The sequence below is a fragment of the Vigna angularis genome, chromosome 8 (genome assembly GCF_016808095.1).
Source record: "Vigna angularis cultivar LongXiaoDou No.4 chromosome 8, ASM1680809v1, whole genome shotgun sequence".
In the NCBI taxonomy this organism is placed as follows: domain Eukaryota; kingdom Viridiplantae; phylum Streptophyta; class Magnoliopsida; order Fabales; family Fabaceae; genus Vigna; species Vigna angularis.
In genome coordinates this window covers 18,360,598-18,432,686 of record NC_068977.1, presented here as the reverse complement: position 1 = coordinate 18,432,686, position 72,089 = coordinate 18,360,598, and the positions used below count along the sequence as shown (strand labels likewise).

The 72,089-nt window shown below is 34.6% G+C and overlaps 1 protein-coding gene and 1 pseudogene across 1 annotated transcript; one reads left to right on the top strand and one right to left on the bottom strand.

The window, feature by feature from the left end:
* Positions 1-37,043: 37,043 nt before the first annotated feature.
* On the top strand, positions 37,044-59,118 carry LOC108344341 (sucrose synthase 2-like; annotated as a pseudogene).
* A 9,201-nt stretch (positions 59,119-68,319) lies between these two features.
* Positions 68,320-70,144, bottom strand: LOC108344343 (GRAS family protein RAM1). Its single transcript, XM_017582798.2, has one exon. It carries the CDS (start codon positions 69,813-69,815, stop codon positions 68,424-68,426), a length of 1,392 nt encoding a protein of 463 aa, XP_017438287.1. The 5' UTR covers positions 69,816-70,144; the 3' UTR covers positions 68,320-68,423.
* Between the last annotated feature and the right edge of the window lie 1,945 nt (positions 70,145-72,089).

The window sequence follows — 72,089 nt, the reverse complement described above, 5'->3', positions numbered from 1 at the left end:
CGGATTCTGCAACAAGGACTTTACTCAAACCAGTGCAGAACCCATTTCCTCCCTTCCCACCCTTGTAGATCTGCCCAAGAGACATCATGGCCCCCTTGATCCACAAAGAACCACTTAAACAATGCAAAAGAGATCTGCCCACGCTCCTCTCGGACCCAAGGGACCAACATTATGGGTCTGGAGCATATTCCCCAACTTTCCACGTAAGTCCCACGTGTTTTAGATCCAAAACGCGAAAACTGACAACTCTCGCGCCGGGCGCCACACAGAAAACGGCGCCGGGCGCCATCCACCTAGACAGCACATCTGTCACAACTTTGACAGTATTCTATTTTACATTATAACTTGAACTTTTTACAACTTGGTAAAATTTTGAGTTTACAAGGGTCTTACATAGCATGCAGAAACGCTCGTCGCAGGACGCTCGCACAAGCAGGACGTTCGTCCAAGATTCAGGACGCTCGTCGCGAGGAAAAGGACGATCGTCACCAGCGAACGAACGCTCGCTAAAAGAGAAGTGGACGTTCGTCGAGTGTGAACGAACGAGAGGACGCTCGTCCAGAAAAGACAAGATAGGACGCTCGTCCAAAAGAGAAGAGAGAACGCTCGCCAGAGAAGTGGACGTTCGTCCAGCAAAGAAACAAGCGGACGCTCGTCCTGAGATAAGTTGACGCTCGTCTAGAGTGGAAGCACGAGCGGACGCTCTTCCCAGGCAGAAGAGGACGCTCGTCCAGAAAAGACAAGATAGGACGCTCGTCCAAAAGAGAAGAGAGAACGCTCGCCAGAGAAGTGGACGTTCGTCCAGTAAAGAAACAAGCGGACGCTCGTCCACTTTCAATTTTTCCAGATGATCCGCGCCGGGCACGACAGGGCACCGGGCGCGACTTTTTGCGAGAGTCTCGCGCCCGGGCGCGAAAACAGAGGGGCGCCGGGCGCGACTTTTCGCGAATTATGATTTTTTCCGAGAGCCTCGCGCCCGGGCGCGACTGACAGAGGGCGCCGGGCGCGACTTTTACTGATGTGGCAGATGCGTCTATTTAACCCTAAAACGCGAAGGGGTTTGGGTCTTTGGTTCTTTGGAGGCGCAATTCACTCAGAGGAGAGCTTGGAGGGTTGCTAGGGTTCGTGGGAACACTCCCTTCTTCCTCTTAGGTTCTTCATCTTCTTCCATGGCCATTTTGTAAGCTTTAGGGTTCTCCATGGAAATGGAGAACCAAACCCATCTTGTTGGGATTAGTTGTAGCCTTTGAATTCTTGTGTAATTGTTGAATGATTTGAATATATATGCCTTTTCTATCAATTGCTAATATTCTTGTTTCCGATCTTAAAGCTTGCATGTAATGGGAACGTTCATGACTTGATTTTGGGGTTTTATGGATTATGGGAACGTAAGATGAAACCCGGAACTGAAATAGGAGTCCTTGTGGGTCATTGATTCTAGGAATGGAAGATGATTCACATGTTGTCTTAGATCCCAGCTCTTTAATGCGGGTTTTGCTTGTTAGATTGCCAAGGAATTGGGGTTTGATAAGGAAAACCTAGGCTCTTTCACCTAAGGAATTAGGGCTAGAGTGTTTTAGTGGATTGACTTTAGTAAATTGATAGAGAGGAGACGAAATTGGTCATACACAAGAGTGCATTGGTGAAAACTAACCTTAGCAATGTCATTTCATACCATTTCTAGTCTTTTCCATTTCCAAGTGCCTTCAATACCAAAGTCCAACCTTGTAATTATGTGTGAATTTATGTTTCTGCACTTGTTCTGTAAATCGATGTTATGTTATTGAGTCTATATGAGTTGTTAATCGCACAATTCTCTAGTATTACGAGTCTCTTGGGAAAACGATATCCGGTCTTGCCGGTTTATTACTTGAACGATTCGGTACGCTTGCCGAAATCGAGCCCAACAAGTTTTTGAGCTATCAAGTTTTTGGCGCCGTTGCTGGGGACTCGTGTCAATACTAGACTTTTGTGAGGTTTCTAACTTATGTAGACTTGATTTTGTATATAGAACTAACTCTTTTGTTTTAAATAGATTTTCAATTTTATTTGGGCTAATTTGTGGCTTTAGCCTAGTTGTGTCTAAGTGTATGCAGGGAGATGTTCACATAAGGAGGACTGCAGCCTCAAAAGCATCATGAAGACCCTGAGATTGAAGAAATTATAGGACACAAGGAGACAACTAGCTTGAGCACTACAAGCTGCCAAAATTCTCCCTTCATTGAAGATGCTCCAAATGCTAAGTGAAAGATGAAGAAAGGGAGAAGGAAAAGAGAAAGACTAGTCACCACCACCCTTTGATGAGAGACAAGGAACTCAAGCCTAGCAAGCCAAAGTTGATCAAGAGGATTGAGTATTTAAAGATGTCAAGGTAGTGGAAGGTCTAAGATGAAGAGAATTAAGCTTTGAGAGTTGATTTGGTGACTAGAAATTGGTTCAAGAAGAGTTGGTGGAAGGAGCACACCAACATCAAAATCTGCACTTCATTGAGTAATTCGTCAAGCTAATGACGTTAAACAAGCACTTTTGGGAGGCAACCCAGTTTTCTTACCATTTTTACTTGTGTTTGTGTGATTGTTGTGTCATTTGCATTAGTAACTTATGTTTTGACTATGTGACTTGTTGCATTTTAGTTGATTTTTGAGTTGTAATGTGTTTTTGTGGTTTGTTTGCTGTGTTTTCAAGTGCTTAAATCTGTTATGGCATGTTAGAGTGTGCTCTAGGATGTTTTGGTGTGATCTTAAGTGCTTAAATATGATTTGGATGCATAAGTGCAGTTTTGAGTTGTAGAGTAAAAAGCTTTGGAAATGTGCATTCAATTCACCCATTCATGCATTCAATTTCATTCCTTATAGTTTAGACAAGTTTCAATGATGAAAACATGATATTCTGGATTGATTTGAGTGTGAATAAGGGTCATATACCAAAAATCACAAGTTGGGAAGCTTAATTTCGAAAACTGCAGAATTCTGCAGTTTTCTGCATAATTCACGCCCGGCGCCACCTGATCAATAGGTGCCCGGCTCAAGCAGCACCTGGCTCAGTTGGCGCCCGGCTCAAGCAGACCTCTACTCAGCAGGCGCCCGGCTCAAGTAGCACCTGGCTCGGTTCACGCCCGGCGCCTCCTGCTCGGTAGGCGCCTGGCCCCAGGAGCACTGGTTTAAGCACAAAAAATTTTTTTGCTTGTTTTTTTGTTTTTGATTGTTTTGCTGCTTTCTTTTGCAGATTTCTTTTAGTGTGTTTTATGGATTCTTCTCTTCAGTTGTTGACTAAGGGATGCTAATTTTACTTTGAGCTTTCTTGTCCAGGATAACATTTTCCTTAGGAGTTTACAGGTTTGAAAACCACCACCGGCCAACCTTTGAGCCAAGTGTGAGCTGAGCACCATATGAAATGAAGATTTTGCTGCTCGTGTAGCATGGCCTGGGGGCCAGGCCCCTACTAATGGGGGAGGTGGAGCAGTTGCGGAGTATAAGCTACTGTTGGAGGAAGATGTTGCAGATGAAAGTGAAGCTAGTGTTCTACACTACTAGAGCTGCAAAGAGTCCATTCTAAATCGGTTTTTTAGTTTTATTTCTAGTTCTTTTTTTTTACTTTCAGTATTTGTGTTTTTGATTTCTTTTTTGACTTGCCTTGTGGATAGTTCTTGTGCAATTGGTCTGGTGATTTGAGTGAATCATTTGTTATGAATGGAAATCTCTTGTGCTTGCTCTTTATGCATGAAAATTGTTTTGAAAATCTGATTGAGATTATGTGGTTGAGCTTGTTGAACAGAGATTGTGGTTGCTTGTATCTGTTTAGATAGATGCTTGGTTTTAATTGTGATCAATATTCTTGGCATGATGTTTATCAAATTTTGGAACCTTGAGTAAACCTGTGAGATGTTGTGCCCCAGAGTTTATTGTTAAATGCTATTACTTTGGAATCACAGTTGATTTTGCCTAAGTTTCTCTATTTGAACTGTTACTTGCATGTTACAAATGATCAAGGCCATCTTGTTTTTCAACCTCTTCTACATTTTGAACCTAAAAGCCAATGTATAACCTTTGAACCTTAAAGAAAACTTTCTCACCCCTGGAACCTTAAGCTTATTGAAAAATCCTTAACCTCCTTACCTTGAGTTGAGATGAACATATATGTTAGGATGAGGAGAATGGTTTAAGTTTGGGGGAGTTCTTCTTGTAAAAAGGGGAGCATTGAGAAAAACAATAAGTTGAGTAAAAAGAAAGAAAAATAAGAAAGAAGAAGAAAGACAAAAACATGAATTCAATGAAAAAGAGTTGGGAAATAAGTTGAGAGTGGTTTATTCAATTTTGGAGAAAAAGAGATATTATGCTATATCATGAACTAAATTGTTTGGTCTCTTATCTCAAGGTACTTTGTTGTCCAGAAAAACCAAATTTTCTTCTTAGCCCAGCCACAATACAAGCTTCAAAAAAAGTCCTTGTGATGTAACTTGCTTGTTAATGTGTTTGATATTGTTGAAACAAAAGGCAAAGTTGATTTGTGTAACATTGTAATAGTTGAGAGTATGACACACATCCTTATACACCATTGTGCTTGAGTGAAACACTTTCCTTGGTGAGGATTGGTTCCATGCACTCATTGAAAACAACTTGCCATGTTTGTTGATCTATCAATTGCATCTATCATGTGATTTTGAACTATTAGCACCAAGATTGAAGTTTAGCTTGCTAAGACTATATTGTCTCTTGAATGTGATTTATAAGTTGAGCAAGCATGATTGATTTTGTTTATTTGATTGAAACTATGCTTGCGTTGCTAGACCATTATGATTGAATTGTTTGCTAGGAGAAGTACTTTTGCTTGAGGACAAGCAAAGTTGTAAGTTTGGGGGTATTTGATAATGCTAAATTTTACCATATTTTAAGCATCATTTTAGTGGCAAAATCAACTCCTTTCTAACTTATAACTTGTTAAATCCTCTTCTTTTGTCTTGTTTTCTAAATAATTGTGTTTTTGGCTACTTTGATGTACTTTCATCAATAATCCCTTATTTTGTAGCTAAAAATAAGCTTGGAAGAGTCTCCAACAAATTATAGAGCTGAACCAAGAAGTAAGCACGCAGAAACGCTCGTCGCACATGCAGGACGCTCGCACAAGTAGGACGTTCGTCCAAGATTCAGGACGCTCGTCGCGAGGAAAAGGATGATCGTCACCAGCGAACGAACGCTCGCTAAGAGAGAAGTGGACGTTCGTCGAGTGTGAACGAACGGGAGGACGCTCGTCCAGAAAAGACAAGATAGGACGCTCGTCCAAAAGAGAAGAGAGAACGCTCGCCAGAGAAGTGGACGTTCGTCCAGCAAAGAAACAAGCGGACGCTCGTCCTGAGATAAGTTGACACTCGTCTAGAGTGGAAGCACGAGCGGACGCTCGTCCCAGGCAGAAGAGGACGCTCGTCCCAGGCAGAAGAGGACGCTCGTCCCAGGCAGAAGAGGACGCTCGACCCAAGTAGAAGAGGACGCTCGTCCAGAAAAGACAAGATAGGACGCTCGTCCAAAAGAGAAGAGAGAACGCTCGCCAGAGAAGTGGACGTTCGTCCAGCAAAGAAACAAGCGGACGCTCGTCCACTTTCAATTTTTCCAGATGATCCGCGCCGGGCGTGACAGGGCGTCGGGCGCGACTTTTTGCGAGAGTCTCGCGCCCGGACGCGAAAATAAAGGGGCGCCGGGCGCGACTTTTTGCGAATTATGATTTTTTCCGAGAGCCTCGCGCCCGGACGCGACTGACAGAGGGCGCCGGGCGCGACTTTTACTGATGTGGCAGATGCGTCTATTTAACCCTAAAACGCGAAGGGGTTTGGGTCTTTGGTTCTTTGGAGGCGCAATTCACTCAGAGGAGAGCTTGGAGGGCTGCTAGGGTTCATGGGAACACTCCCTTCTTCCTCTTAGGTTCTTCATCTTCTTCCATGGCCATTTTGTAAGCTTTAGGGTTCTCCATGGAAATGGAGAACCAAACCCATCTTGTTGGGATTAGTTGTAGCCTTTGAATTCTTGTGTAATTGTTGAATGATTTGAATATATATGCCTTTTCTATCAATTGCTAGTATTCTTGTTTCCGATCTTAAAGCTTGCATGTAATGGGAACGTTCATGACTTGATTTTGGGGTTTTATGGATTATGGGAACGTAAGATGAAACCCGGAACTGAAATAGGAGTCCTTGTGGGTCATTGATTCTAGGAATGGAAGATGATTCACATGTTGTCTTAGATCCCAGCTCTTTAATGCGGGTTTTGCTTGTTAGATTGCCAAGGAATTGGGGTTTGATAAGGAAAACCTAGGCTCTTTCACCTAAGGAATTAGGGCTAGAGTGTTTTAGTGGATTGACTTTAGTAAATTGATAGAGAGGAGACGAAATTGGTCATACACAAGAGTGCATTGGTGAAAACTAACCTTAGCAATGTCATTTCATACCATTTCTAGTCTTTTCCATTTCCAAGTGCCTTCAATACCAAAGTCCAACCTTGTAATTATGTATGAATTTATGTTTCTGCACTTGTTCTGTAAATCGATGTTATGTTATTGAGTCTATATGAGTTGTTAATCGCACAATTCTCTAGTATTACGAGTCTCTTGGGAAAACGATACCCGGTCTTACCGGTTTATTACTTGAACGATTCGGTACGCTTGCCGAAATCGAGCCCAACAAGTTTTTGGACTATCAAGTTTTTTGGCGCCGTTGTCGGGGATTTGGGGATTGAACCCGAGTCCTAGCAACGACTAACAAGTTTTGGGCCATCAGGCACAAAACTCTAATACTCTCAAATGAAAAGTTACTTTCTAAGAGTTGTGAAGACCTCTATTTATAAGCCCTGGTTCGTGTAGGGTCAGAAACTGAAAAAGACATATTACAACTGCCAGTGATAATCAATTATTGTAAGTGATAATCGATTATCTACGAGACTTGGAACAATTAAGATATTTAACTCTTCAACCGATCGACTCTAGTTCTTCATCGCCTTTCAACATTCGGCTTGATCCCTCACTACCTTCTGTCGTTCGACTTGAGCCCTCACCGTCTTCTGTCGTTCGACTCAATTCTTCTTCTCTCGTATACCTTCCAACTCTTAACATTTTATTCTACAGTGTTAGTTGGACTCAATATTGTTCGACTTGTGTTCAACACCATTCGGTCTTTAACTGTGTTCGGCTTGTGTTTGAAGCTATCATCTGTTAGTGACCGTTCGGTCTTGGACATGTGTTGTGTTTATCTGTTTTTTCCGGCTTTCAACTGCTATATGTCGTTCGGCCTTTTAGCTGTTGTGTTTGGTCTTCTTTTTCTCTACTTTGCATCTGGGCTCTTGTTCCCTTTCCTCGCGGACCAACATACAATAATGCTTTTAAACTTAATACAACAAGGGTCTTCATATTCTTCACTTTGTAACATCATCAAAATCATTATCTTCAAGACATCAATGCTCCTTTTTGGTAACAATCTCCCCCTTTTTGATGATGATAAAAAATCCCTTGTTTAAAAGTATCTTTGTGTATCTGCATAAAATACATAACTTACAAACATAGAAACAAGTTAGCAGTAATTGCACTAGAAGTTTGTCTCTTCTCCCCCTTTTTAATCATAAGCAAAAAGATCAAACATACTCCCCCTCAAAATGTTCTCCCCTCAATAAATTAAATTTATGCAGTGAAGGAAGATCGATTATGTGTTCATAAGTGACCCAAATTTACGTGCAAGCAAGGACAATAAATTATTCCACACAATAATCGATTATTTGCAAACCTAAAACTTTTTCTAAAAGCTCAAAATAATTGATTATATCCATATGATAATCGATTAAATACGCTGAAAGTACGAAAAACTTGAAAAAATCATGAATCTTAATACTTTGACATATCTAGCATTCATAAATTATTTTCAAAGCCCTTAAAAATTAACAGATACCATTGATGAGTCAATATTTTATTGATTTCACTTAGTTTATTGTACCAAATTTAATCAAGGAATTGTGCTTGAATGTACAGTATTATCCTATTTTTCTTAATTGTGCTAAATTTGCTCGGAAATTCTTATTTTAACTAATTTGAATTATCTGAGATAATTATTTTACAAGGAAAATTTGGAGATACAATTTGGGACATTTGAAGGTTAAATGAGAATTGGAAATTGAGCCCAATGTATTTCAGCCATTTCAGTTTTCGCTGGTTGCTGCGTGAATTTTGTGTCAACTTGTTTGTCCTTGTTTGAGTTCAATTCTTATCCTTTTTCCATGCAATTTTTTTTCATAGTTTCGTCTAGATGTCTATTTTCACGTATAGCTTTTCGTTTGTTAAAATTCGTTTTGTGTTGTTCCCAGTATTTTGTTTACTCTCCTATGTCAGTCTAGTAATTACTGTTTTGAGTGTTCTAAAATGTTTGCATTGTTTGCTTGATGTTTAGTACTTGTGGTGGCTGGAATTGATCATTGTACAGTGCTAAGACTCTCCACAGAGTGTTCACAAGAAGGAGAGCTCAATGGATTTTGCATTGATTTATTCTAAGCAAAGCTTGCAACCCACATACACATCACACGGCCATTGCTTGGAATTTTCTTTGAGAAGTAAATCAATTGGCCACCAAGCAAAGGAAGCTCACGTCCAAGACCTCTAAAATCAAATGCTAAATTCTATTTGGATTGGTATTATGAAGGGAAGTCCACGGCCCCATGCATGCCACCTAAGGAGGAAGGCATCTTTCACATATTAGCTCACGGTTTTTATCATGGATTGATTTTGCTGTTTTGAATGGCTTAAGCATTATTGGCATAAAAGAGAAAGGGGCCACCATTTGAAAATCTGAATTCCTTTTAGCAATTCCAAAAAGAGGAGACAACATATTATGGAGAGGGACCATTTCCAAAGTGCAGCCCACGGTTTTGGATACACGGCCCCATGGAAAATTCATTTTCTAAAGTAGCAAAGCTCATGGTTTGGAATAAAAGAGGGGCCACACTTCAAAGCTCACGTCCTGGGAAGGAACACATACTCACATCTAACAACTTCTTTTCATTTCAGCATGGTTCACTTACGGTGCATTCCATTTTAAAGCACACTACACATTCACTTCAATTGGAGGAAATGACATGTTGAAGGAGAAGAAGCCTACAGATCCAATGCTCACGGTTTTTACATCTCTTTGGAGAATAATATGTGTTGTTTTAGAAAAAGGTGTTTATAAAAAAGTAAATTCCAGCAGCACACCTTCACGCATCCAACACACCTTAAGTTCCGGCAGCTGCAGCAGAGGAAGAGTTCACGGTGGTTGATGGAAATGAAGAAGGAAACATTGGAATAGAGAAGTATAGGGTGTCTCGGCCAGCAAGCATTTAGCAGCTTCACAGTCCAGCATCTCTTCTTGACCTTGTTCCAGCAGCTTCTGAATGAGAAGTGAAGAGCCATTGCTGCCTACCTCATGCACGGTCCACAGCAGCAGCCAACTTTGAAGAACCACACACGTTGGAGAAGAAACTGTCCAGAGAAAGCAAATCCAGCAGCTCACGCCCAGCATAGAAGGAGAAGCAGTGGTTGAGACGAGTGAAGGAACACACGGACAGAGAAGGGAAGAAAACGCTGCATGCACACGTGAAAGAGAGAGCTCCAAGATACTGCTGTAACTGATTCAGTAGTTGGCTGGAAGTGTAAGGTGTATGCACTGGAAGAGATGGCACGGTATTTTCTTTCTTTCTTTAGCTACAAGGTGCATACAATTTGGCTTTGAAGGAAATGTCTACACGTTGAGGGGATGTGGCGTCCAGATTTCTGTTGGAGAGAAGAACCCAGCAACTTGCAACGTGTGAAGGGAGAAGGAAAGAAGAAGAGAGCCCACTGCTGATGTGTTCTCGGGAACAAGATGAAGAAGAGACAAGAAATGGAGGGCCCCCCAAACCTTATTTATTTGGCAGCATCCAGAAACACATTTGACAAAAGAAATTCCTCGAAACAAGAGCTGCCAATTAGAGACAATAATCGTGGCTGCAGAGAAGGAGAAGCAGTATGCATAATTTTTGCTATAAAAGAAGAAGAGGATCAGAGAAGAGGGATCATCAGATTTTAGAGTAGGAATTAGGAGTACTCACAGCCCCTGGAAGAGGCTCTTCCTCTTCCAAAGCTCTCTTGTAATTTCCATTTCAAACATTGCCAAAATGCAGTTTTAATTTCTGAAGCAGTAGTATGTCACCTTTGCTCGTGTTATTTTTGGTTGTACTGTTGATTTTAATTTAAGTGTTGAAAGCTTTGATGAATTGCATTTCCAGTTAAATATTTTTTATTGTCTCTTTTATTTTACCGTTTAATGTTTTTCTGCACCGTTAAAATCTTTCATTGCGTTTTACCGTTCAGTTTATTTTCAACGTCGTTTTTACTATTCATTTTCACTGTTGCTTTGGGTAAAATTTATTTACACTGTTGTTATGTTTTCTGCATGTTTATTCTTCTAGCATTTTAATTTCAAACACTATTGAATTTTCCATTTTTCACTTTTACCGTCTTTTACCGTTTGGTTTTACCATCTTTTAAATTTATTTCAGTATTTTCAATTTTGTTGTCTTATTTAATTTCCAGTTTTAATTTTATTTTTCGCATCCAAAAATTATTCACAAACACCCCCCCTTCGTGTAAAAAAATATGAGACTGAACCCAATTTGGTCCTTGAGAGACGACCTAGGAATCACTTCCTAGCACTATACTGCATTTTAATTGCACATCAAATTTGTATGACCGCGACAGTCGTATCAACCATCGAGCTTTCTTTTCCTTTTGAAAATTTAACTTGCAAAACAAAACAATAGAGTTTTGGTCCCCATAATCTCGTTTTGCTCCTTTGAGGTTAGAGAAAAATTACTTTATAACAAGAATCCAAGTATATTTTCCACTAGGAACATCAAAATGTTTGATTCTACATTTGTTAGAAGTGTGCCCCTTTTACATGCAATAAAAACAAGTCACAACATTTGGGTTCCTATAATAGGCAGTTCCTTTTTCAACCCATACCCTATGACTTATTTTAATTTGGTTCTTACTTTTAAAAACACTTTTGTTTTTATAAACCTTTTTAACATGTATAGGCATTTCAACATTATTATTTCTAGTTGCAACTTCAAGAAGATTTTCAAGAATATCAATATCAAGCATATGGCTCTTACATGAAAGACACTCAACAAGATGTTCAACATTTGAAGAATCTTTCATTTCTAAATTGCAGATTTTATTCCTTAAAATAACTTCTTCATCCAATGCCTTTTCATATTTAATTTTCAAATCCTTAAACTCATTTTTCAAATTTTAATGAGCAGCATCCAATTTTTCATATTCATTTAGCAATTCAAGAAAAGCGTTTTGCAAATCAAACTCAGAAGTTTCAGAATTAGAACAACTTACTTGGCTTACAGTGTCATCAATATTAGCTGTCAAACACAAGTTTGCTTCTTCATCGGAATCACTTGAACTAGAGGTGCTTGATGCATTATCCTCCCAAGCAATGTGGACCTTCTTCTTTTTGTGAATTTTCTTGATGATTGGACAAACGACTTTCACATGGCCTCTTTCACCACATATAACACTTGAAGCTTAATGAGGAGCCTTGATTGTCCTTCTTTTTCTTCAAGAATTGGCTTCCAAATGATTCACTGTTGGCCATTAATCATATATTTTCTTGCTCATTAGAATTGCTTGAGCTTGAGGAGTTTGATGTATAGCTTGAATTCGAACAAGTCAAATTAGCCACATTCGAGACTTCATCATAAGTGACTTTAAAAATTCCAACATCTCTTGAGCACTTTTATAAACAAAGACCTTAAAGAATTCATCAAGGGTTAATGCAGATAAAGTTATATTTCTGGCCTTAACATCATATTGTGCCATTTTGTTTTCATCCACAGTCCACACAAAAAATGGTTTTTCTACCTGCAAATCATTTACACTTATAAAGGGAACAATTGGTCCATTTAAAACAGCTTCTCAAATACCCCTGCCAATAGACTCCAAAAATATTTGCATTCTTATTTTCGAAAAAGCATAATTTTTCCTTAACAAAGGAGGTCTATCAATAGAAGCACCTTCTGCAAAAACTGGTTATGACCGTCCATTTTCGAAAAATTTGAAAAACTATCAAACCAATCTCTGATACCAATTGTTGGAACAATCGGTACCGATTTTACGCAACGGAGTTATAGCAGATTCAATTGTTAAGAGCGAAAAAATGTGTTCGGTCAATGAAATGGTTCCTTTAATTTTCTTGTAAACTTTTAATGAATAATTGATGTGCTAAAAGTTTAAAGAGTGTAGGGAAGAGAAAAATCACACAAATGATTTTTATCCTAGTTCGAATCAAAAGATTCTACGTCCTGTCGTTAATCACTATGAATAGTATTTAACCTTTTCACTAAATTATTGTTTCAAAAATTACAATAATATAGAATAAAGAGTAAGAACAGAAAACACATTCCTTCGAAAAACAAATGGAAGAAACTTCCTTCGACAAACAAACCAGAAGAAAACTGCTCAACCAACTTGAAGAGAACCGCTCTGACCTTAGACACACTAAGTGCGAGCTTATCCTATTCACAAGACTTGACAAGAGCAACACTATCACTTGAGAACTTCCTCAGACAAACTGTATTCTCAAATGGCATAGATTTCTTTTCACTCACATAGAGTTTCCCTTAGGCATAAAGCTCTAATAGTCTTAAATGAAAAGTTACTTTCTAAGAGCCCTAAAAACCTCTATTTATAAGCGCAGGTTTGTGTAAGGTCAGAAATTGAAAAGACATATTACAACTACCAGTGATAATCGATTATTTGCGAGACTTGGAACAATTAGGATATTTAACTCTTCAATCGGTCGACTCTAGTTCTTCACCTCCTTCCACCGTTCTGCTTGAGCCCTCACCGCCTTTTATCGTTCGACTCAATTCTTCTTATCTCGTATACCTTCCAACTCTTCACATTTTATTCTACAGTGTTAGTTGGACTCAATATTGTTCGGCTTGTGTTTGACGTTGTTCGGTCTTTAAGTGTGTTCAGCCTGTGTTCGACCTTCATCTGTTAGTGACCATTCGATCTTGTACATGTGTTGTGTTTATATGTTATGTTCGGCTTTCAACTGCTATACGTCGTTTAGCCTTATAATTGTTGTGTTCGGTTTTCTTTTTCTTTGCTTTGCATATGAACTCTTGTTCCCTTTCCTTGCGAACCAACATACAAGAATGCTTTTAAACTTAATACAACAAGGGTCTTCATATTCTTCACTTTGTAACATCATCAAAATCATTATCTTCAAGACATCAATGCTCCTTATTGATAACATCCCTGACTTAGAAACAAGTTAAAAATGACTCAATAATTTGACAGCATTTTATTACAAATCTCAAACTAGGTTTAAAGATAGAGACACCTCAAAAAAATTATTGAATCAATTGCTAGCTTGTTTAAAAATCGCATCATAAGTACTATTCTCATAAATACCATGGGGCTATGTTTGTCATCCTATTAATGTTTGGAATATATTTTTACAAATTTATCCTTTATGTTTATCTTTGAATCTTTAGATTCTCTTATTTTTTTTCTCCTTCATAGGATTTTCATTGATATATGACATCATAACATAACAATGACACTTGATTAATATCATTTACCAAATTGGATACTTATTATGAAACATGTCGTTCTTCCAACAAGTTAAAGGAAGATACTACATTGAATCGGTTAGGAGCACAAAATAGAAAAGAGAAAGAAGGGTAATATTATTTATTGTATAGATGGAAAAAAACACAAAAATTTGAGAACACTCTCTCCTCCAAAGGTTTTCCCTTCACAAAGAGCTAAAGCTCAATCTACAAAATTATCCAAAAGTCCCCTGCATATTAGGATCTCCTAACTATATAAAGGAAACCTCATTCACCCTAACAACCTAACTAACAACTACTTCTTAATCTATTTTCTCCTATCATACACATTATATCCTATCATTACACGCCACTGTAGAAAAATCTTGTCCTCAAGGTTGGAATAGTGAAGCTTGATCTCATGGTAGTGTGATATTATCTTATCATCGGAAGGAACCCACTAGCTATTGTCTGCAATTTCAGATCTAGAGGCTTAGGTGGTGGTCGATATGAGAGTGGTTTTTGTATACCATACTCTGAACCTAGTAAGTTGGAATTCCAAAATTCTAATGTCATTGATGTTCCAATCATTATCACATCTAAGTTCAACCATGAGAGGTGTCTAGACAACTTGCATAACTCAAACCAACATATGGAGAGCTCGGTAGAGGATGTAAAGCTTAGTAAAGTATGTTGATAGCTCATTGAGGAGTCCAAGTAGCTTAGTGGAGCAAGTGAACGACTTACATATTCGATGGTGAAAGGGCCAAGCTGGAGATGGAGATCCGTGGCGGAAGGGTCGAGCTAAAGATGGACATCCATGGTGGAATGGCCAAGTTGAAGTTGGAGATCCACGATGGAAAGGTCGAGCTAAGCTGGAGATCTATGGTGGAAGGGTCGAGCTTGAGCTGGATATCCATGGTGGAACAACCAAGTTAGAGCTGGAGATCCTTGGTGGAAGGGCCAAGCTGGAATTGTAGATCTGTGGTGGAATGGCCAGTTGAAGTTGCAAATCCGTCGTGAAAGGGTCGAGCTATAGTTAGTAGTCGTGCATGTTATGAAGCTGAGTTCGTATAGTGGTGTTGACATCTTGGTGGATCATCTGCTCTCACATTTCATTACAATCTCCTTTTTACAACATTCTCGTATTACCCTTATTATTACCCTTTTACCTAACCATGTGGTTAAGACCCACACATGCCACCTTGCGTGTCATTCGAATGTAAATCCACCTACACTTGTCAAAGTAACATTTCTGTTAGTTAAAATAGATATGAATTTTGTACCTAATTTATTTTATTGGATTTGGATTGAAATTATATTATGTTCTGAAAATTTCAATTCTTGATCATCCCAATCTTTAATTGGTTATAATGATTCTAACTTTAAGTGTTGCAAGGTAGATAGAAAATGTACTAGTGGTAACCAAAGGGTTTAAGTTAAGGGAAGTTAGGTAACCAAAGACTTTGAGTAGTTTAATAAACTTGCCTCAGATACCTACATGAACTCGAACACTTTTCTCTGTTTAAAATGGGAGGAATGAAGAAAGATGACAAATTACTTGATTTTATCATAGGTTGGATTCTTCTTCCTAAAAATGGTAATCATGCTCAAATGACAAATGAAGAAACTTTTATTTTTCATTCGTTAGAAGGAAGAATATTTGAAAATTGGCCTTAAATCATAGTAAACCGGATTTTCAAAGCTTCTAAGCTTCCTATGTGCTCCTTACCATATGCAATTTTTCTTTCTAAAGTCTTTTAGTACTACCATGTTGACACTAGAGGAGAAATTATCAAAGATCTTTTTGCTTCAAATAAGATTGAAGTAAATGCACTTCATCACATAGGACTTAATTATAAACAAACATGATAAGTGGGTCTACAAGAATGAACCTTTTGAGGATATTATTGATGTTGTGGAACCTGTAATTATAGACAAGTCAAATGCCATTACTGGTGTAAAACCAAAAACTGACTTTGCAAACATTGTTCTAAATAGATTAATAGTGTTAGGTTATTTCTAGGAAAAAACTTCATTTAGCATCTTTACTAATAAATTAAATAACAACATAATCGATTATTGTAGTAAAGGCTAAAAAGTTGAAGACTCACTCTTTTAATCGATTAGGTCACAAATATAATCGATTAAAACAACAAGCTTTGGTTTTTTGCAATTCATGTTTTTATCATTTTAATTGATTAAACCGCTTATGTAATCAATTAAAACTATCAAAAAATCGTTATCTTTAAAATCTATCATTCATTCTCTTTTCATAATACATTTTTCTGAAATTAAAGATATTAGAAGTCGACTTTTAAAATGTTTTGAGAGAGTTCTTGCTAAATTTTTGGTGTTTTTCAAATTATTAATCAAGATTAATTGTTTGTATAAAGTTCTTGGCATAGGTTTGAATCGTAAAAACTTCATTTTAGGTGATATCTTTCCTATCTTTACTTTGAATTTTCACCTCTTTATGTTGTAATTCACCTGCTAGGTGTAGTGTGTGGTGATTGTGTGTAGCATCACCTAATGTTTTATTTATTGAAAGGTTCCTTTAAGGTTTTGCTTATTGAAAGGTTCCTTTAAGGTTTTGCTTAGATCTTGATTTTATAATTATGTAGGTATATGAAAATTTTAATCTTTAACGAAATTTCTAACTCAGGTTGCTAGAAAAACTTTGTGTCTGGCTCTTCTTCTTGATCTAAAACTCTTTTTTTTTTCTTTCTTTCTTTGTGATTGAAATGGACCTTAATAATGCATCTCACACTAATATTGTTAAGTGATTTAATAAATTTCATTTAAAAGCTTTTTTGAAACTTTGGAAAGAGCATTTTTGTATAAAAACCAATTTACTTGTATATTGGTTGTAATATATTTTTAACACCTTGTAAAGCTTATTGTATTACATGTGCGAAAGGGAGTTTAGTCTTGCCAGGGGTTGTAACAACACTTTTGACACAGTAGCTGAGCGGAAGCAATACAAATAGTGATGTAGTAAGGGCATGGAAACCAATAGGCGACCATGACAACAAAAATTCCAATAATGGAAAAGAAATGAAGTTGAAACTGCTAAGAGAAAACTGATGATGAACACTTGGGATATAATATTTTTAATAAATATAATATTATAATTTATAACACTAAAAATAAAAGCATTATTGTATTTAATTATTAACATTAAAATAAATACAAATTATAATAAATATATAAATCAATAAATTACATTAATGTTTGTTAATAAGAAAACTATGAAAGAAAATGACAAATGAATATAATATAAAATCTATTAAAAATAATACATAAAAAATATAAATTGATATAAATAACTAAATTATATGTTTTATAAAAAAATTCTAAAAGAACTATATCACTTTATAAATAATAAATATCAACTTTGCTAAATTTTGATTTTTTTTTAAATCACTAGTTCAAACCGGTTTTAACTTGTTTTAAAAAAACTAATTTTGTATAGTAGATCTTGGCATGATGGGTCTGATTCATCTGAACTACAAAAATCTAATTTTGTATAGTAGATATTGGCCACTGATATGTCAATCCATGACCCATTCTTTGATGAGACAGACTAAAATTTTCAATTCATTTCTATACGACGGATTCCATCTCATTTTTATAAATCAAAAACGAGATGGACCAAAATAGGATAGGATAAGATATGACGAATTGATCGATTTTAACACTCCCAACTCTAATTTGAAAACTATGAATTACAATTACCAAAATATTTTTAACTTTTCTTTATACAAAGATAAGTATTTTACAAAATTATTTCGACTTGTACAATGTTCAAACTATTCAACTTCAATTCAATACTTGTAATATATTTACTAAAGTGATTTGCCATACTAACTTATTTTATAAATAGAAGTGTCAAAAAATACACAATTTCTGTTTAGCATTACCCACAGTTTCATTTTTCAAGTTAATTATATATGGAGACTCTAATATCTTAATGGAAGACTTGAAAACTCCAAAAAGAATATCGTATAAAATAATTTATTACAAATATATTAGCCAATACTGACTTTCAAATGTAAAGTAATTAGAAAAATAATAATCAATCAATTCATACTTCATGAAAAAAAAAAAACAAACCATTGGTTTTGAAAAGTCTTATTAGCTTATCGTAACTCTGGGAGAAAGACTTAGAAAATTGGGATCACAATCCATCACATAAGTAATATCGAATTGACATATAGTACACCCTGCTTCAAGGGGAATTAATTAAAATAAAAATAAATAAATAAATAAATAAAATTTATCTATGTAATAAACTATTTTTGTGGTATTCTTTCATAATTTACAAAAAGTATCATTTTTAAATGTTTGATGCAACTGATAAAGGCAGTTTCTTTCTTATCATTTTAGGTTAAAATCAGAATGATATCTTAATATAATTTTTAAATATTTTTCCTTGTGGCCAGAATAACACCAATGTGAAAAGAATTATTGGCATAATAATATTATTATTGCAAATAATACACAAACCAAAATTCTGAAAAAAGAAGACCGCGACGAAGACTTCAAAATTGACAGAAATGATAAAGGACTGCAAAGACTTTAAAAAGTCTCTACTTAAAAAAAAAAAGAAAAACAATTTGGAATCCACAACACATAATTATTTCAAAAATATTGGCATTTAAATGGACAAAAATCCCAAACTTCTATTCACTGATGATAATATAGCCCGTAAGACACTTTATCCTAAAATTTAAAAAGTATTTTAAAGACGGAAACAGTATTAATTTTCTTGTGACAAATGTGAGGTGGACATGTTTGATTTTTAGAGAAATGATCAAAGATATTTAGGCCCACCCATTGATATTAAAACAAAGGTTATAAATTTGATTTTCAGTAAGTAATTTACTTTAAGGTAGAAATGTCAGAATATGTTGTAATTAGATTTATAATTGATTTCAACGTGAGTCAAATACTTAATCTAATTTACTTAATCTTCAACTAAACGAGTTTAAATTAGGTTGAAAATAGGTTAACTCAATCTATTAACAACAATTTTTTTATTTTTTATCTTCTTTTTTTTTTATTTAGGCTGACAACTTGACACTTTTATAAAGATTGTAATCTTATTTTTTTTTTGTCCAATTTTATAGTTGAAAATTTTATAATAATACTACACACATAAACACTTTAATTATGCTGCTATAAATAAATGATCGAATCTACTTTGATTACATTATAACAAATATATAAAATAAATTAAAAGAACAATAAATCAAATCACATAATTCACTAACTTATAGTAAATTCTAATTAAATTACAAAATTTGTAAATAGTGAGTTGAATTGAGTCTCTTTAATTACTTTGATCGATTTTATTCTTTTTAAACGATTTATTTAGAAAAACATTATATATATATATATATATATATATATATATATATATATATATATATATATATATATATATATATATATATATTCCTATTGTCTCTAAGAGTTTGATTAGTTATAATGCTTTCATAATTTTATTTTTTTCGTGTTTAATTTTATATTGTTAGTATCATAGAACTTAATTTAGTCTCATATAGTTTATTGTTGTGAGAAATTATTATCTATTTAGTTATATAACCAATTCTTTGGAAAACTTAAAAAATATATTAAACATAAATATACTTCATAGTATAGTCGTGGATATAGAAATGATGTTTGATCATAATTGATAAAGATCGGATGATTTTCTGAAGCGACTAAATTCTTCTATAAATGTTATTCTAAAAAATAATTCTTAATATATCACACTCAATTGAATTACGTCTAATTCTTTAGTGAGAGACTTGAAAATTCCAAAACATAATATAAATAATTTATTGCAAATGTATTAGCCAATAGTGACTTTCAAATGTAAAGTAATTTGAAAAATAAAAATCAATCAATTCATACTTCATGAAAGAAAAAAAAAAAACCATTGATTTTTAAAAGTCTTATTAGCTTAACGTAACCCTGGGAGAAAGACTTAGAAAATTGGGATACCAACCCATCACATAATTAATATCCAATTGACATATAGTATACTCTGATGCTTCAAGGGGAATTAATTAAAATAAAAATAAATAAATGAGTATAACTGTTCATAATTTACAAAGTGTCATTTTTAACGCAACTGATAAGAAAGGTAATCTTTTTTTTTCATAAGCATTTTAGGTTAAAATTTCAATGACTCTGAAAATATTTTTTAAATATTTTTCCCAATGGTCAAAATTAGATCAATATGAAAAAGAACTATTTATATAATTGGTTTAATTGTTTACTTTGTCTCTATTTTCATAGGTGTGTCAATTGAGTCCTCACTTTTAAAAAGGTGTCTACTTCGTTCTCACGTGGTATAATGTGTATCAATCAAGTCCATTCTGTTAAGTTTGCAAAAATAGAATTAACTCTATGGTGATGTGATAAGCATTTTTTGTCCTCTCTTTTATGTTCTGTGTCCTCATTTTTTTTCTTTCCTACGTAGTATAATGTGTATCAATCAAGTCAATTTCATTAATTTTGTAAAAAATGGAATTAACTATAGTTATGTGATAAGCATTTTTTTATCTCCTCTATGTTCTGAGTGCACGACGCAAACTCAATTATTTCTCTTTCTTCTACTCAGAGAAAAAAATATTTTTGTTTTTAATATTTAATTTTTTGACACAATTTTTAATATGCAATTTTGAAAGGTATCATCTCACTCTTCCTTTCACTCTCCCTCAAACCTAAACTCATCTACCGCACCAATGTCTTTCCGTTTTCTCATTCAACCCCCACCTCCTCAAAACACATCACAAGACGCATAATGTAAAAACAGGGTTGGCAAAAAAAAAACGCAGACCCTATAATACACCCAATTAGAAGTACTTAAAAGAAGGATGTGAAGTTAAACATATGATAACTAAATATTAAAAGCTAAAATATTTTTTTCTATGAGTGGAAGAGAGAGAAAAAGTTGGGTCTCTCTCGCGCACAGAAGACACAGAGAAAAAAAAATGTTTGTCACGTCATTACATAATTAATTCCATTTTTGTAAAATTAAAGAAATAAACTTGATTAATGCACATCATACCACGTGAAAACAAAATGGACACTTTCTTTTTTTAAAATGAGAACAAAATTCACATAGACAAAATAAATAATTAAACCTACATAATATTATTGCACATAATACACAAACCAAAATTCTGATGAAAACCCCATAAAGACTTCAAAATTATAAAGGACCGCAAAGAATTTAAAAAATCTCTACTTCAAAACATCAACTCGAAATTCACAACAAAGAACTATTTCAAAAATACTGCAATTTAAATGGAAAAAAATCCCAAAACTTCTATTGACTGATAATATATCCCATAAAACACTTTATCCTCAAAAATAAAAATATTTTAAAGTGGAAACAAGCTGTATTAATTTTCTTGTGACAAAAGTGAAGTGGACGAGTTTTATTTTTAGTGGAATTTAATCAAAGATATTTAGGCCCTTCCTTTGATATTAAAACTACGGTTACAAATTTGATTTTTTAGTAAGAGGTAATGTACTTAAAGGAGATGTCAAACTAGGTTGTAATTGGACTTATTAATTTGATTATGATTGGATTGCAAGAAAAACAATTTTTTTTTAATATGGGTTGAATTCACTTTCACTTACTTAATCCATAATTAAATGGTTTGGAATTGAGTTGAAAGTAGGCTAATTCGTAATTCAACAACAACCATCTTTTATTATTATTTTTAATTTTTTTTCATTATTTAGATTAACATTTTAATATTTTGAGAAATTAAAATGTTGCTAAATAACGTTTTAATAATTTGGTGTTTACATTATTTGTTTATTCAATTGTATAGTTGATACTTTTATAACAATGTTAGGTAAAATCTTTAATTGTCTTGCTATAACAAGTTATATGGGGAAAAGTTTTTGGGTAGATTAGGGCGACAAGTTTAGGAGGAACGTGGGTGTATGAATATTTTTCTGCATGGTAGTCATACTCTTTTCACTAAAAGTCGTGCTGCATTGGTTTTCTCTAGTATGGCAAATGTGCTTATGCATAAACTCCATTGAATTGTTTTGTGCTGCATTAAAACTCGCCTTGTCGTGTTCCTTTCATTGAGGTCAAGCTCTTTTTGCATTGGAACTTGCATTGGAATCACGTGTAGGAATAAATTTAAATTTAGGAGTTATCAAATAATTATTAAGAATGATAGTGTTTATTGTATTTGGAGAGGAATAGTCAGGAAGTTACTTTGTTATGTTTTATAATTATTATTGCGTATTATTTGTTATAATTGGGAGCATTATGGTCGGTAAATGAAAGACCTAATGTTAGTCCTATAAATTGTAAGGCTTATGAGAAATGAAAACACACCAAAAGCATATTCAGAAATATCTAAGTGAATGTCATTTTCTAACAAATTGGCATCAGAGCTAAGAGAGCCTGAGTGTCCAAGTGAGAAAGAGATAACGTGAGAGAGATGACCAGCCTAGCAAATAGTATGTCCTTGCATTAGTTGACAAAGAAAGTCAACTTTAACATTTGGAGTGTGGAGATGAGAGCCTTTCTTGGATCCCAAGACGTTTGGGATGTTGTAGCAAATGGCTACGAAGAGCCTGCGGAAGATGTAGACCAAACAGTGGCCCAAGTTGTCGCATTAAGAAAATCATGGGTGAAGGATCAGTCCGCCCTGTACATACTATATGGAGCGGTTGATGAGTCTGGCTTTGAGAAGATAGTGAATTCTAAATCTTCAAGAGAAACGTCGCAGATTCTTTAGAAAGTTTACAAAGGCGATAACTGTGTAAAGCAAGTTAGACTTCAAACTATCAGAGACGAGTTTGAGAGTTTAAGAATGGAGAGAAGAGAACGAGTGGCCTAATATATATCTCGAGTGGAGGTGGTAGTGAATCAACTCAGAAGAAATGGAGAGGAATTTCTTGTCAGCCGTATTGTGGAGAAGATCCTAAGGTTATTAACTAAGGACTTCGAGAATATTGTGTATGCAATTGAGGAGTCCAAGGACTTGACCATTCTCTCGATTGAAGGGCTTGTTAGGTCTTTGGAGGCACACGAGCAACGAAGGAGAACATTGTTTGAGCCACTTGATCAGGTACTTCAGGAAAAACTTGACCAGAAGGGAGGTGCTCGGAACACTCGAGGTCGAGGTGGTCCTGGAGTAAGAGGTCGTGGATGAGGAGGTCATGGCAAAGGTGATCGTGAAGACGAAGATGAACAAACTGGGCAACAAAACTGGAGAGGTAGTGGAAAAGTGAGAGGTAGAGGAGGTCAGTCTAATAATTCTGGAGTAGAATGCTACAAATGTGGCAAGCATGGTCATTATGCCAATGACTGCAGGTCGACCAAGTGTTATAATTGTGGCAAGGTCGGCTACATAGCGAAATACTGTCAAGTTGAAAAGAAAAAGGAAACAAATTTCCTTACTAAGGAGGCTAATGAAGAGATTGGGATCTTGATGATGTCAAGAACCCCAAAGACTGAACTGCCGAGCTGTAAGGTTGGGCTTCCAAGTTGGAGTACGAAACTCATTCTGAGTTGCTTGATATTTAGGAGTACAGAAGTCGAGGTGGATATAAATAAAACAACAGATGTCGAGTTAAAGTCAAGTTGTTCAAACAACTCAGTTTGGTATCTAGATACGGGGACTAGTAATCACATGTGTGGTGATGAAAACATGTTTAGAGAGCTCATCAAAGTGGATGCCAAACATGTTTCTTTTGGAGATAATTCAAAGGTAGCCGTAAAGGAGAGAAGTACAATCCGATATCTTCAAAAGGATGGTAAATTTGGTGAAATGCGCGACATGTACTATGTACCTGATCTCAAGAGTAATATTCTTAGCATAGGACAATTGATGGAAAAGGGAAACTCAATTTTGATGAAGGAACGAGTACTGTTATTGAAGGATAAATTCGGTTGCCTGATAACCCGAGTTGAAATGAAGAAAAACAGAATATACAAGATGGAGCTAAACATAGTACAGGGGAAATGTGTGAAGATGGATGTGAGAGATGAAGCTGTGATGTGGCATTTCCGCTTTGGCCACTTAAATTTTGGAGGATTGACTGAACTATCAAAGAAGTAGTTGGTGAATGGACTACTAGATATAGAGTTTAAAAAGAAGTTTGGTGAAGATAATATACTTGGAAAGCATCCAGGGACAAAATTTCCGAAGACTATTGAGTACCAAGTAGAGACACAACTCGATTTAATTCACACTGACCTGTGCGGACCATTCACCCCTAAGTCTTTCAGTGGTAAGAAATACTTTATCTTGTTCGTGGACGAATTTTCACGGAAGACGTGGGTATATTTCTTACAAGAGAAATCCAAGGTGCTCGAGGTGTTTAAGAAGTTCAAGACGATGGTTGAGAAGGAGACTGAGAAGCTAATAAAAGTTGTTCGATCTGACAGGGGAGTTGAGTTCATATAAGGAGAATTCATGAAATATTGTGAGGAACACGAAATAAAGTGTTTCTTAACAGCTCCATACTCACCGCAACAAAATGGTGTAGCAGAAAGGAAGAATCAAACCATTCTCAAAATGATTCGAACCATGCTCAAAAGTAAGAACATGCTAGAGAAATTTTGGACAAAAGTAGTACAATGTGTTGTTTATGTCCAAAATAGATGCCCACATGCAAAGCTAGAAGAGAAGACACCCAGGAAGCTTGGAGTAGAAGGAAACCAAGTGTGAAACATCTCAAAGTATTTGGAAGCATGGCTTATGGTCACATTCCAACACAACAGAGAACTAAATTGGAAGACAGGAATAAGAAATACCTGTTTATTGGTTATGACGAAAAGACCAAAGCATATAAGTTATAAACCCAATAACTAAGAAAGTTCTGGTAAGCCGAGATATGCAGTTTAATGAACAGAATGAATAAAGTTGGCATGACATGAAGGAAAAGCTAGGATCAAGCACAAAACTCAGAAAACAAAGCCTGCCAATTGAAGATAGGAGCTCGATCAATGTAAACAGGAGCTCGACCAACGTGAATGGGAGCTCCACAGGTGGAAATGGAGGCATGGAAGAAGTCTAGGATGATGAAAATACTAACGAAGATGAACCTTTGTGGCTTAGATCTCGAACTCTCCAAGATATATACAATACTACTGACGAGGTACGTGTTATATGTCTTTTAGCAGGTGTAGATGATATAAACTTTGAGGAGGTCATGCTTAATGACAAATGGAAGAAAGCTATGGATGAGGAGATTGGCTCAATTGAGAAGAATGACACATGGAAACTGACAGATCTACCTATAAGAGTCTAGCCAATTGGGGTGAAGTGGGTGTATAAGAAGAAAACCAATGCAGAAGGAGAGGTGGAGCGATACAAAGCCCAACTTGTGGTAAAAAGCTATAAACAAAAGAAAGGTATTGATTATGATGAAGTTTTTTCTCTAGTGACAAGAATGTAGACAATTTGACTATTGTTCTCCTTAGCAGCCCAACAGGGATGGAAGATTTAGCATATGGATGTAAAGTTTGAATTTTCTAAATAGATTGCTAGAAGAGGAAGTTTATGTGGAGCAACCTCTCGGTTACATGAGAAGAGTTAAAGAGAAGAAGGTCCTGAAGCTAAAGAGGGCATTGTATGGCCTAAAGCAGGCTCCTCGAGCCTGGAATGAGAGGATCAACACCTACTTCAAGGAGAATGGTTATGAGCAGTGTTCGTATGAACACGCTTTATACTTAAACAAGCACAAAGGATATTTATTGATTGTTGCTCTGTACGTAGATGACTTAATCTTCATGGGGAGTAGAACTCAACTAGTTAGAGAGTTTATAGAGGTAATGAAGAGAGAGTTTGAAATGATCGATCTTTGTATTATGAAGTATTTCTTATGTTTAGAGGTAGATCAAAGCTCGGGAGGTGTTTTTGTGACTCAAAAGATGTATGCCAGGGAGATACTACATAAGTTGAAGATGTTGAAATGCAATCCAATTTCTAATCCTATAAAACCTGGCACAAAGTTATCTAAACACGAAGATGGGGACTGAATTGACACCAGCGATACCGCAACCTAATTGGAAGTTTGAGGTACTTAACGAATACAAGGTCAGACTTGATGCTAAGTTTATGAATCACAAGTCGTTTTATGGAGGAGCCGATATATTCTCATTAGAAAGCGCTAAAACAGATGCTAAGGTACGTGAAAGGAACTATGTCGCTCAGGCTATTTTATACCAAGTCGGACAATTGCCAGCTTAGTGATACTCAAATAGTGACTGGTGCGGAGACATAAATGATCGAAAGAGTACAACATGTTGTGTTTTCTTTATGGGGAACAAGACCTTCACTTGGCTCTCAAAGAAGCAACCCATTGTGGCACTGTCAACGTATGAGGCAGAGTATGTGGCAGCATCCTGAAGTGTGCGACATACAATCTGACTTAAAAACCTATTAGATAAGCTGGAGATAAAGCAAGAAGAGAAAGTAGTGATTCGAGTAGATAATAGATCAACAATTGGGTTGGCCAAGAACCTAGTTAACCACGAAAGAAACAAGCATATAGATGTCCAGTTTCATTTTATCCAGGAAAAGGTGATCGATGGAAGCGTGGAACTCAAACATGTAGGAAGCAAAGAGCAGATAACTAATATGTTCACGAAACCACTACCTACAGTAGTGTTTCATGAATATAGAAAGATGATCGAGATGAAGGAAAGAAAAATTTAAATTTATGGAGGAGTTTTGTAGGAATAAACTTAATTTTAGGAGTTATCAAATAATTATTAAGAGTGGTAGTGTTTATTGTATTGGGAGAGGAAAAGTCAGGAAGTTACTCTGTTATGTTTTACAATCATTATTGCGTATTATTTGTTATAATTGGGAGAATTATAGTCCTATAACTTGTAAGGCTTATGAGAAATGAAAACACACCAGAAGCATATTCAGAAATATCTAAGTGAGTGCCATTTTCTAACACCAAGGTCTTTTGCACTAAATAGTGCCTACTTTTATATTATAGGTTCTGCATAAAACTTTAGGATTTATGAAACACTATAATTGGGTTTTAGGCTGGTTGGTTGTAGGTGGTGCTCATGTATGAAATTGATGTTTTTATTTATTTACCATACTGTGTTGGGCCTGGTCTATGATAGGTTTGCGTTAGTCTAGGACATATACATGCTAATTGGTATATGCTATGTTATGGCCGAGTTGTCTAGCCCGTATTTTTATCCAAATGGGTTAACCTTACATTGTGGTATGAGTTGTTGATGCAATGCCATATTGTGCCATGCTGAGACTTTTGGATGGAATTTGGGAGGTGGTCTTGGGTGTAAAATGCTTAGTTCTTGGTCTAGATGTTATGCTTTTGTAGGATGTAAATTATCTAGCAAGTGCACTAGTTAGATTTTAACACAAGGTTGTATCCACAAGGATTTGGTTTGATAAAACAATAATCTATAATTTATTCAAGTCTGTGATAGAACAATGATAAAGGTTAGAAAATTTTTAAAGTAAGTTTAACAAAGATAAAGATAAGATATGTTGATTTAGATGTTGGGATTGAATTTGACTTCTTTAACTCAATTGCACTACCCTTGATTCTCTACAAGTTATATTTCCTTACTTTAGTGTTCTTGGAAGTTCTCTTTAATGTAATTCTAACCCTATGTCTGCAATATTAGAACCTAAGGTTATCAGACCAGTGTGATGTCTCACCCCTTGGTTGAATAACTCCTTGCATTAATGAACAAGACTCTTTAAACAACCTAAAGTCATAGATCCATGTCTGGTATATACCAAACATTAGAAAATTTGATTGGATCTAGGTTCTAAACCATTTTTTCTTACATTTAGGCTAATGAAGTGTGATGATTAGTCAAGTCATCAAAGCAATAAAAGCAAATCAAATAACCAAGACGTAAAGCAAGAACATAATATGTTGAATCAAGTGTAGTACAAAGAGTTAGAGAAGTTACATCCAATCCCAACTAGGAAGAAGTCAACTACTCATAACGTTATTTATAATAAGCAAAAGGATTTCATTTCCTTCATCCCATCATTCTCTCTAAGGATAATACAATAAGTGCCTAAAAACCTAGAACTGAACTATTAAATTAGTTCTTATTTTCGACATACAAATAACAAAGTCATGCTCTATTTTACAGAAAAATAATGCATTGCCTCAACTCCAAAAGTGTTGGTTAGCCATGAGGTTTTTGTCCTATGTGGGTTTTCTTCCGTGCTTGAGCTTCTAACTTGGCGATTAATGTAAAATACCATTTAAATAGTTTAAAACATTATTAAGGAAATACAAAGAATTAATAAAATAGAATAGTTAACAAAAAGAAGGTATATAAAGAGTGTTCTTACAGTTATCCAAAACATAACTATCATTCAAGTTTTTATATACACAAATCTAATCTAAATTATCTACACAACCACAAAAAGGTTCCTTCAAAGATTACCAAAAGGAACTAACTACCCTAAAACAGAGTTGAGTGCTAAAGCTCTCGGCTTTCTAGCACTTGGACACCGCTGCCTACCTTTGTGAACCATACAAGAGATTTAGAAACTTAAAATTTTCATTTGGATGCACACAAGACCTATCCAAATGATCCAATTTGTATCTTTAACACTGTAATTGATTTGGAAACATGTTTGACCTTCTTATTTGATACAAATTTGCTCATGTGGTTAGTGACTTCGTACTTTAGATCAACCCAACTACCCAAAAACACATACATCATATTTGACCTACTACCAACTAGATTTTAGTGAACTAAATAACTAAATAAGTTTTAAATGGCCCAAAAATAGACTCTAGGCATCAGATTTACCCATCCAACCATTCCTTCGAAATATTTCCTATCAAAATCCCCCTCTTTGACTAAAAACTTACCACTATTCTAACCTATTGTTCACCCTAAACTTTAACAACTAATAATTCCACCAAAACAACAACCTGTCCTTAATAGATCATAAAAAATCAAACACCATTCAACAAACATCTCATCTCTAACTACCTAATTTCAAATCCATATATCATTCAATAACAAACCAGTGCATAGTATCAATAATTCATCTAACCAAACCACAATTTCATAGCATATCAAACATATAACACAAGTTTATACTTATTACCACAAATTAAAGAAATTGTTAGTTTCCTTTACTTGATAGAAAACTCAAATAGCTCTAAAACTTAAACAACCTCTATCTTAACTCAGATATCTAGTTGTACCTACAGACTATAAAATTATGATCAGAGTAAGCCCTTAGGACCACAGATGTCTATGTGTGTATATTCTTTTTGTAGTTATTTTTGTTAATAAAAGAAACAAAAATTTAACATAAAACATTGTGTATGTTTTGTATATATGATTACAATGCCAAAATGTGTAGTGTTGTAATTAAACTTAGATCTATCTTGTAAATTCATCAATTTGACTCTATAATTTGATGTATTAAATGAATTGGTTCATTAAACTGAATATAAATTATTTTAACTTATAAATAAATAAAAAAACTTAAGATTGATTTCAGAACCATTAAATTTCAATCGGTCAAAATTATATGATTTTATAAGTTGAATAAAAAATACTTAATTTCCTTAGAAAATAATCACTAATAAAATTAGGTTTAATTCATACACGTCCTTGTAAATAAGTTGCCCTCTCCGCTAACCTTATTTTTTGTTCATGTCTTTGTTTACCATTAAGGTTATGTTTTTGTATATAAGCTGCCCCTCAACTAACCTTATTTTTGGTTCATGCCTTTGTTTGTACTTTACCATTCTGAAATAAGGTTATGTTTTTAGATAGAAAGAACGAAACTCTATTCTAATCTTCTATTGATACATTTTTAATTAGAAGAATTTATTTCTGAAAAATAATATTTTGACATTTCTTTAAATAAACTACACTTATTTTAGCATCCATTTTGATACTATAATAATATATATTAAAATTTTAAACAAATATATAAAATAAATATAATTAAAATACTATTATTTTGAATTATCAAATAGATGTTCCTAGTTAATGTCAAAATACTACCATATTTTGTTTTTATATTTGTTTTTGGAATCCATTCTCTTTCAGTCAAATTTCATGAATACGAAAACGGATCAAAATGAAACGGGAGTTGGGTGGGCCGTGCCGAAGGGCTGAACTGGGTAAGATTTTTTTGGGCTGATTGGGCTTTATAACAGGAATTAGAAGCTTTCATAATGCACCTTCAAGGATTTCATCCTACACCTTCAAATGTTTTCAAAATTCCTATTATATTCCTAATTAAAATGTTATTAATTTTTAAATAATTGAAAAGAATCTTTAACCATTTGACCAAATTCTTAACAACTTTCTCTTTCTTCCACCCTCATTTCTCATTCCTCTAATTTCTCTTCCTCTTTCAATCACACTTTCTCATTTAAATTTTATCTATATTATTAATAAAATTTTAATATTTCATATATTTATATTTATTTTAATTAATTAATTATATTTTGATTAAATTTTTTTATTTTTAATTATTTAATGTTTTATTTGTTTTATAGTTTTTTAATTTTTTATAATTTTAAGATATTTAGTTATTTTTTAATGAAGGCTTAATAGCACTGATAGTCCCTATTTTCGTCAGGTTTGTTCGAAATAGTCCTAGTTTTTTTCCTGTTTAATGTTGTCCTAAAGAATGTAATTTATGTCAAATTTAGTCCTTTTTACAGACAGCGTTTAAATCGTTAACGACACAATGTCAAAGTCAGCAATAAGTAAAGGATGTAAGTTATTTTATCTGATGTGGCTGCCTCTCGTCATCTTCATCCTGGCTCATCATCTTCCATGTTTTAGAATTTGGGAACCTAACCTCTTTCACCTTCGCCTTCTTCAAAATTCCCTCCTTTTCCTTCACGCTCTCTAGACCTACATCCACCCTGGTTCCCAACCCCAATCTAATGGCTTCATAGTCGCCATCCGTCGCCCCGACATCGATGGCTACCAACCCCTCTACTCCAAAATCACCACCGAACTCAAGAAGAGGAATAAGTCCAATCACCCCCGAATAATGGGTTCTTCGCCAACAGGGTTTTCGTTCTCATTCTTTTATCCATTTTGAGTCTTTACATGTGGGGCACGCTGCTCATTAAGGTTACACTTGAGAGATCCACATCCAGGAGGTCCGACAAGCAATTGAGCATTTTTTTTGGGTTTTTGGGGCTTTAATCATGCGATCCTTTATGCAAATCAAGAGTTAGTTATATTTGTATCTTTGTTGTGGATAACCCCCTTGGCTGAGATTTCATTGAATAGTGGAGATGGTGCGGTAAAGAGTGGATTTGGTAATGTAGAGAAATTGGTGGGGAAAATGGAGTTCTTGCCTTCTGATTTTGGAAGCTTTAGGAAGTGATGCTTGTTGGGGTCTAGTTTGTTGTAGATTGTGGCTTTGAGGCCTAACTTGCAGATTATTGCAAATGGGGATTATCCCTACCCCCATTGAACCAACACCATGTGACGAATGACAACTTCGGTGGCCCAAGCTATTGCAACAACAACAACAAGAAGATTGGGAAGCACACATGACTCATCATCCACCAAGATTGGGAAGAAGATTGCTTAACCTCAAACCTCACTATAGTTTTCATAGAAGAAAAGTAAAAGACCTTAATTTCAGAATCCACTCTCATCAAAAATTGGGTTTCATTAAGTAAATGACATTTCTTTCAGAATCCACCTCAGTGTGCCTGAAGGGAATCCATGTAGGCAGCTAAATGCCATCTCATTTAGGTTTTGCACAGTTGGACAGTGTGTCGTTAACGATTTAAACGCCATCTACAAAAAGTACTAAATTGAACATAAATTACATTCTTTAGGATAACATTGAACAGAAAAAAAACTAGGACCATTTTGAACAAACCTGACGAAAATAGGGACATCAGTGCTATTAAACCTTTAATGAAATATTAAGATTTTATAATTACATAAATATTTGAATTAATTAAATTTATTTTAAATGAAATATTTTTGTTGTAATTATTTAATATTTATTTGTATTGATGAATTAATTAATTTTAGTAATTTGTTTTTGTTTTGAATTATTTAATGTTTTATTTGTTTTTATAGTTTTTTAAATTTTTATAATTTTAAGATATTTTATTAATTTTTTAATGAAATTTGGATTTTATAATTATATAAATATTTTAATTAATTAACTTTATTTTGAATTAAAATTATTTAATATTTATTTTAATAATATTTATAAATACTATAATAATACTTTGCAAAAAAGAATTAGATTAAAATAATGAATTAAAGTAAAGCAGAGAAAACATGCAGCGGATCTCAAGCAGAGAAATGTATCATATATCAAGCTATATCAGATATGTGGTCTTTTTTACTTTGATTTTTTATTAATCGAATGTTGAAATTTAATTTCCTTTTCATTTGGATATCGAAATTTGATAAAGTATAAATTAGATTTCGAGATAAAGGATAAATCAGATTTTGATATCTGATCAATTAAGTTTTTATTTGATTTCGAAATCGATAAAAATATTGTAATAGATTGATGTACGTGAGAAGCTTAAAAAATTACTCCTAGACTCTAATGGCAAACACCAACACAATAACATCTCACCGCAGTTCTCAATGAACAATCTTTCTCAAGGACCAACAAAAAAGAGAAAATGAAAGGGGTGCAAAGAGATAATAGAGAAATGAAAGAGACTACAGTGGAGAAGGAAATATATAAACTTTGGCTCATGGTCAACCACTTAATTCAATAAAAATCATTTATTTTTTACCAACCTCATTAATGATGAGGATAACTCTAGAAATTAGACGGGCAAACCCTTGGAGGTGTAGGATAAAACGTCCCAGGAATTAAACTAGTGATCTATTGAAAATTTTATACTAAAAAAATTTCAGTTTTAAAACAATAATTCATATATTTATGTTAATGAAAATTTTTGGTCAATATCATTTGTGGAGCACACAGTTTAATCTCATGTTCTAGACAAAAAAATCAATCAATCCACAATAATTTGTAATAAAATTAAATTAATCAGGTATGGAACTTATCCCAAGTTGTTAGAGAAATAACCCATATAACAAATTGAGTTTCATCGCAATCAATCATATAATCTTAGTTCAAATAATGTCAACCATTAATTCTAAAATTAAATTCATTTAGCATAAAAAAAAGGTATCAAATTGAACTTGAGGTTTTCCTTAGTCATCATATATAAAATTTGTTGATTTAACTTCAAACATCTTGGTACCCTTGGTAGGGTAGAAAAAAGTGTATTTACTCATATCTAGAAGACCTTCAAATAAACTTTAAAGTGTATTCTACAATTTCTTTTTGCTTTCTACACTCCTTAGTTGCTACCTACACCTCTATCATTTAACTTTTACTATGGGGCTGCAGCTTGCAATTAAGGGGCTGCAGCTTGCAATTAAGGAACTGCAAAAGAAAAAAATACTTCACATTTGTTTTTCTGTAAGAATGAAAGTTAAGATAAGTGCATGAATATTTGGTTTAGACAAGAGGTTTCAAAAATTTATTACATGGAATGCACCCAATGAATGTTAAAATGTATTTTTGTTTTCTAAGAAAAATTGTTCTTTTCTCTTCAACCATGAATTTGTGTTTTTCGATTTTTCTTTGAATTCATGCACGAGTTTGTGATTCTATGGAATCCTTCTTTTAAAACATTTTCCATTAATAATAACAACAGTTAAATTTCCATTTAAGAAAATATTCTAATTTACAAAAATTAACTTAAAAAGTACGTAAAATATATATATATATATATATATATATATATATATATATATATCATTTTATATTATCATTTTTTCATGTTCATTGGCATATATTACAGGATCAAAGATCTAACTCTATCTAATTAAATTATATTGGATTGGATTTTATTCATCATTGAACTAAATCCGATCAAATTAACTGGCTTTTATGAGCTGTAATGAATTTAATATGAATGGCTAAAGACCCATTTATGAATTCATTTGCTTATTTATTTAAAGTCTCAAATTAAATTTTGTAAAAGATTGTGTTATTTTTTTAATTAGGTCAAAGTGTTTGCATGTATGGACGAATATGAGTGGATGTGTAGGCGTGTGTAGGTGCGTGTGAGTGTGCATGTAGGTGCATGCATGGGAACATATGCGAGTGTGTGAATGCGTGTCTATGTTATATATTGGGTTCTTTCTATTATTAGGATATCCTGTGTTGATATTTTCTATTTATTTATGAAAGTTAGAAAAGAAGGTGTGGTGTATTCAAGTGGAAATTTTTATTGGATTAATTAAGTCTTGTTGTTAATTTAATTTTTGTAAGGAATTTAGTCAATGTGGGTAATACATGGAGTATTGCCAATGTATGATAGGAAACTATTTGATGATTGAAAAATCAAGATGCTGGCTATATCATAGGTTTTCAAGATGTATAAGATATAATCATGGTTGGGCTTGATGATTCTAGATAGAAGGCTACTCATGAGGACAAGAAGAACTTCAAGAATCACTACAAACTTGACAATAAAGTTAGGTTTCTTCTCTATCAATGTTTAAGTTTTAAGATTTTTAACAAGATTTCAAAAACACCAACTGCTAAGAAGGATAAGATATTCTAATCAAGACTTACGATATGTGACAAGAATAAGGTAAAGTTGCAAACCTTAATAAGAAAACTATTTGAGTTTCTCATCATGGAGGAGAATGTGACCATAGCTAATTCTTTTGATAAGATTCGAGAGTCTATTGATGCTATGAGAGTTTGTAAAGGTAGTATCACAGATTAACATGTTGTAGACAAGATCTTGAGTACTCTACATTCAACATTTGATCACGTGGTAGTTACTATTGAAGAAATGAAGGATCTGGATACTTTGGAGATTAAAGAATTGTAGATGTTGAAGCTTATAGAATAATTGAGAGGAAACATAACCAAGAACAATCGCTTCAACCTAGAGCAATTATAAAGGAAAGAATAAAGAGCAAAAGAAAGACAAGAAGTCTGCTGCTTGAAACAAAAATCGCAAAAACACATGGAGAGCAGTCAGAAGAGGAATCCTAACTCCAATGGAGATAAGAAGTGGAAGTTTGACAAGAAGAAGGTTAGGTATTATAATTGTCAGAAGTTGGGACACTTTGCCCGAGAGTGCTAGGAAGGAGATAGACCTAAGAACAAGCCAAAAACTTAAGCACACCTTGCACATGATGATACATCAGACTCTAAAGCATTGATGCTTATGGCACAAACCATTTGAGAATCTGTTGATGGTGCATCATGGTACCTACATTACGGTTGTTCAACTCATATGCAAGAAGGAAGGATTGGTTAGTGAAAATCAATGAAGTGTCACATGGGAAGATCAGATTTGCGGATGATTGTAGATCAAACTTGAAGGGTGGTGTTGAGAGCTCACGATGGCAGAGAAATCATTGTTGAAGATGTGTTGTATGTGCCGGGGTTGAAAATGAATTGGTTGAGTTTAGGATAGCTATTGTAGAAAGGATTTAATATGACTATGGAGGATAACTATGTTGTAAATAAAACTAAACTCTAACGTTTTTAACTGTCAAATGACAGTCTAGCATTCTCTGTATCTAGTATACATATATACCCCACTATGGTTAATGAGAATTAACACTCGTTATTCTCTCTCTCTGTTTTACACCCTCTGCCCATCTCTCTCTGTTGCATTCTCACAAACACCTTCCAGTCCTAACAGTGGTATCAAGAGCGACAGGTTCCGAAACCTGGTAAAGTTTTTTGATGCTCAAGAAGACGCTTCAAGAAGAAAGGAGTGTGGAAGTGATGGCCGGAATGATTCACAGTAACCTACCTATATTTGATGGCAAAAGGTTCGATAATTGGTGCGTGAAGATGGACGCAATTCTTGGCTTCCAAGAAGTGGACGAGATAGTCAAGAAAGGCTTTGAAGAACCGTTAAAGGGAGACTCAGAAGAAGGGAAAAGACAACACAAGAAGAACAAGAAGTTGGACTGCAAGGTTCGAATGTTGTTGCATCAGTGTGTGTCGGCTGCTATCTTCCAAAAAGTCTCGAAAGCTGTTACGACAAAGGAGGTTTGGGATATCCTACAAGATGGATATGGTAATTCCGGTAAGGTGAAGAAGGTCCGTTTGCAATCCCTACAGAGGAAATATGAGATTCTATGCATGGGGGAGCAGGAAACGGTGGTAGAGTACATCGACATAATTCAGATCTTGGTGAATGCTATGAGAGCATGCGATAAGGTTGTGAAAGACAAAAAGATTGTCCAGAAAATTTTGAGAATGCTGACGCCCCAGTATGACCACATTAATGTGGCTATGGAAGAAAGCAAAGATCTGGAAACGATGAGAGTGGAAGAACTACAGAACTCCCTCGAAGCGCATGAACAGAGGTTGATTGAGAGAAAGAATACAAAAAAGGATGTGGTGCAAGGCATAAATCAAGCGTTGAAGCCAGAAATGATTAAAGCTTCAAGAGCCGAGGATCTGGAAGAGGCAGAGGATGGACATGCGGTGGAAACAGTAGAGGAGGAAGACAATTTCGAGGTAGAGGAAGAAAGGACAAAAGAAGTGTTCAATGCTACACTTTTAACAAGTTCGGGCACTACTTTGTAGAGTGTTGGCACAATGAAGCCGCGAAGAAGAACAAGAATGACGAGGCAGCGAACCTTGCTCAGGAGGCATGTGATTCAGAGTCCGATCTTGTTGTGCTGAGGAGTACTCTAGAATGAGTAGAATAGGAGTTGTGTAGAGAGATAGTGCGAAACAGGTGTGAATGTGTAACTGAACATGCGTTGTAGCCGAGAGCAACAAGCCCTGCATATGCGTGTCACTGTGGCACAGACCACGTGTTGTTGCTGTCAAGTGAAGACAAGCATTCAGTTGGTGAAGAAACTGAACGGGTGTCATCTTCAAATGTAGCAGAAGAAGAAAACAAACGACTGACGTATTCAAGTGCAGCTTGTAAAGAAACCGAGTGGATGTTGTCTTCTAATGTAGTTGATGAAGAAACCAAACGATCTTCCATTGCAGCAGTTGCTGAAGAAGTGTTACCTTCAGATCGAACGATTGTTGTAGAAGAGATGTTGCAATCAGATCGAGCGGTTACTGAAGAAGAGGTGTTGCCTTCAAACCGAACGGGTGTTGAAGAAGTGGTGTTGTTCTCAAACCGAACGGGTGGTAATGAAGAATCCGGACGGCTGGTGTCTTCAGACCGAATGAGAGTCGAAGGAGAAACCGAACAGTTGTTTAACCGAACGGTTATTAATAAAGAAACTGGACGAGCGTTGCACATGTGTCAAGACTTGAAACACGTGTTAATGTTTGCAGATGCGAGCCATGCAAAAGACGATAACTGCTGGTATTTAGATAGAGGATGCTTCAACCATATGACAAGCAAGAGGGAATGGCTGATAGACCTGGATACAACAGCGTGATCGTGGCTGAAGGGGCTGGAAAAATCCTAATCACACGCAAGGATGGTCGATCAGCCTGCATGAACAACGTGTTGTATGTTCCAACAATGAAAAACAATTTATTAAGTCTTGGACAGTTCTTGGAGAAGGGATACATTATGACGATGCAGCAAGGACACATCGAAGTGTTTGATGAAAGCAACGTCTCGTGCTCAAAGCCCCTCTTGCTCGAAACCGAATCTTTAAGGTGAATCTGCAGGCCACGATTATTCAGTGTCTAGCTACGACTGATACTAGTGATGATAGACGGAAGAAGAAAAGGAGATCTAGAAAAGATGAGCATAGGCATGGTAAAAGGAGAAACAAACGTCGAAAGAAGAAACAAAGGAAACAAGAGAGTGGAAATAGCCCCGATGGTGAGAACTGTGGTGTTCAACTGAAATATCAGAAGTAAAGAAAGACAGTCTAATATGATGGACGATCAGCCTAACAAAGTTTGGAGTTAAATTTCTAGGGAGTTTAGTTTCAGAGGGATGTGTTGTAAATAAAAGAAAACTCTAACGGCTTTAACTGTCAAATGACAATCTAGCATTCTCTGTATCTGGTATACATATATACCCCACTATGGTTAATGAGAATTAACAGTCGTTATTCTCTGTCTCTGTTTTACATCCTCTGCCCATCTCTCTCTGTTGCATTCTCACAAACACCTTCCAGTTCTAACAAACTGTCTCATGTGTTTGATAAAAACAAGAAGTTTGTTTCAGAGTAGAAAATTTCCTGTTGGAATGAGTACTTTCAGACATTAATGCTTTGCTTCATAAGAAAATAGAGTGGAACGGTTGTGGCATCATAGATATTGTCATCTAAGTTCCAAAGATCTGTATCAGTTTGGTCATGAGAACGTGGTGTCTAGGTTACCTCGTGTTAACATTCATGAAGAAGTGTGTAAAGAATGTGTTCAATCTACCTCTGAAAGCAACAGAAAAACTATGTGTAATTCACTAAGATATATGTGTCTCTTTACAGATTGAAACACCTGGAGGTAGCAAATATATCTACACTTTTATTGGTGATATGACCAGGAAAACGTGGATATATGTGTTGAAAAGGAAGCATGAGGAGTTATGTGCTTTCAAGAAATTCAAGTGTTTAGTTGAAAAATAAAGTGGTATGCAGATCAAGGTGTTTAGGACAGATGGTGGAAGAGAATATACATTTGTAGATTTTGGCAAATTCTATGAAGATGAGGGACTGATTCACGAAATTACTCCTCTTGTGTGCCCCAACATATTGGCACAAATGAGAGAAGAAATAAAACTTTCTTGAATATGGTGAGATGTTTGTTAAATCATATGTGGGAACAGAGTCCAACTAGAAGGTTGAAAGGTATAACACCTGAAGAAGCATCAACAAGTGTAAAACTATATGTTGCTCATCTAAAAATATTGGATCTCTTTATTACAAACATGTTCCTAACAAGTTTAGGAAAAACTTGATGACAATGAAGAACATGTTTTGATTGGATACCATTCAACATGGGGTTAACAACTATTTGATCTAAAAATAGGCCAAATTTCAATATGCAGAGATGTGATAATGGATGAAACATCTAGCTGGAATTGGCAGCAAACTCAAAAACTATTGCAGCCTAAAATATTGTTAAGCGAACACTATAAGAAAAATGTGCCTTATTTACAAAAGTTTACATATGGATTTAAATATATAGATAAGCAAGTATTATATACAAATGTGTAAAATTGAGTTCCATACAAATTTTTTCGTAAATAAAGAGAACAATATTTTTTACTAATTTTTTGTATGTAAATTTAGAATGTAAATTTAGGGCGTTAAAACAGAAAAATTTGCCAAGGATAATATTCATAGATAATGGTACAAGATCCATAAGTAAAAGAATATTTACCTAAAAATAATTAATTATTAAAAAATATTTTCGTGACTCTCACCAAAAAGAAAAAACCATTTATTCGTTCTTCTTCTTCTCGCAAAATGGAAACCTGCTCCCACCGCACTCCCATAAGTCATATTGCATTGTCGTCTCTCTTGCTCACTTTGGCGTCGCTTTCTCTGCTCTCTATCGCTCATTGGCATTATGCTCCATCTTGAATTAGATTTCATTTGTCGTTGATGAGTGATCACGTTGAGAAATTGAAGCTTGTTGTGAGTTTTCTTTTATGTTGTTTTGTGTTTGTTGTTACATTGACCCACCTTTGTTGTTTTCAGGTTGAAAATTCCCATTTTTTAAGCCCGAGGCTGGTTTGTTCTAACTTGAAGAGAATAACTCCAACTCCAATCGCCCTCTTTACTTGATAAGTATGAATTGGTTAGAATTAGGTTTGTTTTTATTGGATGTTATGGAAAATGAGTGGTGAGGGATGGGACAGGAGGATAAGGGCCATGTAAGCATGTTGTGTTATGTTATGAACTTCAATAATGTGATTATGTTACGTGACAACAGGTATAGTTTCAATAATGAAACTTGTACACTTCTCTCTGAATGGTATATATCCTTTTAAACTGACTTATGAATACTTAATGTCTATTTATATTCTTTGTTTTAGTATGAGGAATCAATAATTGGGAAAATTTTCTCTCCCTTGTTGTTTGTGTAACAAGCTCTAATGTTAAATGATAGAATATAGAACATTTCCAAACTTGAGACTGATCTAGCCAAGACTGAGGATTATCTTTATAAGATTCCATGTGATACACATTACTTAGAGTCTTAATATGAGTATGTTTACAAGGTTTATGTGTCATTTTACAACATAGTGCTGAGAGAATTTTGTAGGACTTTCTCACTTTAATTTTTTCCCCTTTGATTTGTTTTGAATGTAGGTTCAAGGAATGGGTTTTGAGAGGGGATGAAGAAATACTGTTGAAAAGGTATTACAAACGATGCATCTGCTACTAGATATTCTTCAGGCTCCTGATCCTTTTACCGTAGAGACTTTTAAGGGTATTAGAAACGATGCATCTGCTACTGGATATTCTTTAGGCTCTTGATCCTTTTACCTTAGAGACTTTTCTTGGCAAAGTGCCAATGGTATTTAATGTTGTTATATTGTCTCCTCGTGGCTCGTCGGATAAGTCAATGTCTTGGGTTTGCTTGACACTAGTGGGGAAGTATATATCTCAATTGTCATGTACTAAAAAGAATAGTTATTTCAATTCCTCCTCTTTTTGTTTCCTTTAGTTGTTTCCATCCTTTTATCTTACAGTAAGGTTTTATATGCAGGTTGTTTATATACTTGATCAAGTGTGTACCCTTGAGAATGAGATGCTCGTTCGGATTAAGAAACAAACACTAGATTTCCGTCTTAGAATTCTGATTGTAAGTATAACTCTATGGATTTGACTTTTAGTATCGATAAAGCTTTTGCATGTGATCATTTTTTAAGTTCAAATCAGGTTAAGTTCTACATTGTTCTACAGGTTACCAGGCTAACACTTGATGCAAATCGGACAGCTTGCAACCAATGACTAGAAATGTAACACCCAGGATATTACGAGTTATGATAAAAGTTTGAAATATACAAGACTTTACTCATGCAGAAAAATATAATTTGTAAAAGCTTTATTAGTTAAACATGTGGAATTAAAATAAAGATATAAACTCTTCAAATATAATATCTTGATTACATTCTTCAAGTTGGCTACAATGGTTTTTGCTTTGAAGATGTGGAGGCACTATCTTTATGGGACACAGTTTGAAGTCTTTAGTGACCATAAGAGTTTGAAGTACGTGTTTGACCAGAAGGAGTTGAACATGCGTCAGAGGAGGTGGATGAAGTACTTGAAGGACTACAACTATGAGCTATAGTAGCATCGAGGTAAAACAAATGTTGTTGCAGATGCTTTGAGTAGGAGGAGAGTTCAGATGTCTTCTGTTGAGATTGTTTATAGGGGAAGCACAGGAGTAGCTGAACCCACAATCTCTGTGATATTTGTTTTTGATGATGACAACACATTGTTAATAAAAACACATGTATATGTACTGTGTTATGTGTGTTATATGCTTATGTGATAACTTTGAGATTTATATAAGCATAACTGTGAATATAATGTGTTGATTATTGCATACTACTGTATTTGAAATGTGATTATATCTGTGTATGCATAATATGAGTTTTGAAATAAGAAAAACCACACGCACCAAGCATATCTGCATGACTTAATCGATTACAATGATGAATTAATCAATTAAAGTCATCAAACAACTTAAGCTTTAAACTATGGCAAAATAACAGGTTTTAAATCGATTACGTTAGTGGTCAAATCAATTAAAACTCGTGTGTTTGCACAAATCTTTTTCAAGTGTGCTGTGATGGATTTTGAGAAGAAAAGTTTTCAAAAATATGTTAAGTGTTAAAACTTAATTGATTACATGGATCTTGTATTCAATCAAGTTTGTTAAAGTTTTAAAAACTTTTTCATTGATTGACATAACTGTCACAACGGTCTTATTTTTGAATATATTGACCAAGCATGTATTTCTAATCGATTACATAATTGAGCATTCAATTAATGACTTTGACTGTTGTTGATCTGTTATAACTATAAATTGAAACCGATTAGATTAATGGCATAATCGATTAAAATGCGTCTGTTTTGACTAACTCTATATATTGACGCATGGTTAGAAATTCTGGAAGAGAAATTGTGATTAACACTTTCATATTAGTTTCAGATTAATCCTTTGAAGTCTTACAGAAGAGAGAAACACTCCAAGAAACAAGAATTGCCGTGGTGTTCAAGTCTTGAAGATTTGTTGAGGAATAAGATTGATTGATTTGTAAAGACTAATCATTCTGCATAACAGAGGTGCATACTGCTGGATGAGAAGCTCTTGCAAACACTTAGTGTTGTTGATTAAATTTTTTGTCTAATCGATTATTTGATCCTGTGATGGCTTCTATTTCTCAGACTTTTGGTGAAGGTGCATCAACAAATAGACCACCTCTCTTTGCTGGTGAAAACTATGCTTTTTGGAAATCAGAATGCCATTTTTTCTTGAATCAGTAGATAAAGGTGTATGGGATGCAACACTCAATGGTCCATTTGAACCCACTCACGTTATTAATGGAAAAACTGTTTTGAAAAATTTTCTGAGTGGACTCAAGGGGAAAACCGGAGAGCACAATATGGTGTAAAAAGTCATAATGTAATTGCTTCTGCTCTCATAATGGATGAGTTTTTCAGGGTCTCTCAATGTAAGACAACAAAGGAAATGTGGGAGGTTCTTGAAGTGACACACGAGGGAACTGATGAAGTACAGCGTGCCAGAAAGAACTCTTTGGTACAAGAGTAGGAGATGTTCAGGATGAAGGCCAGAGAAACCATCTACTATGTGTAGAAAAGGTTCACACACATTGTCAATCATTTGATGGCTCTCGATAAGGCATTTGAGAATGAAGAAATCAATATCAAAATCTTGAAAAGCCTGAACAAAAGCTAGCAACCTAAGGTAACTGCTATATCCGAGTCTAAAGATTTAACTAACATGAATATGGCAGCCTTATTTGGCAAGATTAGGGAAAATGAGCTAAAGCTTGGTAGATTGAGAGAAGAAGAGGAGATTGAGCAAAATCAATTGATTGCTCTCAAGGCTACAAGTAAAAGATTCTCCAAAAAAGCTAAATCTGATGCTGAGTCTGATGTAGAAATACCAGAAGAAGAGATCATGAACATGATGGTAAAGAAGTTTACTAAATTCATGAGAAATAGAATTGTTGTACCTGACAATGCAGGTTATTCAAGAGGAGGAAAGAAGAACTCCAAGAACAACACTGTGACATGCTATGAATGCGGTAAAGATTGTCATATAAAGGTAGAATGTCCAGAATTGAAAAACAGGCAGAAAAGGCTGACACCAAGTATCCACAGGAAAATATGAGGAGTAAGTAGAGAAAAGCTTATATCGCCTGGGAGAACAATGATGATTATTCATTAAGTGATGATGATTACAGTGTTGAGGAGGAGTCTAATCTGTGTTTCATGGCGGGATCTATACACTTTGAAGACAACGACAATGACTTAGAAAGTGAGCCAATTGAAGTAAAGTATGACTTGCTGTTGGATTCCTTTCAAGAGATACATGCAGAAGCCATGAAACTTCAATACAAGGTAAATCGATTAAGTTCAGAAAGAAAAGATTATGAATATCGTATTGATAACCTTGTAGAAGAAAATGAAAAGATTAAAAAGGAATTAGAAGCCACTTTACAATCTGTTAAAACTGCTAAAACTGAAGTAAATATTGTAGAGAAGAAATGTGAAAACTGCTATGTACATCTAGAGAAAATCGATTACTTGACAAGGACTCTATCAAAATTTACTCTACGAAGAGATAATCTAGATGCTATGTTAAGATCTCAGGGTAGAGCAATGAACAAACAAGGTATAGGTTATAAAGCCAAGAGTAATAGAATTAACCATAATAAATTTATTGATTTGAGTAAACTTATCACAAATTCTTGTTTTTATTGCAATACTATAGGACATACTGTCAAGCATTGTTACTACAGAAAGGTTGGAGTTCCAAGAGGTAAATACAAGTGGATTCCAAAGGAACAACCTACTATAACTAACCATAGAGGACCCAAGTTTATTTGGGTACCTGCTTCAAAATCCTTAAACTGTTTTGCAGAAACATAAGCTATTGTTGGAGCAGAGTAGTGCTCAAGGTTGGACTGCATTGGAATATTTCATAAAGTCTTGAGTATCTCTATGTGGTAACTAAATCAGTTATTTTTCATGCACTCATGCATTACAAGTCTCTGTATTTGAATGATTGTTGCGTGCCTGTTTGATGAGTGCCTATTTGATTGTTTTGGTTGAACGAAAAATTGTTTGCACATTTTTTAATCAGTTAGGTTATGTGTGGAATCAATTAAGATAAAATTTCTCTGAGATGGGCTCTCATTTTTTAAAATTTTGAATGGGCTTGATATTGAGACTGTCTTTTTTGCGTGCCCTTATAAACACCGGTTTTGAGAATCTTGTATACATTGTATTGCAACTATATCGCACGACACTAAACCCTTATCTGTGCTAAGACCTCTCTAAACACTTCAAAGTCTATTATGGCCTCTTCATCTTCTCGATGAGGAAAACGTCCTGCTTTCATGATAAGAGAGGCAAACCCGTTTAGATGGTTCAATGATGATGAGCAGCGTACTGACTTCATATGTAAATCGGGCTTCAAAGAGGTCATCCAGCACAAGTGTATGAATAGTTGTTTCTTTTGCACTGAAGGGTTTCTGTTTCAGGAATGGCTACTCTACTCCAGCCTAACCAAGTTTGTAGAACTTGAAGGGGATTATTACCCGAATCTGGTAAAAAGTCTTCTACGCAAACTTGAAGGCAGAGAGAAATTGTCTCGTGTCCAGAGTAAAGGGTGTAACCATTAATATTGATGAGGCCGTATGGGGAATAGTAGGTGAATTTCAATCAGGAGGCTTGTAGTCACACCTTGGTGTAACCAGCATCAACAAAGTGGACATCTACAATGAGTGTTTGAGGAATCACAATATGGTAGGAAATTATGATTCATTCTGTACTGATCATCTAAGTAAAAATGAAAGAATATGTGCATCTGTCATTACTTGGATTCTGCTTCCAAGAGGGGAAGATCAGAGTCTATTAACAAAAGAGGATGTTTATCTACTTCATGCACTAAGGATAAAAATACCAACAAATTGGGCTTTTGTAATAGGTGTTCATATGATGAAAGTCACAAAACTGAATGCATATCACCTTCCATATGTTGTTTTCATTAGCCAAGTATTAAGATTTCATGGTGTGGACATCACAAATGAAATAACTGTTGGTTGCACTAAGAGGAGTGTGATTGAGAAGTTGTTTCTAGATCACATGGGACTTAGAAGAAATGAAAATGGTTGGTCCTTCAAAGATGAACATCATTTTGGAACAAAGGAAGCTGAACCCATTAATGTTGATACATCAAGATATCGGTTCAAACCTCAAACAAGATGTCAAAGCTTCGAAAATCACTATCTGAACTACATAGAAAATTGGATTATGCATTAAGGATCAATGCTTTTGGTGGTACCTCAAAAGATGAATCTAAAAGTGAAAAGAATAGTACAGATGAGAAGTTGTTAGAGACATCTAATTCAGAACAGGGTCTCAGTGTTTTGTATTGAGTTTGTTTTGTTTTGTCTCTGTTATGTTGATTTTGTGTTGTGGTTGTTTTTGCTGATGGCATTGTATGCCATATCTTTTGGTCTTATATGGTTGTAATCGTTTCCTATCATGAATGAAATTTTATTTCGGCTTAAACCAATATGTGTAGATTAAATGTGTGATTGATGAGTTGATCTGGTTGATAAATCGATTACTCAGTTTGTATGTATGCAATTTGAACATATTACTATTTCAACATTGCACAATCATACCTTAATTGTGATGAATATTACTCTACTGCATAGATACTAAATTGCTTGATCTAGATAAGCTTGAAGGATTATGAAGGAATACAGTTTGCTGACTAAGCTGAAGTTGGAAATTCAACATTACTCTGCAGCAAAAATCGATTAAGATGAAGTTCTAATCGATCAACTTTCATCATTGGGTTTGAAAGTTTCTAAACTTTGGATATCTAATGTTGAGATTATTGATAGTGAGAACACTAGTTTAGCTGAACCTACAATCTCAGAGCTTCTGGTTTTTGATGATGACAACATAATTAATAACACATGTGATGTTTATGTGTTACATGTTCTATTGCTTACATGCTAAATGTTTTAATCAATGTATAAATATGTTTTAATCATGGAGAACATGATTGTGTTGATAAATTGCATTTCACTATTGGTTGTTGATTTTATTGGTAAATGCATGTCTGATGTTTTATACAAAGAAAACCACAAGCACTTATGCTGAACTTTTTATTGTGTGGTAAAAAAACAGTTTTAAGTCGACTTCATTATGGAGTGAGTCGATTGAAACTCGTGGCTTTGCAAAAACTTGTTCAAAGTGTGCTGTGAATATTTTCAACTATGTTTAACTGTGTTACATAGTCAGGTATATGCAACTTGCACTCGACTAAGTCTGTTATAGTTTTGAAATTCTGTGAATGTTTGTGTTAAATGTTACAACGACTATATTTTTTTATATATGTTGACCAAGCATTTATTATGGTTCGATTGCATTAATTTCACATTCAATTAACTGCATTAATTGATGCTAACTGCTTTGACTAAATTGTTACATTCGACTGCATTAGTAGCTAAGTCGATTAAAATGCGTCTGAATTGTGAAAATCTATAAATTGACGCGAACTTGATCTTTGTAAGAATTTTGTGATTCTAACAGTTTTGTGATATTTTGCAGAGAGTGCATTCTTACAGAGAAAGGGAAAAAACTCCAAGAAACAAGAAGTAACCGTGGTGTTCATCTACTTGTGGATTGTTGAAGAGCAAGTTAACTGCATTTACAAAAGACTGATCATATCTAAACATTTGGGTGTTATTGAAAGATTTGAGGCTACAATCTTGTAAAGATTGGTTTTTGGTTTCCCTGTTGTGATTATAGGAAGAAGAGCGTGCTGCATTCTTGACTTTGGGGGTGGCTCAAAAGGTTGGACTGCAGGAGAGGGGATTGTTGCTGCTAGTCTATTTTTTATATGTCTATATTTTGATTAAAGGGTTAGAGAGGTGTTTTATATTTTTGAGGTGAGGTCGCTATAAAAACCTTGGTCATTATAGTGCATTGGCTTCCTGTGGTTGGAAGGACACTAGATGTAGGCTTGGCCGAACTAGTATAAAAACCGAGTGTTTGATCTTTGTATCCCTGCACTTTTTATTCAGTCGACTGCATACTGCATTAAATCGATTATATTTCCGCTGCATAAACAAATCTTTTTCCTTGCGTTTCAAGAAAGCTTTTAAAGGCATCAACTCTGCGAAAAAGATTAAAAGAAAAATTTGCTTTTATATTTCACCAATTCACCCCACTCTTGGTGTGAGAAATCAAACCATGAATTATTTTTTGTTACATGTTTATTCATCTTATATCTCTTTGCTTAAACCGCTGTGAATACAATTTAAGATTATAAGTGTTTAAACTATTGTGATAATTCAACATGTATTAATACTGCTCTGATATGACTTCTGTAACATTTCTACGATACATTGATTGAATATGATTGAGTGATCCATGCTCTGATATATCTGTATTATGCATCTGTGCTCTGATATTTGAATATGCATAATGATAGGGGGAGCAATGTATATTGTTAAATAGTTTACATGATTACTGAAAGGGGGAGAAAATGATAAAATCATGTGAAGATTATTGACAAGGGGACCATCAAATTTATTCTGTTATACTGATTGATGCATCTCAAATTGCTTTATTATCTTTGTTTCAATTATAGTGTACTACATGCCTTTTTTGCAAATGCTGAAAGGGGGAGATTGTTGAGATTTTTGATAGGGAGAGCACAAGATTTGTTGGACCCACAATCTCCGTGAAATCTGTTTTTGATTATGACAACACATTGTTAATAAAAACACATGTATATGTACTATCATAATAGAGGAATGATACTAACCTGGTGTTTCTCCCCCTACACTCACGGTTCGAGAGAAGAACCAAAATCTAAACCCATAATTCATATATCACAAACATTAATTGCAAGTTCATTTATAATCCAAAACAACAAACCACATTCAAACAGATATTAGATTCTTACTTAATTTCACGTCATCATAGGAAAATGAAAGAACAACAACCACATATCCAATATCTCAATTTAGAATCATCCAAAATACTCACGTACTAATTTTATAGAGAGAAAACAAAGACTAGGTCAACTTCTCCATACTATCTTTGCTCTGCTCAAGGTTGTAGAGCACAACCTATCCCTCTTTCAAACTCATGTTCCTGCTACAAATTAGGAGTTCCTTTCACTCTTCCAAAAATCTTAGCCACTCTTTCACAGTGTTCTCACTTAATTTCTCACGTAGGGTTTTTTTTTCCTAAAACGTGCCTCCCTTCTCTCTGTTGCCATTGTTTTTATTTCCTTAATAGAATAATTTTCTCCCGTCTAAAGTTGATCATTCACATCGTCCATTATAATACTCTCAATAAGTTTTAATACCAAAATTGGATGTTAGTTCTGTTCCCAACCTTAATATTCTGATTGTTAATTGATCTTAATTAGCGTTATGTCACTTAAATGGTCTAAGTGCAATGTATGTAGTTTCTGAACCTAAAATGCCAAACTTAAAATAATAAAATACTCTCCTTGGATTTAGTCGACGTAGGGTTAATATCTTTTGACAGAACGAAGCAAAATCACACTTTCTTCACCCCTTGGAGGAGGATTTTGGATGCTCAAGCTACACTCTTAAAATTCTAGGGTTCTATCTTTCATTCTTTCATTATTTTTCATCTTGTTTCACCATGATTATGGTGAACTAAACATTCATTATTGTTGGGGAATCAATGTAATCCTTTAAAACTCTCATGTATTGAATTGGTTCTTTAATTCATATGCTTTCTCTAATTAATTGTTAGGGTTTTTCTTCTATACTCTATGCATGCTTTGTTTAACTCATTCAATTGCATGATCATTGATTTTATTTGTATGGACACATATAGGTAAATCTAGACATGAAGAAATTCTCCCAATAGTAATATTACCTAGACATAGGAATAGGAGGATTGGTTGCCTTTAAGCTTCTGTGCGAATGTAATGCATGAATAATTGCTAGGGAGAAGAGACATTGTAAACTAGTGATTAGGAGTAGGCTTTCTTCACCAAGACATTGGGTTTAAGGTAAATTAGAAAGTGGCATTAACATTAATGAAGACGATGAATTCGTGAATACATGAGAGTGGATAGGATGAATTGAAAACCCCCAACAACATCATCATCATATATTTCAATCATGTTTTGCTTCTTTTGATCCAATTGATCAATACATGCATTCATATTTACTTTTCGGCATTTGCATTCAAACTACAAGAATTTGTTTTACAAGTCTTATTTAATCAACAAATCACATAACTGTTTAGTCCATGAGTCCTTTGGGAAACAATACTTGGTCTTACCATTTATTATTACTTGATATGATTCGGTTACACTTTTCGAGGGTTAACACCCATGCAACTCTCTTATTTCCAAAACTTAAGCAAAAACATGATTCCAAGCTAGTTTCTAAGTCATAAATGTTGTTTTTAATATCAACAACCCCCAAACTTGAACCTTTATCAATACCACAAGATATTCTCAACTCAACTCAACTCAAGGTAAAGATTTTCAAAAAGGGTTTACACATCATATTCAAGGCTAAAGGTTCAAAGGATAGAACACGTTGTATTCTCTTTTATTTGGCTAAAATCATGCATTTGACTAAAAAGGGTTACCAATAAATGGCCTTGATCATATGACATATACAAGCAAGTGATTCAATCATAGAAATCTGGGAAAAGTCATTCATGGTTTCAAGGTAATAGCACTCAACCACAAAAACTTTGGAGTTCAAAACCTCACACATAAGCTCATTCAACATATATTCCAGATATCCATCCTGCTTAGCATCATAATCACAATCATAACATCATGCATCTGTTCACATAGCTTGTGATCAACCACCTGTATATCAGTATATGGTGTACAATCTCACACTACAGGAAAAATGCAATTTACAGACGGGCTTTTACCGAAGGCTTTGAAGCCCTCGGTACTGAGTTAATTACCGAAGGCTTGTAAGCCGTCGGTATCGTCCTGGGTAATTTAAGTCCCAATTTGTGTTTTTCGATCCCCAATCTAATTCTCTTGTGCTTTGTCGCTTTCGTGCTTTCTTCACACAATCCCCTCCCTTTCTTCAGCCGTCAGTTTCTCGGTCAGTTAGCGGTGGTGGTCCGTCAAGGTGGTAAGTGGTGTGTTGATCAGTCGTCGTTGACGGTGCGTGGTGGTTTTCGGAGTGTTGGACTAGGGTTCGTCGTCGGTCTGTTGCTTCGTTGAGGGTGGTGGTGTGGAGGTTGAGGGACTTTGTTGGAGGGGCCGCTGTGGGGTGTTGTCGTTGTCGTGGTCGTGAAGCGATATTCTGATAAAGGTAAGTTCCAAAAAATTTCGTTCACACCGTCATGTTGATATTGCTGCCTTCATCTACTTTTCATTCATTTGTTCATTCACTTGTTAGTATATGATTGAAGGAACTTGGTTGAGGGAGTTGGCTGGAGTGGCCGTTGTGGGGTTGCGTCTTTGTCGTGGTGCATAAAGGTTGCCATCGTGAAGGGCTATCTCGGTTGAGGTAAGTTGTGCATTTAAAAATTGATTATGAGTTACAATGCTCTCTTGAGAATCTGTTTGATGTTAGTGTATGTTGTTGTTTGCTGTCTTGAATCTGTTTGATGTTAGTGTATGTTGTTGTTTGATTGAGAAAGATTGGTTTGTAATTGGAATAAGGCGCAAGGCACTGGCATGCCAGTGAGAAGTTTAAATTAGTACTAATAACAAGTCTGAATGATTGCTCAATGGTAGGTTGAATACTCTAGACGTCTAAGTGTACTGAATGCCATTATTATTTTGACTGTAATTTTTATGTCTCTTAGTTGATTCCGCATTGAGACAGCTAAAATTGACAACAAAATTTGGTTTCTGGTTTTAATATAAAATCTCTGATGGCTGCTTAGTATTGTGTTCACTAATTTCATTTATATTTTTACCCAAAGTTAATTAGCTTCCTTTTAAAACCATCTACTGAATTAATAAAACTTTCTTTTTGTATGAATGGTTCTAACACGACCTCTTGATAGATTTATATTACAAGATATGAGGTTGATTTGATTCATTTTTGGACAAGTGTAAGTTTATAGTCCTTGAAAAGGATGAAATTTAATTCTGCTCTTCAAAGTAGTAATCTCTTTTTGGATCAACATCTTCTGTGTTTTTTTATGAGCATAGGGTCTTGGGTATTCCTTCTATCCGACATTAGTTTTTGTTTATTTGTTATGATACATGAAGGTAATGATTTCAAATTTCTGGGGCACTGAGCAATATGTTAGTATGACTGTACTGGAACATCTGCATCTTTTTGGGGTGTCTTGGTCTTAAGTTTTTTATATATTTCTTACAAATCTACCTTCTTAGGAGTTAAACCTCGAAGGTTTCCCCTATATCTCCATTTATTTTCCGAGAAAATCTTTCTCTTAAACTATATACATATTCCTCTTTAATCTTCCTTCTAAACTTAAACGTTGCACTATTCTCCTATATCTGAATTTTATGTGCTGGGAATTTCTATCCATCTTGCAAGGGAAAAAATAAATTTCTCAACGAGTGGCAAATAAAATGCAGCAATTTTAATATTTAAGAGAATTTTAAAAAGTGTTTCCTTGATTAATTATGCAATCTGTCAATGTGTTAATTTCAGGAAGTGTGGTGTCTAAAAAGGATGTGGCTGAAACCATTCAAAGGTTTAACATACAAGTCAATAATTTGACCCAGGTAAGCATATGACCTGTGTTGACAACTCTATATGTACTTCTTATGAAATTTTAATTTAAAGTAAGGATTCTAGGATAATTAAGTAGTTAAGATGAAAACAAGAGTATTCAAATCTAATATGATTTTATTATCTTTATTCTATAAGATTTATGTAGTTAAGATAATGATTATTTTATTTTAGTCCAATTTGATTCTCTTTTTTCTTTTACTTATTTATATTTTGTAATTAGGATCATTAGTATTTATTATAGCCATCTTTGCCTATAAGACACATATTTCTGACCAATCAAGCATAATAGATATCACTTTCTTCTAAATTGCATGGTTTGTTCTTCTCCGGATGAAGTTGCAGGGGTGAATAAAAAGCAACAGTTGTTGTTAAGACAATGCTTTATGAAATAAGAAAACAGTCCCCTTATATATGTTATCTTGTTCCCAACATCGGAGGCATCAATGTGTTGTATGAGCTTTGGAAGCAGAGCAGGCATGATGGTTTTCATTGAAACAAAAAGTTTGGCCACATCGCTTCTGTCATCCTGATGGTCCAAACCATGAGGGAGAGTCACCATCTTTACCAGTGCCTCCTCCTTGTTAACATTGTTATTCATCTTGCAATTCACCAAATTAACATTGTTATTGATCTTTGATGGGTATGTCTGTTGAGCAGAAGCTGAATCTTGGTATAAATGGCACTTTAGAATAGCTGTAGGAGCATACACCATTAGCATGTTTGAACCATTATATTGATCCCTTCAAAACAACCAATAAAAAAAGGTTGGTTCAAGAAAAATAAAGACAAGAGGAAGAAAATAAAGAAAAGGGATTTGGAGAGGGAGAGTAATACCTGGTGGAGGGTAAGCATAAACTTCACTGAAACACCAAAAATTAGAAATAGAAAATGAGAAGAGAGAATTATGAAAAAATATATCATTTTCCTGGTCAGCTCATGAGTGCTAAAATTATGTTAAATTAAGATTTTTTTAAAATAATCACTAGCGATGTGGTATTATGGACAGAGTATGTTGATTTGAGAAGAGGAACCTCTGACCTCTCTCTCGTTCTCAGCCACCAACACCTGTTTTTTTGTTATTCTTTTTTGCTTCCTTTAAATATTTATAAATGTATCTTATATTATTTATGTCCAAGTCCAACAGATAAGCCTCCCTCTTCTTTCTTACACACACTGCGCACCTTTTCTCTTCTCTGTTGCTTCGTTTTTGTCAACAAATACTTACACATTACAAACCAATCTCTGTCATGTCAGTGCTCTCACTTCTCTTTTTTCTCTGTTTCATATTTTACCAATTAGCTTCATAATAATGGATGTTCAATGTATTAATTGATGTTCAATGTATTCCTGATAATTGATTGCATCTTTGAGATGCACATTATGCATGTTTGTATGTGCTTGAAAACTTATAGGCAGGTCTGTTTGTAATTGAAATTTGATATACAGGTTTGGATTGCACAAGAAATGCCATTTCGTGAAAGCTGCTCTGCAATTTACGGAAGGCTTTTGCCCTTCGGTAAATGCCCAATGTTGGTCATTACCGAAGGCTTCTGCCCTTCGGTAAATACCCTCGTTTGGTCATTACCGAAGGCTTTTGCCCTTCGGTAATTACCGAAGGCTTTTGGCCCTCGGTAATTACCGAAGGGCGAAAGCCCTCGGTAATTGTTAGCGACAAGGGATTTACCGAAGGATTTTTGGCCGTCGATAAGCCTTCGGTAAACACCCATTATCGACGGCCTGTGGCTTTTACCAAGGGCTTTTGGCCTTCGGTAATGCCCTACTTTTTTGTAGTGTCAACATCAATCAATATCCAAGCATCATCAAGCAATACTCATCATGCATAAATCACAAGCAAACCATTATAGCAGATAAAGTTTCATACTGAGTACATCACAACCTATTCTAAGAACAGAAGCAAATAAGAAAAATGAGTTTAGAACACTGGGGTACCTCCTAGTAAGCGCTTGTTTAACGTCACGAGCCTGACCCAAAATCCTCCAGCACCCATCAGTAGGTGCAAATCTTACCATCACCCTTCAGTAGGTGTACCTTCTGAGTATCCTCAGTAAATACTCACCAACCTAGCATCCATCAGTAGATTCTAAACCCAAATATAACAATGTTCCAAAGTTTCAAATTACATCATCAAAATAAATAAATTCAAAGAAATTAATGTTCTCAAATCACTCGGGTGCCTCCCAGCAAGCGCTCTTTTAACGTCACTAGCTTGACCCAATCAAGCTCATGTTCCTTATGCAATGTTGGTGTTCCTCTTGCTTTCATCACACCAACTCATTAATTGCTTTCGGTCCACCTTCTTGACTCTCCTTGAATATGGAGCTTCAATCTCTATCACTCCATTCTCTTTGAAATCTTTCACAACCCACAACTTGTTCTTGATCTCCAATTGCTTAAATATCTCTTTAAAATGCTTATATTGTCTCTCTTTATCAAATTTTTCACTCCCCTTAGGATAAGGAAGAACTCTCTCACTTTCCTCACAATTTTTCACTCCCCTCTTCTTTTCTTTCTCTTTTTTCTCATCCTCACCTTTTCTCTCTTCTTTTTCGTCTCTCGTTTCTAACTCAACTCTCTCTTTTTCATCCACCCTCTCATCACATATCCTCACAATAACTTTACACTCTTCCTTAGGGTTAACCTCAGTATTATCCCCAAAACTCCTGTCAGGCATATCCTCCAACTTCTTAGCCATTTGACCAACCTGGATCTCCAGATTTCTAATTGCAGCTTCAGTGCTCTTGTGATCGGAGATAGTCACCTGAATAAATTATTGAAGATTTTGTTCAAGCTTTGTTGATCTCTCATTTAGTGTAGATACTTGTTGCCATAGTGATGGTTGCTGTTGTGGTCTATTAACTTGTCTAGCTTGTCCATTTTGACCTTGACCCATGCTTGGGTGAGGTTTCCACCCTTTGTTGAAGTTCCCTTGGCGGTATTGGAATTGATTTTGAAATTGATTGGCCATAAAATTGAAATCTTCTAAGGCCTCCAATAGAAAAGCACATTGACCATTGATATGGTCACCACCACACAATTCACAGAGTTGTTGTTGAACCTGTGAAACGTTCTTCAACTCCTTTGGTAACTGAGCGAGTGTCTTTGTCAAATTCTCCAACTATTGAGTTATAATTTTATTTTGAGCAAGCAAGGCATCTTGAGATTGCAATTGTAAGACTCCCTTCTATTGAATTGGAGTTCCTCTTTCATTATGCATCTCGTTGTCATTAGTAGCCATGTTGTCTATCAACACAAAAGCTTCCTCTAGAGTCTTGCATTTAATATTACCTCCAGTTGAGGCATCTAGAATCAATTTGGTTTGTGAACCAAGACCTCCAAGGAAAAGAATGACTATTGTTGCTTCGTCAAAGCCATGAGTGGGCGTCTTTCTCAACAAGCTCTTGTATCTATCCCATGCTTGACCTAGCGTCTCCTCCATGCCTTGTCTAAAGGAAGAAATTTCTTGCTACCGTTTATTGATTTTGGACTGTGGGAAGTACTTGTTAAGAAACTTTGAAACCATGACTTCCCATTCAGTAAAGCTATCCTCCGGGAAAGAATTCAACCATAGCTTAGCATTGCCTCCCAATGAGAAAGGAAAGAAACTAAGCTTTATAGCGTCATCCGACACACCATTGATCTTCACAGTGTTGCAAATCTCGTTGAATGTGGTTAGATGCTCATATGGACTTTCATGTGACAGTCCATTAAATTGGTTTCTCTTCACCAATTGTATCAATGCCGGTTTCACCTCCATGTTTGCAGCATTGACCCTCGGCCTAATAATGCTATTAAAGTGATGAGGGCCAACAATAGTGGTGTAATCCGCTAGAGTACGTCTACCATTGTTCTCTCCGGCCATCTCTTCAATACTCTAGTTAGATCTTTGTGGTGAGGGTTGTAAAAGTGTTTCCAGAGAAGGAAATAATTCTCTAGAAGTTCGAACTCTCCTTCTCCTTCTACTTTTGTCCAATCCGTCAAGAAGAGGTTCGTTGTTTTCTTGCTTCTAGTCCGAACTGTATCCTGCATACACAAGAAAACAAAACCCTAGAAACAATTGTTAGCACAAAAAGATAGAAAAGATAAAAGGATAAAACAAAAAGATAAAAAGATAGAAAGATAAAAAATCAAGACAAAGTTAATCAATAATCACACAAATAGAATAGTTAAACCACGAGTTCCCGGCAACGGCGCCAAAAACTTGTTAATACTCGGCAAGTGTACCGAATCGTATCAAGTAATAATAAAATGGTAAGACCAAGTATCGTTTCCCAAAGAACTCACAGCCTAAACAGTTATGTGATTTCTTGATTAAATTAGACTTGTAAAAAAAATCATTGTGTTTGAATTGCGGAAAATAAACATGAATGCAAGTTTTGATCAATTGGATCGAAAGAAGCAAAAGAGGTTGATGTAAAATATGAATGATTATGATGTTGGAGTTTCCGACTCATCCTATCCACTCTCATGTATTCATGAATTCATCTTTCTTCATTAATGTTAATGCCACTTTCTAATTTACCTTAAACCCGATGTATCGGTGAGGAAAGCCTAATCCTAATCACTAGTTTACAATGTCTTGTCTCCCTAGCAATTATTCATGCATTACATTCGCACAAAAGCTTAAAGGCAACCGATCCTCCTATTCCTATGTCTAGGTAATATTGCTTCCGGGAGAATTTCCTAGTTCTAGATTTACCTATATGTGTCCATATAGATAACATCAATGATCATGCAATTGAATGAGTTAAACAAAGCAGACATAGAGTAAAGAGTAAAAACCCTAACAATTAATGAAGTAAAACATATAAAATCAAGAATCAATTCAATACATGAGAGTTTCAAAGGATTACATCGGTTCCCCAACAACAATGGAGGTTTAGTTCACCATAGACATGGTGAAACTAGATGAAAACAATGAAAGAATGAAAGATAGAACCCTAGAAATTGAAGAAAGGAGCTTCTGCATCCAAAATTCGTCTCCAAGGGGTGAAGAAAGTGTAATTTCGCCTCTTTCTGTCCAAAGATACCAACCCTAGGTTGACTAAACCCTTATATAGTTTATTAAAAATTAAAGAAAATAGGCCCAAGCCCAATTAAATGGCGCTCAGTGGTAGTTTGAGGCTCAACGGTAATTGTGGTTCTTCAGAATGACGCTCAGCTGCAGTTTTAACCCTCAGCGGTGACTACGGTGCTTCAGAATGCCGCTCAGTGGTAAAAGTTACGCTCAACGGTGACTGCGGCTCTTCTTTTGTGGACTTTTAATTCCTTTCCTGAGTCCAGTTCCTTACTAATTCATCTTAATTCCTGCCAAAACAAGGAAAACTAAGCATAAAACTCATCCAACTCTCGTATTTCCAAAACTTAAGCAAAAACATGATTCCAAGCTAGTTTCTATGTCATAAAGGTTGTTTTTAATATCAAAATTAAGTATAAAAATAACGTTTTTTCAACCGTTATCAGGGGAGAAAATGATAAAATCATGTGAAGATTATTGATAGGGGGAGCATCAAATTTATTCTGTTATACTAATTGATGCATCTCAAATTTCTTTGTTATCTTTGTTTCAATTACAATGTACTACATGCAGTTTTTGCTAATGCCGAAAGGGGGAGAATACCTGATGTAATTGATAATTTGTTGTCCGAGATAATTGTACAACATGGTTTTATTAATCATGGTTGTGCATCATAAAAAAAGGGGGAGATTGTTGAGATTGTTTATAGGGGGAGCATAGGATTTATTGAACCCACAATATCTGTGATATCTGTTTTTGATGATGAAAACACATTGTTAATAAAAACACATGTATATGTACATGTATATGTACTATCATAATAGAGGAATGGTACTAACCTGGTGTTTCTCCCCTACACTCACGGTTCTAGAGAAGAACCAAAATCTAAACCCATAATTCATATATCACAAACATTAATTGCAAGTTCATTTATAATCCAAAACAACAAACCACATTCAAACAAATATTAGATTCTTACTTAATTTCACGTCATCATAGGAAAATGAATGAACAACAACCACATATCCAATATCTCAATTTAGAATCATCGAAAATACTCATGTACTAATTTTATAGAGAGAAAACAAAGACTAGGTCAACTTCTCCATACTATCTTTGCTTTGCTCAAGGTTGCAGAGCACAACCTATCCCTCTTTCAAACTCATTTTCCTGCTACAAATTAGGAGTTCCTTTCACTCTTCCAAAAATCTTAGCCACTCTTTCGCAGTATTCTCATTCAATTTCTCACGTAGGTTTTTTTTTTCTAAAACGTGCCTCCCTTCTCTCTGTTGCCATTGTTTTTATTTCCTTAATAGAATAATTTTCTCCCTTCTAAAGTTGATCACTCACATTCTCCATTATAATACTCTCAATAAGTTTTAATACCAAAATTTGATGTTAGTTCTGTTCCTAACCTTAATATTCTCATTGTTAATTTATCTTAATTAGTGTTATGTCACTTAAATGGTCTAAGTGCAATGCCAAACTTAACATAATAAAATACTCTCCTTAAGCCCCTTTGTTATATTCAAAGCCATTCCCTACACCATACCAAGCAACTATCTCAACCAACAAGCTATCTCAACCAACAAGCTATCATAGTATTATTGAGAATGACATGTATCATAAATACATTAAACATACAATTACATGTATTGCACCTACAAAAATAAAATAAATAAGTAAATAAACTTTATGCTCTAGGATAGAATTGAACACGTGACCACTTAGCCCAACCAAGAGCTATCCCTATACAAATTTCGTTAATAACATACATAAGTCATATTACATCATCACTTCCAAGTTCTACATTTCCTTGGGTCTTACAAGAAAGAGTCAGTGGTATCGAGCACACTCATATTTTGGGAGATCCATTCAGATCAAATTTAGGAACTCTCCATAAATAGATTTCAAGGTTTGATGTGTGGCCTTATCTAAAAACTTATTCAAAGGTAATTGAATTGTTCATTTACCTATTAATCATTATTGGGATTAAGAAATTTATTAGCTTAATTTTGATTTGTTATCATTTCCATTTAATATTAATGGTGGAGTATGTCAATAGGACGTTTCCAGTGAAATTTCTACTAAGTTACAAGGTTATCATGACATCATCATTGGAAATTATAGTGATGGGAATCTTGTTGCATCTTTATTGTCGTATAAAATGGGAGTTACACAAGTTATTATCCTTCTTCTTTCTTATCTTACTTTGCCTTTCGAAATGTGACATCTCATGTTATCTATTGTAAACAATCCACCTTAAATTGATTTGTATGTTACCATGTCTAGTGCACCATCACCTATGCACTTAAGAAGACAAAGTATCCGGATTCAAATATACACTAAAAGAAATTTGATGACAAATATCACTTTTCATGGCAATTCACTACTGATTTAATAGCCATAACATTGATGACAAATACCTTGTCATTTCTTTTGTCTTGGAAAACCTCTCTTAGAGGCATGTTGTTAAGAAAATATCATCTAAAGACTAGGCCGTCTAGCAACTAAGATTTTGAAGTTTAATTAAAAGCATTAAAGGACATATCGCTCTGAATGAAAGTTTGTTTTAAAGAAATAACGTCTAAGAGAAAATATTTTGGAACATCTTTTGTATACAAAAACAAGCTTACAACAATTCTAAACCATATTGTCTGAAGAAAAAGCTTTATAAACAATGTCTAATAAAAGGAAGTGTTTTTCTTAATGGATCATCTGATAGACGATATGTGTAACAAACAAAGTTTTATAAACAACGTTTAAACATCTAAAAGGACAACATCTTACAAGCTAGCATTTTATGAACATAAATGTCTATCTCAATGTTAACACTGAAGGTAAACTATGTTTTATTCAAAACAGTATTAATTCAAGTAAGCGTCTTACAAAATATATCATCTAACAAAATCCCGCTAAACATTGCATATCTTAAACAACTTTTCATAAAGCATCTAATGGTTTTACACCGTCTGATAATCATAAGCTAAATGCTTTTCTAAACGATTCATTACATGATAAAATATTTTGAATGCATAATACAACCTAACGCTTATCAACATTCAAAATATTTAATGCATGTATGATAAAGTGCTTCGATGTTGTATACCATGTTCCTGATATTTGTTCAGATCACAAAAGTAAAAAGACTTGATAAGAATCACTACACTTAAGAAGAAAGTGTTGAGAGATATAAAGAACATTCTAGAAATGTTTCCCTTGAATTCTTTTGTTCTAACACATTATACAAGCTCTGTTTTGATAAAGGCTATGACAAAACATTGTTCCTTTTCAAAGTAGACCTAATTCTGACTTCTCACCTAAAAAGGCTACCAACTCTACATGAAGTCAACCTCTCTATCTAACAATTAATAAAAGGTTTAAAGAATAATTCTAATGTATTATTTCAAAGAGTAGAGTACCATATATATACATTTAAGGATCCTATAATCCTTCATCTATTAAAGGAATGACAGGTGCACAAATATGCATAAATTATAATAATATCTAAATTATAACTAACACAATATTTGATTGCCTAATATCCTTTAATAGAATATTTGGCATATCTTAACACCCCCACTCAAGTTGGTGCATGGATATCACACATTCCCAACTTGAATAGAGACTCATTAAACAATCTTCTTGATACTCCTTTGGTGAGAACATTAGCCAACTGCAATTCTGATCTTACAAAAGGAAATGAAATTATTCCAGCTTCAAGCTTCTCTTTGATGAAATGTCTATCAATCTCCACATGCTTTGTTCTATCATGTTGCACAGGATTGTGAGCAATTGCTATAGCCGAAGTATTGTCACAGTACAAACTCACAGCTTCATTTTGTGTAAAGCCCAAATCTGATAGCACATTTTTAATCCACAAAAGTTCACATACACCTAGTGCCATGCCTCTAAATTATGCTTCAGCACTAGATCTTGCTACTACAGGTTGTCTTTTACTCCTCAAAGTTACAAGATTCCCTCCTACAAAAGTAAAGTATCCAGAGGTAGATCTTCTATCATCTTTTGAACCTGCCTAATCTGCATCAGTGTACCCTTCTACCTTTAAGTTTTCATGATTTGAGAACAAAATTCCTTTTCTAGGAGCGGACTTCAAATATCTCAAAATCCTTTCAACAGCATCCATATGAAGCTTCTGTGGGTCATGCATAAATTGACTAACAACATTCACTACATAGGTGATATCTGGACGTGTATGGCACAAATAAATTAATTTTCCTACTAGCCTTTGGTGTCTTCCTCTGTCTATGCTTGCTGAATTTGAGCATTGAAAGAGTCTATGATTTTGTTCAATTGGTGTATGAGCTGGTTTACTCCCAAGCAGCCCAGTTTTCGATAGTAAATCAATAGTATATTTTCTTTGGCATAGAAAAATACCATGTTTTGATCTAGCTACTTCAATACCTAAAAAATATTTAAGATTTCCAAGTTGTTTCATCTCAAATTCAGATGCAAGGTATTGTTGTAAACTAGAAATCTCATCTTGGTCATTTCCTGTAACAATCATGTCATCTACATATATAATCAAAGCTGTAATTTTTCCTTTTCCTCTCTTAAAAAATAAGGTGTGATCAGAGTTACTTGCTCTATAGCCAAAAGCCTTCATAGACTTGGTAAACCTTCCAAACCATGCTCTTAGGGATTATTTTAATCCATATAGAGCCTTCTTTAATTTGAAAACCTTCATTCCAATTGAATCATTCATGCCTGGTGGAGAATCCATATAAATTTCTTCTGAAATTTCTCCGTGTAGGAAAGCGTTTTTCACATCAAATTGTAGAAGAGACAAATCTTGGTTTGCAGCTAGCGACAAAAGTATTCTCACAGTATTGAGTTTGGCTACTGGTGCGAACGTCTCTTGGTAATCTACACCATAAGACTGAGTGTAACCTTTAGCCACAAGTCGTGCTTTATACCTCTCAATAGTTCCATCAGCTTTATGCTTAATTGTAAAGACCCATTTGCAGCCCACAATTTTCTTCCCTTTTGGTAAGGACACAAGATCCCAAGTGTTGTTTTTTTCTAAAGTTGTCATCTCCTCAACCATTGCTTCGGTCCATCTAGGATCTGCCAAAGCTTCCTGTACATTACTAGGAATAGAAATTAAAGATAATTGAGATACAATTGATGCATATGACTGAGATAACCTGTGAGATGACACATATTTACTAATGGGATATTTAACTTTGGCTTGGAGGTCTGTTTCATATTTAACTGGAGGTTGACCACGGTTAGAATGAGGTGGAAGAATATATTGAATAGTAGTAGACTCAGTGTTTGGTGCGCTGGTGGTCTCACGTAGACAAGAATCAATTCCATGATCAATTTCATTAGTATTATCAGAGATAGGATCATAAGGTACCTCTGAAGAGTCAAGTTGAACCTGTGGAGAAGATTGAGCCAATTGGTTATGATCAGAAGACACTGTATTATCCAGAAAAGAAGGGTCCATATTTAGGATTGGCTCACTTCCTGCAGAATGATCCTCACACAATAATTTGTCTTCACAATCAAACATACCAACATCATGATTATGCACTTCACTTTCATTGCCTCCCTGAAGTGGAGAATCAACATAAAAAAATTCATGCTCATTAAATGTCACATCCATAGAAATATAAAATTTCCTTGATGGTGGATGGTAAGCACGATAACCTTTTTGAGTTGATCCATACCCAAGAAAAACACATTTGATCGCTCGTTCTTCAAGCTTTGTATGTTGATGTGGGTGTAAGTGAACATATATAACACATCCAAAAATATGAGGTGGTAAATAAACTATGGGAGGAAGGATACAATGATCAAACAACACATCAAAAGGCCTTCAAAAGTTAAGCACACTAGAAGGAGTTCGATTAATTAAATAAACGGCAGAGCTCACAGCCTCACCCCATAAATGAGATGGGACATTACCATATATCAAAAGTGATCTTGTCACCTCTAATATATGTCTATTTTTCCTCTCAGCCACTCCATTTTGTTGTGGTGAATAAGGACATGTAGTTTGATGCAAGATGCCTTTAGAGTTCATGAACTCTATTAATTCAGTCTTAAAATATTCTCCTCCATTGTCTGATCGAATGACCTTAATAGATGTGTTAAATTGTGTAACAATAAAATGATAGAAGGAACAAACCACATCACACACATCACTCTTATATTTAAGCAAATATACCCAGGTTACCCGAGTACAATCATCAACAAAACTAATAAACCATTTTTTCCATTATGTGTAGATTGCGGGGCAGGGCCCCAAACATATGTGTGAATTAATGAAAAAGGAAAATTAGTTTTGTTATTGCTTAAAGGAAACACAACACGATGATTTTTTGCCGAAACACAAGTTTCACAAAAAAAATCAGAAATATTGCATTTATGAAATAGTGATGGAAATAGTTTTTTTAAATAACCAAAAGAGGGATGTCCCAACCGTCTATGCCACAACCAAATTTCTTTTTTGTTTTTATCTTGTATGTGATCGTTCGCAAGACAAGTCAATCCTTTTTTATGGTTTGATTGTGAGACATTTTCAAGATAACATAGTCCTTCACTCTCTCTACCACTAGCAATCTTCTCCTTGGAATGGATGTTCTGAAAAAGACAATGGGTTGGGTAAAATAAGGCAACACAAGAATGTGATTTGGTTAACTTGCTGATGGAGATAAGATTACAGTTTAACGTAGGAACAAATAAAACATCAGGAATCGATAAGGAGGGTAAGAGGGATATAGTACCTATACCTTCAATAGGAGATGAGACCCCATTGGCATTAATAATAACAGTTTTAGAACAATTAGAGGAAAAATTAGTAAATGTATGAGGATCACAAGTCATATGATCAGTAGCACCCGAATCAATTATCCAATCACTATCCTTAGTAACAACAGAAAGATTAAGGGTAGAGTTAGATATACCTGACTTGGTCACAAATCCGGCAGCAGTAGAAATATAACTCTTGGAAGCAGCGGAAGTTCCAGAATCATGTTTCTCCGATTGATTGTCATCAGAAGAAGCCATCAGAAATATTCAATGAAAAAAAAACACTGATTCCTATATCTTAGAGGATATCAGTGTTGGCTCTTGATACCATAATAAATTGTTTAAAGAATAATTCTGATGTATTATTTCAAAGAGTAGAATACCATATATATACATTTAAGAATCATATAATCCTTCATCTATTAAAGGAATGACAGGTGCACAAATATGCACAAATTATAATAATATCTAAATTATAACTAACACAATATTTGATTGCCTAATATCCTTTAATAGAATATTTGGCATATCTTAAGAACAATCATTTATCAAGAAAAGCTATATATAGACAAAAACTTAAAAATAAGACAAAAAGGATAACATAGAGAACTTTTGATTGCTCACTCAAGCTTGTTGTTTCTCTACTTTTACATCGTCTAAAGCTATATTTTCTAGACAAAGAACTTAGCAAAATCTCATATTTCATTGTATTGATTTTATCCTCTCCTTGAGAGTTATCAATTTGTATTTTCTAGGTAATGTCATGAAAGAATATGCAATATAACAACAAATTGTGATGTTCAAGGAAGTGTAAGATCATCGTACCTGGTGATAACGGTTTAAAATACCGTTATTTGTGATGTAATTTTGATACTAAATACACCCTTTTTGACTTAGAAACTTGCTTGAACTCATGCTTTTTCAGTAAGTTGTGTGAATAAGAGAGTTGAGGTTGAATTTGATGATTTTATGACTAATTCCCTTTGTTTTGATAGAAACTGAGTTAATACAGGAATCAGACATGAAGTGCTAAGGACATAGAGCTCAGAAAGGCCTAGAAAAGCACTAGAAGAGGGAACCGCACGAAGCTTGGCGACCTATAGGAGGCTTGAGCATGGAAAAATCGACGCTCGTCGTCCACCGCCTAGGTGGCCAAATTGATCGCCCGAGCATCGCGCGTTGCTGATCCGTCCCAATTCTTGCTCTGTTTTGACTCTTTTGGACTGGGCCTTGTTTCTACTCTTTTCCAACTTTATTTAAAGGACCCAGGCGCTCTAGGTTTTGTATCTCTGGCGGGAGCAACACAATAGCACAATCTTCTACTCTTTAAAGGCGGATCTAGAGGCGGAAGCTTCCTCTTCTACTCTTAGGGTTTTACTATCTCATGCTTTTCCATTCTACATCTAGTTTCTCCATGTCTGTGGGGAACTAAACGCTATTTGTTGTAGGGGAATGATGTAACCTTGTGAACTCTCATGTATTTGAATTGATTCTTAATCATATATGCTTTATTCATTAATTGTTAGGGAATTCATCTTTTTTAATGCTTGCTCTATTTAACTCATTTAGTTGCATTATTTATGAATTGCATGAGTACCGGGAGGTTCCTTACAATTCAGGTTCTTGTTGAATTCTCCCAAGGGTAATATTTCTCAGGGATGAGGGTATGCGTACTTGGTCGTCTTAAGCTCTTGATCTTCAGAATTAATTCTATAGGAACGCTAGGAATTGCACGAACTAGGAATTAAGGCAGGTTTATTGTGCCAAGGGATTGGGTTCTAAGTACTTTAGTAAGTGACGTTAACATTAATGCATAAAGAGGAATTCTTATATACATGAGAGGGAATTTGGTGAAATCTAACCCCAACAACATATTCATCTCAAATTAAACAACATTCGTTCATCTTTGTGTTACTCTCCTATTGATCAATTTGCATTCATATTTTATTTTATGTTTTTGCATCTCAAACCAATGATTTCTTTTTATTTGAGTCTTAATTAATTAATTTATCACACGACTGTTTAGTGTCGAGAGTCCTCTGGGATACGATATTTGGTCTTACCATTTTATATTACTTGTGCGATTTGGTATACTTTTCAATCCATCAACACCTGGGAACTAGTTGAACCACCTAAAGATAAAAGGCCTATTGCATTGAACTGGGTTTGCAAGATGAAAGTGAATCCAAAAGGGGAAGTAGTAAGGCACAAATCCAGACTTATGGCCAAAGGATTTTTACCGAAATTAGGGTAGATTATGGAGAAGTGTATGCTCCACTAGTAAGAATTGAGTTATTTTGTGTTGTAGTCTCAATTGAAACTCTTGAAAATTGGTCTATGCACCAAGTAAGAGGTAAATCTACATTCTTGAATGGTCCTCTTGAGGAGGAAGTACATGTGTTGTAGCCATAAGGTTTTGAGGTAAAAAAGGCAAGAGCATAAGGTGTATAAGCTCAAGAAAGTCTTTTATGTTCTTAAGCAAGCTACAAGGGCTTGTAACCAGAGAATGGACAACTTTCTTGGTCAAACTGGTTTTATAAAATGTGTGTCTAAACATTGACTAGGCTATGTTAAGTTTTGGCACACCAATGAGAAAACAAAAAAACTAATTGTTTGTTTATATGTTGATGATCTACTCATGACAGGAAGTACTAAAAGTCTAATCATACAATTTAAATCTTAAATGCTGAATGAATTTAAGATGAGTGACCTTGGAGAGTTGAACTATTTCATGAGCATTGATTTTGTAAAAGAAAAATATGGATTGTTATGCATAAGCCTAAGTACAAGCATGAATTGTTGAGAAGATTTAACATGAGGTAAAGTAATCATACACGTACACTAGTTGAAGTTAGTTCAACATTAGAAAGAGAATTTGTAGAAGAACCTGTTAATTCTATTGTCTATAGGAAAATGGTTGGAAGCTTGCTGTACTTGTGTCATACGGGACAAAATTTGAACTTCAATGTTGACTTGATCAGTAGATACATGTAAGATGCTAGACAATCTCATACAATTATTGCAAAAATGATTTTAAGGTTCCTACAAGGTACAATTGGTTTTGGAATTCTATTTCCAAAAGAGATGTTTGAAAATGGTATGAATTTAATTGGGTATTCAAACTCAAATTGGTGTGGAGACAAATGATAGAAAAAGATTGTTGGATATATTTCTTTTGTGGAGGAGCACCCATTTCCTCGAGTTCTACAAAAGAAAAGAACTGGTACCGGTTGTGGCCATATAATTATGTGAGGTAGAGTATATTGTTGCTTCTGATGTAGCTTGCCATGCAATGTGACTAGGCTATCTAATGAAGGAATTAAAGGTGGAACTCATGCACAAAATTGTTAGTAGACAACAAAACAATTGATTTGGCTAGACATTCAGCATCGCAAGGAAGGAATAAACACATTGAAACTTGTTTTCACTTATTGTTTAAATAAGTGAATGATGGAAAACTTAAAGTTAAGTAGTGCAAATCTGAAGTGCCGCTTGCAAACATATTTACTAAAGTTTTGAAGGTTGAAATGTTTAAATTTTTGAGAAAATTTATTGGTGTTGTGCATATTAACACAACTTTCAATTAAGGAAAAGTGTGACGAATTAAGTCAAAAGTAATTTTGACAGTTTAACTTATTTATGTGTTTTTTTAGTTGTTGTAAACCTTATGCTATTTATTCATATAACATTGGCTAATAAAATAAATTGAGATATTCTTTTTGTATTTTTATTGTATGTCTCCTATTGTTATTTTCTACAATTTTCTCTATAATATTAAAATGTTTTGGTGTCTATGAGTTTTTTTCTTCCTCTAATTTGTTCATCCCAATGTTTTGTATATTATTTATGTAGGAAATAATTTTGATCAGGATTTTATTTCTGTTTGCTATTTGTTATTTGTTATCTTATCTTACCAACAACATCACACGTTATATGGGTTTTAATATCACTAGGCTTTCCTATTTATATTTTGTATGTTCATAATTCGTTATATAGATAGATTTTTTCATACTTTATTTTGTATTTAAAAAAACTTTGATGAATTAATGTTATGTTAATTACTAAAAAAACATCACATATTTTATATATACGCCCTTAATTCTATTATCACTATATTTAGTATATTGTTTTATGACTAAATAATTTATTTCTGAAAATGTGTAATTACTATATAAAGTATCCTAAAATGAACATTTCCCCCTCCTTTATTTAATATACACGTTATCCATCACCTACCTTGTAAACAATAAATTATATGCTCTGAGAGCGAACTATACTTACCTCTCTACAAGCATTCTTTAATGCTACTAAACAATCTCAACAAATAAGTTTCAAATACTAATACTTTTATATGAAATCTTACCAAACGTTGTATATTCCTTTTTATAAATCTGATATCTTAACACAATAACATTTTCTATTACTTATATAGGTACACATAATTATTTCATCAAGAAGAGCACTTGCCATGCGCTTTTTATGGCTACTACTGTACTCAAGATATATATATATATATATATATATATATATATATATATATATATATATATATATATATATATATATATATATATATATATATATATATAAACTTTTAAATATATGGTTATCCATTTATACTTCTGGGAAATAGATGTGTTGATGGCTCAATCTAAGGTTTTCTGTTTTTAGCTAAAAGAAGAAAGAAAAAGGAAAATTAAATTAGGGTTCTTCATATTGAACCCATCTCGGGAAGCAGAGAAACAACTTCATTTGCATATTTCATCTATTTACTTTAATAATTACTTAGACAATCTAGCAAGTACTAAAGGCTCTTTATATATATATATATATATATATATATATATATATATATATATATATATATATATATATATATATATATATATATATATATATATTTCTAGTCAACAACGTTAACATATTTTAGCCAAAGAAATATATATAGAAAAATATAAGTTAAAATTCATCATTTTGAGTGCAGATTTTTACCAAAATGATGAAAGTTAGAACCTAGGAATGAAGGAGTATCTATTCTGTCAAATTGGTTGCCATGCTGAGACTGTGAGAAGAAACCTATTTTGCCATCCCAAAGAGATAACTCTTCCTTCATCCCTTTCAGAAACTCTGAAACCCCCACTTCCACCCTCTTCCTCAAACTGTAGAGGATAATAATGGGTCCTCATCTTCAGAAGCAGCTTCGCCTGGATCACACACTTTGAGCTAATTTTTCTTCCCACAAACTCATGATTCTCCATTCTTGTTTTCCATGTTTCCATCCTCTCATACTTTGGGCAATCCACACCATCCATGTCATAGTTGAGCATGCTTTTGATCTCTTTCCCCAAAAGCTTCTTCTCAATCCTCAATCTCTCAGTGCTCTCAAGTGGCAAGCAATCATCTAGTGAATCGAACATGGCTGCAAAATAGTGCAAAGACTCAGTGAACCTTGACAGGAAGGTCTTCAGACTCCTGCTACCTTCTTGTTTCACCAACACCACAATGGAGGGGCCAAGAGAATGAACTAGGCCTAATGTGTCCGAGACCTTCATGAAACTACTCAAAGTGTTTAAGTAAGAAACAAGGTTCACTGCCAAAGTTTCATTTTTCTTTCTCCTCAGGTTGATGAGCCTTGATGAGCCTCTTAGAAGCCCTTGGAACTCAAACACTAGCTGGTTACTAAACCCTTTGGAGAAGCTAACTAATCTGGCCTCAGTTTCTTGCAGTTCTTTCAGGTTGTTCCCAAAACCTGTTATCCTGAGGGATATTCTGTTGCCACTGGTTGCCTTTTCTGAAAGTGATTGAATGAGAGAAGGCCATTGGAAGCCATAGGAGACATCAAAGTCAATGACATGAAGTGATTTGTTGTTCCTCTCTTCCTCCTCCTCATAGGCCTCCAAAATAGCCTGGTTTGCTGTGAAGTGAGCAAATTGATAATAGGGTGAGACTCTATAGAGATCTGTGAATGCAAGAAACTCTTCCTCACTTGTTGGTTCCTCCATGACCATGTCATAGAAAGGAGACTTTCTTGTGAGAAGCCTTGCAGCCAAACCGTCAGCAAAGTAGGCCACCACACGTTGAACTGAATCACCTATTAGGGAAACTGTTTGATACAACTCAATCAGATTCTCAAGAGTTGCACAGTAGTTTCTCTCATCAATAGAAGTGGCAGTTGAAAGAAGCAAATGAATCAAAGGAAGACCATTATTCCCATCTTCAACCACTCCTTTTCTTCTGTGATCTTCTCTTAGCATCAGCTCCCTCATTTGTAGCAGCCTAAAGATCTTCCCTTCATACCCTTCACTGGACTTCATAGGAATAACAAGAGAATTAGTATCATCATCCCTTGCCCTTCCTTTCTTTCTCCTCTCTCCACCTGCATCAACCGAAAGAGTAAGATTTAGAAGCTCTTCTTCCTCTGAACCTTCCATTTATCTGAAGCTGTAAGTGAAAGAAGAAGGATCAATAGATCTCGAACATATTACAAAGTGTTTGCTATATTCTCTGTGTTTGTTGGCTTTACCTGGGAAACAGCTCACAAACTTTGTCTTGTGACATGGTGTGTATATATATAAATAAGACCGACAAAGTGATAATAAGAGATTTTTCTTGTGTATTGTTTCCAAATAAGACGGAGAGATTAAGAAGGGTATCTTTTTATTCTCTAGAATCAGTGTTTTTGGGGTTAGGAAAACACGTTGATGTGTCTTTATTATTGGACTGCTTTTAAATTTTATGCTATGTTTGGCTTTTAGATTAATTCTTACTCCTTTGGTAGTTGAGAAGGCTTGCAAGATGCCATACGCATTAGACATGAGACAGCAGTGTCAATGGGAATCAAAACGTACCGTCTCAAGAAATTGTCTTTAATTACACACTTTTTTCCTTCTTTATTAATTGTCCCAACCAGTTTTCTTGAATCCCCTTCAAGATATCATGTTCCTTTATTTCTTAACTTCGTTTCAATTTCCTAACATTGTACATGCTTAGATATTGTTGTTTGTGCATCCCAAATCATGGTTGGGTTTAGAGAGTACAACATTTTTTCCTACAAGTCTCAAGTTGGCTTTGATGCAGAAACTACAATAAAGGACAGTAATAACGACGTGTATACAAAGAGTTTTTGACATGTTCCAAACATATAATTTGAACATATTAATAGGTTAGGTCTAGTGCAACAGTAGTCTTGAATTATGATAACATTTTGCCAAGAAAAACGTACCCATTTAGGGTGTGATATAATCAGTCTAGTAGTATTTCATAGCAAATAAAAAATATTAAAATATATTTAGTTTCTAAAATTTATGTAAAATTAAAACTTCTTTTTATCCGAAATTTTAAAGCGATAAAAAAAAGGGTTATCTATGTATTTTATTTTTGTAATAGTGTCAATTATTTTAAATATTTTTTTATATATCAATGTGTTTTTTAATCAATATAAAAATAACAATTTATTAATCTGTGAAAACAAATCAAATGTTAGCAGGAGTTATAATAGAGTTGCAATCTATATAATTCAAACCTAAGCTAAGATTCGTTTATCATCATTCAAAGATACGAATAAGGTGTGGGAATACACTGAATTTGAATGATACAACAAAAGTAAATGCCATGCATAGTAAGTAATGGTTAATTAGAACGTTTGATTATTTGATTTATATTCTTTAATCGGTTGATGGAATCGAAGAAACTTGGATACCCTATTCTTCTAAAAATGTTTCTAATTTACATTATTAGAGCTTCGTACAAAGGATTATGGGTTTTCTTAGCATATATTCCTCAAGTACATTGGGATCCTCTGCGATGAGAATTTTGAGACCTCGTCATATCCCAAGACAAATGAATGCAAACAAAAAGGTGACCTAACTTCTCCTGTGTGAACTAAATTTCATTTGTTATTTTTTCCATTTTGGAATGGACTTGTGTTTGATTATTCAATTTGATTTTTCTAGTGTTGGGGATAAACAGGGACAAAATGGATTATCCACAAAGCATCTTCCAATGCGAATATAAGCCTTGTCCACATCAAGTAATACAATTCAATTTTCTACCCATCATATAAATAAATCCCTCAAAAGCTTGTCAACGAAAACACATGATATTTTGATCAATTCTACCTTATTAATACTGTCATACAGTGTAGTCACAGTTCCATTCTTTCTTTTTTCAATTACTCGTGTAAAAGTATAATAATAAGAAATCAATGTTTGAAATATATGAATATATATAATTAGAATCCCTTTTAAGATTTCAGCATATATGTTTTATTAAAAAAATAGAGTAAATTGTGCTGGAGAATTTACTGATTCAAGCAGAGAACTTCTGTTCATTAATAACTTAAGTAAGTAAAAGTAAAACAAAACACATCATTTAAAAGAAATTCCTTCAATTCAACAGTACTGTGAATACATTAGCTTATTAAAAACTATTATAATATTTAATTTTCCATATCTGAAATATTTATTTAATGGTTATCTTTCTCAAATAGCCATAAAACCAAATTTTGGGAGAGAAGTAATGTACATTGGAGTTGGTGGCATTTGAAATGGTCATATAGATTAGATAGCAAATTGCATACATGAAAAAAGAAATACTAAATTCTTGATGAGATCAAGAGGATATGTTAAATAAATAGAAATTAATTAATATCCTCTAAACATAGGACACAATATATTGCCTCACGCAATCTAAAGATGATATTGCAA

Excerpts from the sequence above, each read along its gene's own strand:
- LOC108344343 (XM_017582798.2), bottom strand. The coding sequence starts at position 69,815 with ATGGAAGGTTCAGAGGAAGAAGAGCTTCTAAATCTTACTCTTTCGGTT.